Raw genomic sequence first — 61,322 nt, forward strand, 5'->3', positions numbered from 1 at the left:
TACGTTTTTCAAAAGCTTAAAATTACTTACTAACCTTCTCAGATAAAATTCGTTTTCAAACTCCTATTTATTACTATGAAAATCAGTTTTTAGAGTTTTATTTCCACCACTTTAAAATTTTTGTAAAAGATTTACTCGTGTAAAATAATTTTTTAAAGATTAATTTTGAAACCTCTACATGTCTAACTTTAACTTTTTTTGCGTTTAGTATTGAAACAATTATTTAAAGCTGTGCATGTCACAAAAAGCTAGCACTTTACTCAACCACCAATGAAACTGCAGGAGGGATCTGGCCTTCGACAAGAACGTCGGCAGCTGCGATCCGAAGCCTTCGTGGCTGCCGTACTACATCAGCATAATCATCGACGCAAACGGCGATTTTCACGTTTCGTCCTGCTTAGACGAGTCTTCGAACACAAGTTTGCTTGTTGCTGTTTTTTTTTTCAACTTTTTTATGAACTTCTTAAGTAAACAGACGTTTCACTTTTTAAAAGCTAATTTAAACTGTGTACGTTTAAAAAAAACTATATAAGTGTTTTTGTTATAAAAAAAATTAAAAGCAGTTTTAAATAGTCTTGGAACATTTTAAATTACGAAGTTTTCCATAAAATCCAACTTAGTGGTCTTTATTTTATACTCTGTATTAAGCATGAAGTTAGTTTTTATGGAGAAATGTTGTTATACTTAGTAAAATTGAAGATTATCTAAAAAAAATTCTGCAAAATGTATATTCAACAAGATGATTCTTTAGGACTTATAATATTAAACTAATTGAAAAAATAACAAATTTTAATATTAATATATACCTTAAATTGATTAAAGTTTAGAAAATTAAATCTATTTTATTTGTTGAAAATATGATTACAAAGTTAATACTTATAAATAACTCATAAAACTAACAATTATGTGTTACATTTTAAATTGAGCTGAGGTACATAGATTTTTTTTACTGTTTTAACTATTGAGGAAAACGTAAAGTTTGAAATAATAAGAATAAGCAAAAAAAAAATTGTAACTTTATTAATATTTATTTATAATCCTTTAAATTTTTTTAAACTTATTTACTTTTTTACTGAGTTACTAGTAGTAGTTTTAATAATTTATTCTTTGTAATCATTTTACTTAGTTAGTTTTAGTAAATTTAAAGTTATCTAGTATGAACAGAAACTTCTTATCGGTGATCAACTTATGTATGTTTGAGAAAAAAAAAGATCATTTTAAATAAAATATCTAATAATCTAAATATGTACTTCACTTTTATTTAGTTTTTGTATAAACCATTAAAGCCAATTATTTTTTCCAGGGTTTCCCAAATCGGGCAATATGGCTCTATTAGGATCGTTAATTTGTAAGGCGGCGAAAAAGTAAACGGGAAAATAACTAACAAAGGGCGAATGTTTTTTTAAATTTCTGTCGAAGGGGCGTTTATTAAAATGAGTTTGGGAAACCCTGGGATATCCTTAAAAACAAAAAATCTAGCGGTATTAGAAAATAAATTAGTAGTAAATTTAAACAGGGTTGTTAAAAAACCTAGAAACCTGGAATTTGAAAATTTAGGCAAAAAAATCTAGAGCTTGAGAAATTTTGGAAAAAAAAAAGAAAAACTTGGAATTTTGAACAAAATCACTAAAAAACCTTGAATTTTAAACAATTTTTACATGTTAAGAAGAAAAATTTTGATTTGACACAAAAAATCTATCATATCAATAAAATAATGTTTTGTCATCATCAATTTTTTTTTACGTATTTAAAGTAGTTTTTCAGTATCTTTTCATTGTTTTAAAACTATTTAACACATTTTTTTACCTTTAACTTAACTTTTAACTAAAAATAGACCCAAAATGTGTACTTATAAAAACCTGGAGAAAATTTTATAAAAACATTTGGCAACCGTGTTTAAAGTATTTTACATTCACTAAAGTTTAAAAACACATATATGCAATACTTTGCATTAACAATTATTTGATAAATTATTTTGACTATAATTTGTTACTAAATTTAAAGAATAACTATATTTGTTCGTTTTTAGAGTATTATGAGTTGAATTTTTATTTTTTAAATTTCATTATTAAACTCATAAACAAGTTTTATTGTTATGTTTAAATCATTTTTATTTTTAACAGACATTCCTTTAGATGAGAACAGTAAATTTGCGTGAGTTTTCTTACTCGATTTTGTTTCAATTTTAAAAACTATATACAATTACATTTTAAATTTGACTTTTCGAACTGTAACCGTAGTGAAAAAAAAAGTTTTGTCAAAAATTAAAAATTTTAACTACTATGATTCTTATAAAACTAAACGTGTAAAACAATTATCTATGCCTTATAATGTAAATACTGTAAAAGGTGTATTATAACAGTTAGCTTTTATTTCAATTCAATTTAGACAGATTATCTAATCGTAATGAAATTGGATGATCAACCAGTATAATTCAAACAAATATATATAAATTTGATTCTACAAGCTATTTAAACGCCCTTTAGACTAGTTTAGAAATTAGGTAAATAAAAAAAATAAAAATAAACTTTTTTAGTTGTATTGAAAATGACACAACTTTTTCACAGTAATTACGAATTACATGCAACGGTATCTCATATTACCGACCCTGCGACTGACAGTCAAGATGGACTTGTCGCTCACATCAATGTTGCTGAACCTTATCATAAAAGAAAAGAGGTTTTCATTTATAATAATAAGTAAAGATTTAATTTATTTAAATTATCAGTTAAAATATTTTAAGTTTGTAAAACTTTTTAAGCCTAACAAATTTTAAAATCTTATGTGCCTCTATACTATATGATGCAGTTTTTCTGATGTTCGAATTTGAAATAGTTTTATAAGTATATATATTTTTGAATTTCTTAAATATAAGTTACTTAACTTTTTTTTTAATTAACTTTCAAAATTTGAATCTGTCGCGTTTTCTAATTATTATTATTATTCGATTTTGTGCATTCAGAAAGTCACTCACAGCCAGTGGTACTTGTTCAACGAGTTCATGATCAAAACCATTGAAAAGGAGGAAGCTTGCCATTTCGACTTGAGCTGGAAAGTTCCCTGCATTTTCTACTACAAGCGAGAAGACGTTCTCAACAGGTTTCAACTTTAAGCAGCAGACTGTTTTGATCAGTCCGTCTTTAATTCATTTAAAATCATGTAATAAAGTTATCTAACTCTAAACACCTTTTTATACTTATAAGAATCATGTACAATTTCATTTAAAATTTACCGATTTTGTTCGACTTTTCAAACTGTAACTGCAATGAAAATAAGCAATTATGTCAAAGAATTAAAAATTGTAACTATTACGATATTTTGTAAAACTCAACGTTCAAAAAAATTACGCCATATGCTGTATGAAAGTTTAGCAACAATGTTAAAGGAACACCCAGGAAGTCAAGTTTCCGATTGGCAGCGAGATACTGGACGCGACGCCCTCCATATCAAAAGGGCACTCGCCCACCCCCGAGCACCTCAACAACTCCGTCGCGCTCGACCCCGACGACATAACGGCCGGCATGCTGCTGGCCTTCGACTCGGAGTTCGTCGAATACAAAGCTGTTTGTTGTTGTTGTTGTTAAATGGTGGTGTAAAAAGTTTAGTAACAGTAGTTGTTTTACTGGAAGTTTCACTAAGAATAAAAACATTACATTTTTAAGTTCAGTAAAAATTAATAAAATAAATTGAAATTTTAAAATTTACCAAGGTTTCATTTTCTTAATTTACAATGATTAAATTAACTAACCTTTTCTTAATTAACTTTCAAAACTAATTTAAACAATAATAATAAAAAATATTTATTTTATAATCAACCTTCTACTAAGATTATGTTTATTCTTATATTATGTTTTGTTGTAAAGTTTTTGAAATTTTTTTACCACAATATGTTAACCACATAAATGTTATCAAGCTTAAAATCAAATTAAAAAGCATTGCTTTGTTAAACATTTTTCAAATATAAACTGCATATATGCATAAGAATTAGTTCTACACAACAAATTTACTTTTAGTTTAAGTTTAGCATGCAATACTTTTCTAAACGTTTTACATTTTTAAGTTTTATATTTTTACCAAACTATTTAAAATATTAAACGTATCGTTTGTAATTTCGAAATGTCACAAAAACTTTCTTTACAAAAACTAAACCCGCCAGAAAGAAGTGGAGTTGCGGGCTGATGGGGTCAGGAAGATCAAGCCGACCCAGTACCTTCCCGGCAGGGTTTCGGTTGTCAGGGGCGAGGGGGACATGGAAGGGGTGCCCATAATCGACGATTACATTCCCACCCAGGACCAAGTGGAAAACTACCTCACTAAGTACTCTGGTTTGTTACTCGCCACTAACAAATTTTATCAAAAGCTAAAATTTTCAAAGTCATATTTTGTCAGTTTATGTGATATTTTATTTTGCATAAAAGAATTTACGCGTAATTAGGACTAATTAACTTCATCTGCTATGTTTTTTCCGGTGTTTTACGTATATTGTTTTATTTTGAAACTTATTTATCTTTAATGCATTAAAAAACATTTTTAAGAGTTAACACAGTTTACTTACTGAAAGTTTACACAACTTGTTAGGCTATATAAGTTCTTTTATATTTTGTGCTGTTTAAACTGTTTTTCCCAAATAATAATTTAAAAAATATATTAGTAAAATTATGAGTTAGTTTTAGACTTCAGTAAAATTTAAAGTTAACAAAGTAGAATGTAAGTTTTTTTTTGGGGGGATTTTCAAAAGTTTATCAGAAATCGAACCACATAATTTCTTTAACTTATAGCGAGGGTTGCCACACACTCAGGGAAACTCAGAGAATTTTCAAGTTGTAGAAAATATCAGGGAATTTAAATTCTTTTTTTTTTAACTCAGGAAAAATCTGAGTAGTTTTGGTTTTTTCTAAAAATTTCAGGGAATTTATAAGATTTTTTTTTTAAATCGCAGGAAAATTTTTTTCTAAATCTAGAATGAGATTTAGTAAATCCAGTTTCGATATTTTGTTCAAAGAAGTTAATTTTATTTATTTTTAAGTGCTTATATAGAAAATTTTTAGCCTTGCGGCTAGTTCTTCAATATTGTTAGAATTAGCATTTTAATTTTTTAATAAATAATAATTTTTTAAAGAATTTGAAAAAAACTCAGGGAAACCCAGGGAAGATTCTGGTCACTCAGGGAAGATTTTTTGACTCAAAGAGTGGCAACTCTGTTATAGTTTGCCATTTATTTGAATTGTTCATAGACGGAATATTTTAATTTTATCACAAAACAAACATACTTGACAAATTTAAAATTGTTTTTTGTTGTATCCACGGGTTTCCAAACTAAATTTATAGTTACACATGACAACGATATTACACTATTTTGAAACAACCTACTTATGTTTTTTATTAAGGTCATTTATGTAGGTACCATTTTAAATTTTATTCTTTAATGTTAGTTTATGTTTTTCTTACTAGTTGTTAACTGTTTTTTTTTTACAACAAAACATTTTTGGTTATAAAATGACTTATACTTAATTTTTTTTATTTGTTTTTATTAGCTCAGCTTTAATGTCATGTGATTTTTTAATTTAATTACGTATATGTTAATAAAAATCAATAAATTCCACAAATAATAAAGTAATTTGATTTGAGTTTAATGCGCTGTTTTTATTTTTCTTGCTAGTTTAAAACTAATTTATAAGTTTTTTTAGATTTTACTACATTTGAAAAAAAAAATATTTTTCAATTATCTCAAAACAAACAGTTATTTGAAAACAATTTGCTCTAGTATTATAATTAACATACTTTATTAGTAAGTTTAAGAAAAAAGTTCTGTTTTTTGTATAAAGTAAGATTTCAACAATGTTATTTAGGTTTATGTTTATACATCAGTTAACTCCGCTAGACAAATTAATTAAAACTATTTCTGAGTCGTAACAAATACTTGTGACAAAATAATTGAACTTGATAATTTTATAATAAGTACCGCTAGTAATAATTTTAACCTATATATATTTTTAACTTAGTTATTTGGAATTATAACCTTCACTATCTTTAATCTGTATATTTCTGATTTAGGTTAAAATTTACCTTGTAGGCTGTTTAAATAACAAGTTTTACAGGTATAAACAAAGAAGATTTAGATGTTAATCTTTCCACAAAGCACATGACTCCGTTTAAAACAATTTATTGCAAATTGAAGTACCTAATTCATAGGAAGTGTGTGTTTGTGGGTCACGGGTTACAAAAAGACTTTAAAGTTATAAACATTGTTGTAAGTTTATCTTTTTTCCCTTATAGTTATTTTTGTTTAGTTTGTGTTTTTAATCAAAGTTTAAACTATAAGTTATTGCTTTAATCAATTTATTTCGTTAGTTCTAATTATCACATTGTAAATAATAGAAATAGTCTATTTAAGGGCATAGGGGGGTCCACCTTGATTTTTACAAGTTGATCTTATTTTATAGAGTTTTATCTGAGCTATCAGACATTTTTAACCGCTTGAAAAAATTTAAAGTAATTTTTGAGATATAAGCGATCAAAGTCGGTGACCTCAATAGGTTCCTAATTGAAGGCGCAAACCAAAAACGCGAAAAAAGACTATTTAACAAAAATCTATCTTCTTTTTCATTTTTTAACCAATTTTTTTCAAATTTTTACAGAAAGTGTATTATTAAGTTTTAAAAAGATTGGATGCAGTTTTTTTTTTAATTTAAAAAAAATAAATTTTGATCATATAAAAAAACACTTTTTATTTTTAATTTTTATCTAAAATTTTTATTTTTCAATGTTTTTAAATCCCAATATTCAAAGTTTTTCAAACTATAAAAGGAACGTTTCGTGAAAGTTTGAGGTCTCTAGCTCAAAAAATGAAGGAGAAGATAGATTTTTAATGATTTTCAAAATTTCCGAGAAAATTGACCCCGAAAAATTTGCGGTTCATACATTTGTATTGGAAACTTTTTATAAAACTACAATATTTAAAAATAAAATAGGTTTTATTTTATAAAAACTGGCTTGTAGTGTGTACTTAAAGCTTTCATATATAATCCAATGAAATTTTTAATAAAAAATGAAAATGTCAAACCCCCCTATGCGCTTAATTTCAATTAAAACAGATAAATAATTAAGGTTTGAAAAATACCAAAAGATTCATTTGTTCACATCTGTTATTAATTTTTATTTATATTTTAAATTAAATAAATATTTTCATGCAAATTGGAATCCATAAAATTATTTACATTACTTTTACTATAAACATACATTTGGTTATATTTATTTAATTTATTCTGCTGTTGAGTTTTTGTCAATTAAAAAAGCTTTAATTAACTTTAACACATTGTTTTTATTCATATTCAGGTGCCACAAGATCAAATAAGAGATACGGTTCATTTATTCCAAATAGCTCGCAAAAGACTGATTTCATTAAAGTTTCTGTGCTGGTACTTTTTGAACGAGCACATTCAAACAGAGTCGCACGATTCAGTTGTGGATGCAGTAACTGCTTTGAGGCTTTATAAGTTTGTTTTAGTTTATACTATTCTGTATATTTATTGGCTTTTAATTTTTTTAGTTTAAGTCAGCAAAATAATTGGGGTTATCAGCCTTTTGTTAACAATTAAATGAGATGTATTTTGCTAAACTGTTAGTATTTTCTAACAGGAAATATTTAGAATTTACGAAGGAACTCGGTCATCAGAAGTTCAAGTCTCAAGTTCTTACAAGTATGTACGAATATGGAAGAAAGTTGAATTGGCTTGTGCCAAATAACTGCCAAATTAAATCGCCCCTGTTTAAATAGTGTTTATAAATCGAATAAAAAAAATCGAAAACCGAGTTAGCTGTTGTATGTATTATGCTTGAAATATTTAAACTAAAACAATATTTGTAATTAGAGAAACATGTGTAATAGCTGTTTTATATAAAATAGATTTCAAAAAAAAATAAAGATATGCCCAAATGTTTTGGAAAACTTCAAGTTTAATTATGTGCCTATTTTTTAATTATACCTAATGAACGGTATATAATTTTATTTGTCAGTTTTAATACCATATTTATTAGTATCTTTATCATTTAAGAAAATGAAAAACCGTTCCACATACTTTAAAAACTTCAAACAAAAGTGCTCGTATGAATTCATATATTAACCACAGCAGAAATGTAAACTAAGAAGAGTTTTACATTTTATTTTATCACAAAAATTTTTAAAATAATACGAAATAAATTAAAGTTAATTTTGTTAAATTAAATTTAGTTTGAAATAATTAAAAAGTTATTTTTAATAGTACTCATTAAAACTTATAAACAGTGTTAGAAAGGTTGAAATTTTATTACTAATAGGGTTTGGCTATTTTTGTTAGGAAATATTGGCAAAATGTAAATTCATTCACTTAAAATTATGAGTAAAATTTTGAATAATTCACAACTTTAATCAAAATGACTAGATTATTAAACAGAATTAAAGCCTTAATTTTGACAAAAAAAAATTGGCAAAGTCTGAGGGTTAATCAGTACAAATGCTAGAAAGTTTATGAATTTCTAGTAGAAGTTTGAGGACAAGCATGTTTTTGAACAAGATAATATACTTTCAATTGAGGCATTCAAGATTATTTGCAACAAGATGATTAAAATACATATATCAGCGAGATGGGAGTGTTGCAATTGTTAAGATTTATTTTTATTTATGTTGAGTGAACAAGTATTCTGAAAATAAAATTTTAAATATGTCTGCGGCATTTACATGACAACTAAAACTGTAATGATGTTTTACAGGGGCCATATCTGATAAAATGTTTTGAAACTTAAAAAAGTATCAAAAAAATCATTTTATTAGTAGGCTACACCTTTCATCAAAGAACATCTCACCGTTTAGTTATAAGCACAAAAAGACACCGACCAATAAAAGTTAAAAAAATGCTAGTCTAAAATTGCAAAATTTTTCATAGGAGGCGTGTATACAAATAGTAATAAATCGACTCATTATCAAGTTATTGGCAAAATCGAAAACCTTTGAAATTTATGATGCAATAAAAATATCGATCTAGCTGATCCGAAGTTTTTTTTAATCTAGATACAGAATCAATGCTAAACTAAGATTAACTATAGATTTGTGTTTGTTAAATACATGCAATAGGCGAGAATGACTTTCTAGTTTCCGGGCTTTATTTACCAGAAAAGTCTTTGGCAGGGAAGTATATCAAACAATAAGTCTTGACTTTTAACGTAGCCTTATTAAATCATACCATTTTTGAAATAAGAATATTGTTATAATAAAAGTTATCATTTGATTTCAGCGCTTGTCCAGTATTTTAAATAGTAAATTAAATATTTCAATGCAACGAAAAGGTGAAAATATGAAGGATGCTGCCGTAAAAAAGAGTAAAATGTAAATTTTAACTCATTTTTCGAACTTTTAAAGCAGGGGTCGGCAAACTGCGGCCCTTGAAGGGTAAATCTGCGGCCCGAGAAAAATATTCTCTGGCCCGCTTAGCAAGAATATATTTTAAGATAACTTTTTAGTAACTTAGTTGAATTTGATTAATTTCGTTCTATGTCTCTGTTTAAATTTTATAACATATAAAAGACCTTACTGATTTTAAAAAAACAAAAAAGGCAGATTAGTATTAAAAAATTTTTTTTTTTTTCATAATAACTGTGTTTTTACATCAGTAGGTGATTTTCTTAAAAGAGAATGATAAAAGTACTTGGATTCAGTTACTTATTTTAACAATACCTGTTTAGTGATTAGTATGAAATGATGGAAATATTTTTTTATTGTATAGAAAACTAATGCACAGTAATTAACTAAAATTTCATTTCTTTACAGCTTAGCTTTAACATATAATTTATACTTTAGTTTCTTTAATAGATGTTTTACCATCATAATTTTAATGTGCACAAAACATTTGAAATAACAAGAAATAAGGTTTATTTTATTTTGACACATTTTGATTTTTTAAATATTTTCTGTGCATTTTAATTTAATACCAACCAATGTACAAAGATGCCCATCTTTTAAACCACTTTTTTTTTAATAATTAAGTTAGAATAAGTGTAGTTTATGCACAATTTTCTATTAATATTGTTTATACATAGAACGTACAAGTGTGTACAGACAAATTTATTATAATATATATGATTTAAATTAAAATAGTGTTAGTTAGGTATACATTTTCATTTTTCAAACAATATTTTTTGGCAAATTAATTTTATTTCTTTGCTTTGCATACTGATACACAGAAATGCCATTTTTGGAACTTCCTATTTAACGCAAACTAGATTTGGGTTAAATGTATTAAGTCTGTATATTGTTAATAAAAATAGTTAAAATTCAAGCAAATAAACGACTTAACGTTGCCACATATTCAGACTAAGCCAGGATCGTTTGAAGACTTTTTAAATCTATGGCCAATATAGGATTTTTTTCAGTTTTTATCTTGAATCGCTTTTTTATTCTAAAACATCAGGCTAGTTTTTGGTCACTTACGCTAACTTTATTGATTTGAAGAGTGACCAAATTTAGTTTTTTTGTAGTACTACTAAGTTAGGTCTGTTAAGTTGCGATGTAAGACATACAAGAAGTGTTAAAAATAAAATCGATTTTTTCTTTTCATATACAGTAATATGTAAATGTTTACTTCCAAGAAAAGATTTGTTATAACATCAAACAAAAATTTGACCAACGAACAAGCCAAAATTAAACTAGGACAATATATTGAATTTCTGCTTCGTCGACTATTTTTTGAAACTGTTAAATTTATTTGACCAAACTGTCTTCACTACTTTAATTGTTAACCCTATATTTTTTTAAGCTTGTTATCTTCCGGCATAATGTTTCCTGGTTATTAGTGAAGTTAATTGATAAACAAGATAATTACACGATCTATTTAAAAAAAAATATATATTACCATCATGTATTTTGCATTAATTGCAGTAGCAACATTGTTTGCGACAAAAATATTAGATCAAAAGTGCACCAGTATATTTAAGATCAATATACTGGTGCGTTGCACATTTGCTTACACAATGTTTCAACCTATTCTTGTGCTTTGTATTTGTCTAAATCTAGAAGTTGTTCTAAATTGTATAAACATCTTTTATAAAACTTCTCAGAAGAGCAGTATTGTGGTATCAGTGCTCTCATCTTAACATATTGATTAAAGTTCTTACTTGATTCCTTCAGCTTTATAATTTTCAGACATTTCCGAAACTCGACTTCTTTTTTGCATTGAAGAAATAATCAAAAATATTTTACTACCACTAACGAAAATTGTTTTAAAAAGTTTTCAATTCTAAACGGTATTTCTTATTTAGTAACTACTATTGCTACTTTATAACTTGCCTTAACAATCGTTTTTTTTTTGTTCCCAGCAATAACTCCTAACGTTTTTTAATTCTTGTAGCTCGTCTTAAATTTTAAATTTATTCTATCTAAATACAATGTTGTTACTGCAGAAAAAAAATTGATATAATGCTCAATAAAAATAAGTTTTTCTACTACATTAATGGCTTAGTAAGTTTTTGTAATTTTGTTAAAAATATTTATTGAACTTAATTATTTCCCCAAGCTGACTTATAATATTTGTTTTGCTATATATTTGTTTAACTGTTTATAAACTTCGTTATTTCTTTATTTTGTGAACTTTATTTTAAACAAAGTTGTTAAACAATAAGAACAGTTTGAATATTTTAACAACTCAGACTATGTTAAACCTGTTTATGACAATTTCAAAAGTTCAGGCTTGTGAAACTTTTATTTCAAATATTTTGAATAAATTGTCGAAATATAAGAATAATTTTTATACCTAGTGTACTTTTTTTTTAATATACTTACATATTGTGTAATTTTTTATAATGATGATATTTTAGTTGTACATTTCAGCTTGACTAACAGCAAATTATAACTTTTTCAACTTCTAATTTTTGGATTTAAAGAGGCAACCTTTTATAAGACTAATTAGTAGTAATCTGCTGAGTCCGGATTCGGCCGAATCCTAATTTCAAAATGAGATGAAAATTCGGATTCTTTGTAATCGGATTTTGGACTCGGAAAAATATCGTTTAAACTTTTTTACTTAATAAGTAATATTATAATACGTAATTATTGTTTATAAACTCGTATTGTATTTACATTAAAAGCAGGTTAAGTCTTTAGGATTCCAATTATTTAAATATTCGGACTTGGATTCGGATCGGCTAGATCTAAATTTTTAAATTGAGATACGGATTCGGCCAGATCCTAATTTGAAAAGAAGACTCGAGTTCGTATCCGGCCAAACTAGATCACTACTAATTAGTTACTAATGAGGTATTTATTAAAGTATTGAAGCATTAATTATGTTAAATTTTTTTTTAGTTTTTTTAATACAAATAGGTATTAATACTACTAATTTAACTAATTACTAATTGTTTTTAAAGAATGCAAGCTATGTATAACGCAAAAGTTCATTAAAAATTGTGTACTTTAATTTTCTTTAGCGTGACTAAAACTAAATTCAAGATATTGTTTAAATGTCACTAAAACTAAAACTGCGGCCCGCGAAGATTTTAGTAACTTGAAATTTGGCCCGCGAGCATCAACTGCCTGCCGACCCCTGTTTTAAAGTCTTTGAAAATTTTTAAGGATTTATTTTGGAAGAAGAGAAACCTTGGCTGGCAAATAAATTAAAGCATTTGGTTTCTGAATACCGAATTCTTCTCTTCCAGAATATTTAACAGATGAACGTAAACAATGTAAATAAAATATGAATATCTTTATCGATAACAATTACAAACATTTTAAACTGGACAAGAGTAACAAAGACGCTTAGAATAGTTTAAGTTATGACCTAACAAAAGAAAGCATTTTACCTTGACAGTTAACCATAGTTCTTAGGTAATATACATTTTTAGAGCAGATCTCTTGCAACTAAACCAGTTAATTAAATAGTTATGATTCTAACTACCAGGGGCGACGCATGAGGAGAAACACTTGAACAGGGGTTTCTCCTAAAAAAGCATAGAACGTATCAGTTTTATCCTTTTTGATTTTCCTGCTAATATTGTTTCTTTTAACTATGTATGTTGATTATTTGAAAAATTGCTTATCCCAGAATGCAGAAAGCATCGCGTCCCTGCTTCAATGAATTTGGGTTTTTTTTCAGTGCATAACCTCTATAAGAATAGAATGAGCTCAGATAGGTTAGTGCTCTTTGGTGCCAAAAACTATTATAAATGATTTTTTACTAAAAAAAATACTAGTTTTTTTAATAAATCACCAAGCTAAGACTATATATGAAAATGGCTCAAGAATAAACAAGTTTTCATAAAAAGTAGTATAAATGATACAGTGCATACTGTTAATATAATGTTTACCTCACTGTACAAAAAGATTAATTTATATCTCAGTAAACTTAAAAGTTTTAGTATAAGCAATTTATTATTTACTTAAAATGTTAACAAATCAAAGTTTGTAATTGTACCAACAATTTATAATTAATCAAGTTTTGAAGCAAATTAGTCTTTATTTAAAAATATTCTATACGACTCTTATTTTCTAACAGTTGGTTTTTTTTGTTTAAGTAGTTATATATATATATAAAACTAAGATTAAATAAATTATTGGTTTCAAAAAGACCAACTTTTTGATAAATTTGAACTTAAGTTTTTTTTTTTTTAAGTTAGATAAATGTTTGATTATTAAAATCCACTGTTGTAAAAGACGAGTCTGTGAAATTGTATAAATAAACATATTTGAAAAAAAATAAGTTGAGTATTTTGATTTATAAGTTAATGAAGATGGTTGCTATAAACATATTAAAGACTATTTTTAATTACTTTAGAAAAATTTTTATTATCTTTTTCTAAACTACATCACCTAATTCAAGTTTTTAAGAAAAATAGTAATTAGATTTTGTTTCCATTCATAATAGAAGTAAGAATAAAAACATAAGGTAAAAACAGTCGTCTTTTTTTAAGCAATTAAGTGTAACAATAAGGTCAACTTTTTTTATTACTACCTTATAATTAAAACAATACACATTTCCAAACATCCGCCGTTTTAACTTTCAAGGACCTATGTTGTAATTTTTAAAACATTTACTAACAAAAAATTCAAGCTTTCATTGTTGCACTTATGCTTTATTATCTGATTTCACTCATCCTCCTCCCAATCTTCAATGTCCGTACTCTGCGACTCGTTCAAATTTCGGCACGCATCAAACATTTCCAACAATTCATTCCCTCCTCCCAGCTTGCGCTTGTAGGAATAAGTCAGCTGCCTCCTGAGAAGTTCGTTTTTTGGCGTCCTGAAAAAATTGGCTGCAAATATAGTCTTTCTGTTGTTCTGGAGGTTTCTAAGATGCGCTTGTCCTTGAAATGGCAAAAAAAAAAGTTTATAAGTAATACAAATTTTCGCTTTGGTATCAGACTCAGGCACTGTTATCAACATTAAGACCATTTTATAGAGTTTTAAGTATGATTTTCACCTTGGAAATTGTCTATATTGTCTTCTACCACAGCCTGGCTTCTATCCACCACTATTGCTTGTCGCCTGTTGTACTCTTCTAGCCACGAGTTGTTCGGGTCGGTCTCGTTTCTCTCGTCTATGCTCGGCATGAAGCACGAACTCGTGTTGCACATGCATCTCAATCCTCCGAAGTAGCTCTGTGGTAAGAGTTTAAGGTGTTTTGTACGAAATACGATTTGTTTTTATTGCAGTTGAGCTTTGTGAAACAGATTTTTATGTTTCTGTGAATTAAATTTAAAATATGCAATTTTTTGTTTGTATATAAGTTTACTATATTTGTTAAAGTTTCAATTTTTTAAGTTAAAGTCACACAGTTAAATAACAACAAGAAGATTACTCAAAGAACATAACATAGATTATAAAAAGAGAATGTTCAGTTTAAACAAAAAATGTTAAGTTTTGACTAAAAATTTTTATCTCTGTATTAAAAAGTTTCGTTCAACAAAAAACATAAAGACAGTCACTGAGAGCTTACAATAAAAAGACAAAGATATACAACGAAAAAAGGCAAATGTAATATTTTATCAAGACTAATACTTACATCTGTGTTGTTCAAACACAACTGAAACTTGAATACAAAATACTGTAACAAAAAACAATGCACAAATAAAATTTGATTAAAAATCTTACTCGTGTGTAGTTCAAATACAGCTGCTCTCCCCTCTCAATCGGCTCCGTAGCCACCATCAGCACTCTGGGCACTCCTCTGACCACAGTGTTCGCAGCTAAAATGTTCGGCTCGCAAGAATGGTTGATGAACCTTGAGAACAAAAAGTGATTATTATTGTATGCTTTTTTTTGTAAAATATTATCAAACATTCTTTTTTGCAGACTGTTTAGTTAGTTTAGTAGTTAAAGTAAAAATTATGTAGATGTTTAGCTTTAAAAAATATTAAAAAACACCAAAAGTAGTTGATGAACCTAGAAAACTTAGTTTTCCTTTATGCACTGTATGTATGTTTAGGTATTTCAAAAAAAACCTGCAAGTTTTTTTCTTAACTTACTATTTTTCATTATAGTACTTTGTATGTTTCTTATTCAGCTAACAGAAAATGTTAGCGTTGTTAAGTATTAACACACCATAAATATACACAGTTTGTTTAAAATTCCCTTTGCCCTTTTTGCCAAAAAAATCGTTTTGAGTCTAGATAAAGTTCCCAGCCACAAGGTAAACGCCGATTAAAAATAAAATCATAAAACTTACCTGGTGTGGTTACCCATTGCGCCGGCGTCAATCACCAAATTTTCAGCGCAAGTGTTATAAATGTAACTCGACAACTTCCTCCGGCCGTACATCTCATTTCTCAAGTCTTCTTCGTTGGATGATATCAGCTCACCGGTGTACTCTCCGACGCACTCGCCTGTTTGAATTGTTTTTCAAAATGGGGATGAGTTCTTTTGGTTCAATGCTATAGTTTACCTTCGTTATGACTAAGTTATGTGTTTCTTAAAAGGCTTAGCTTAGAAGCTTGTAAACAGCTTGCTTTCCCTTTTTTATTTTTTTTTATAATTTATAGTGATCTACCGGTACCATAAAACTAGGATCTGGCCGAAGTCGAGTCCGGATCTATTTTTAAAATTGAGATCCGGCTGGATCCAGGTATTAGTGAAAAATGGCCGGATAATGCCGGATCCGGATTTGTTTTTCAAATCAATAAAAGTTAATTAATTATAAGTTATGAATAAATAAATGAACATGACTAAATTTTTTGTTGTAATTAATTGTTCTATAAGCTTAATAGTTTTTTCTATATTGTTTTGTAAAATTATTTATTTTAAACAATACCTAATTCTTTAAAAGGTGTGTTTTCTAATAAAATTAAAGTGTAAAATTAAACTTAGTTTTCTTTTGAATCCTTTAAGTAGAGCTTTCTACGAATTTAACTTACTTAATAAGTAAAGCGTGCCGCAAAAGTCCATGTAGAATAAATCTCGCCTGTTTTATACAAAACGCTGCCATGTCGGGTCCACCGACTAGGAAAGTTGCCTACCCTTACTATAAAACATTGAAAAAATGTACTAAACCTGATTCATTCAGAAATAAAATAAAAATTTTCAAGTTTTAAAGACTAAAAAAATATATCGGTTTTTCAAGTAAGGATAGAAACATAAAGATATAAACAAATCAATCAATGTGCTTTTATTTATACAGTTAAGATTTAGTATGCCAAAAGAGAGCAATTAAAAAGTTTTACTCTTATTTTTTCATCAAACATTTTGTTTGATAGCAACGAGATCGTAAATCGACAATACACATCAATTACAATTTTCAAAAGTTTTTATACTGTAACTTTTTTTACACTCGATAGCTTACTTGTATCTTTTTAAAGAACTTTTTGCTATGAATTTTATGTGGTTATTTCTTTATATAAATATTTTCTTATGAACAAAAAAGTATTACGTGTTTTAAATAATTGGATCCCGATCTATTTTTGGGTAATATATGCCCAAATTAGTGATACACGGATCCGGATCCATTTTTAAATTAGGTTCCGGCCGGAACCGGATCAAGACCTATTTTAAAAATTAGCATCCAGCCAGATCCGGATAGTAGTAAAATAATGCAATATCTGATCTAATCTGGCAGATCGCTAATAATTGCCAATGCAAATATAAACTATTAAGGAAAAACAAATTTTATTTCATAAGTTTATTACTTACTATGGAATTATAGCAAATATTATATAGAAAATTACAGCTTAATCAATATTCTTCAGAGTGGTTGGATATATCAACTTTTTCTTCTAAGACTATTTACCAACTTTTTACTACTTTTCTAAACTCTTAAATCAACTACGATTTTCTAATTAAACGTTGGGACTGTTTTTTATGGTTAAAAAATAAATAAGTTAAAGTAATCTTATTTTAATTAAGTTTTATAAAAAATTAAATCATCTCTTCCAATGTGTTAAAATATACAAAAAGTTTTAAAACTTGTTTTTTTCAATATTTCTGATGGATTTTACTTATGAAAATTTAAAATACTCTAGTGATTTAAAAGAGAGTGATTGTTTCATTGTGTTTAGTTTGTTTCCTACTTCTTATCAAAGTATAAAGCTAGTTTTAGTACTTATAAAAACATATAATCGACTTCAACTTTTACTATGAACGTTTTAATGTTTTTTTTTCAGACTTTTTCAGCATTTTGACAAAAAGCTTTTAAAAAAGGTGCACAATTAAACTTTTATTTAATTTATCAGTTTTCATTGTTTAACATTCTTTATTGCTAGACTTATAAGACTAGCATTGAATTGTAAAGTTTGAGAAGTTTATAAGTTTTAAAATTTAAGTATATAAAAGTGTATCTATTGTAACTATTTTTTAAACAAAATCTTGCCCGTTCCTCATAAAACTCTGCCGATCTCTGATCTATGTGATCGAAATTTTATTACCTAAATATATTAAACCAAACTAGTCGTTCAGGCAGATTCACATTCAATGTCTTACAAATCAGTTTTGCCAGCTGACAAATATTTTATTAACAAACCTCGTGGAATGTCGTGTTTTGCGAACAGCCCCAACCCAATATTTTCAACTCTCTGCAAATAAAAACTGTTTTCCGGGTTTTCCAAATCGCAAACACTGGCTTTAAAATTATTCAACTTAAAAACGTCGTCTGTCCGTTGAAAATTCAAATCGATTTCGCCGTTTATAACGAGCTGGTTCGTCCACACAAAATGGCCGTTTTGGTTGAGCTTGTAATAATTGCTGAAAACCCTCTTCTTCACTTTCGTTATTTCGCCTCTAAAGTTTTCGTTGACTTTCTTGTAAATGGGAAGTCTGTTTGGTTCCGGCCATTTGTAAAGCTCGACCTCGAGAGAGATCGGCGCCAGGTGCTTTAAATCTAGCTGCACGTCATCATTTCGATCGTTTATAGGTTGAGCTGAAATTTCTGGAAAACTGTTTATTTTTCTTTCACCTTGCTGGTTTTCGTTGTCTTGTAAAAATTTCATTCTCTTTGGAAAAGGCAGCATCTTACTTAATAGTTGTTTCAATATTAGCTTCAAACGAAACTCAAAGAGGCTTTTTACTCGGAGAGTTACAATTAGATAAAATTTAAATAGTGTTCACTGGTTTCGTCATAAATAAAGTATTAGTAGATAAATGAATTTATTTTAACAATTATTTTTATTAGTTAAACAACTTTTTTTTTTGAATTTTAAAACTCTCACACTTTATAGTCCTTATAGACAAAATGCCGCTCGCGAAAGGTAATTGTGCAGCCCGCGAGAATGTAAATCTGACCTGCTAAACCAAATGTTGTTGAAACTTAAATTATATATATAGAAAGTTGTAATAAAGGACAAAAAATATCACATTGTAATTATATTTTTACAAAAGATTTTTATTTTTGAAATTTTGCTCGCAACCATCAAATGCCTGCTGACCCCTGTTATAGTATATAAAAATTTAGATAAAACTAAATTTTATTATTTCAATTCTGCCTATTGAAAGCAAAGTCTGAATAAACTTTGTACTTTATTTTTGTTTGTATTTTAAAGAAAATTTGATTTTTTTCTTTTAGTTAAATATTTGTTTATATATTTTTTTGTAGTTTGTAAAAAAAAAATGTTATGCTAAGTGTGAATAATTTTACTTTTTCTTTATTTATCTGAAAAAAATTTGACTTGTTTTACGTAATTACTTTTCTATATTAGATATTAATAATCTTAAAATTACTTCCACTAGAATATTTCTTTAAAGTAAAAATTGTTTTTTTTTACTAGTTAGTGGAGTATTAGTTTTTAATTAGTAAGTTTATATTTATGGAAGTACAGAAAACTTTAACGGAAATTTAATTTATTTAAATATGCATAGTTGTTAAAAAAGGGTTATGTTTTTAAATAAACAAGTATTTGTTAAAACGGTAACTTCGAACTTTTTTACATAATGTCATTAATTTAATTGAAGTACTTAAAATAAACCGTTTAACTGCTTAAGATCAAAGTTTTAAGTTAGGGGATTTTTATACTAAAATCTGGTACCCCATAACAAAAATACCACGCGTCGCCGCTGATAGCTACCTATCTTCCCGAAAAGGGTTTTCGGCACTAGTTGAAATGAAACCAAAATGAGAAGTAGATTGAAAGTTTTTGATGTGTGGAGCTTTGGAAAAACAAACAGCAGTGCTGGTAACAGCTATTTGAAGCAAGACAAAGTGGAATAATACACTCATTGGAGAATCAATACACTACAAAAATTACACGCTAACATACTTGTTGAAGAATCCTACTCGTAATGTGAAAGACTTAAGAATTTCATTAAATTTGTATGTTTTTTAATTTTTCATCAAATACTTTTTATTCTAAGTACTAAAGCTGTAAAATAAATTAAGTTCAAAGTAAATACTATTAAGTAGTTTTTAGCTTTTTGTTCTTCGAAAAAGAACAATTCTAACACCTAACAGTCATGATACGCAATATTATATATGGAAACCATGAAATTTTGTGCAAGGACTACCTCAGTACTAGGAATACAGTTTTTTTAACAGTGTTAACCTTTTTTATGCTTTTTTAGTGTCGGTATTTTTGTAGCAGTTTTAACTTAATCTTTGTTAAATACAAATAATATACTGTTAGCTAACATCAAATAAAAAATCATTAAGTATAGTTGACTACACTGCTGTTATTTGATAATGCACATGAAAAGTACAGAGTTTTAGTAGAAATTGCTGGATTTTTTCTGATTAAAAATTATGTAAAACGTGTAATAAAAAAAGAAAACATTTTAGTAAAGCAATATCAACAAAATATAAAAGTTTATTGATAAGAAGATTAACTTTATCAAACTGTTTTAACTCCTAGTTTTAGTTTATAAAAGGGCTGCATATAAAATGGGATTACCATTAATCAACTTTAAGCCTAGAAATTGCCGTAGGGTCCAAACAAAAATAGTTTAAAGTTTTTGCGTGTTCCTACAACTATCGGCTCTCTAAGTTACGACTAACTTGAGGTGCAAATAATACTTTTTTAGTTTAAAGTACACTGATGAACACGATCCTAATAAGAGAATGTTTTGATAGTAAGCGACTAATCTGCTGTACACTGAGCTGATCATTTTCAAACGTAACCCAGTCGCCAAGAAGTACGCAAGTGTGACCTTAAAAGCTCAAGTTTTACGGTTAATGAGTGAAAAAAAACTAACTGATCACAGAACTAACAAAGACTTGTTGAAAAAACTTTAGCTTATTTTCAAGATAAATGTACTAAGTGGAATAGCTATCAAAAGCAAGCCGGTATTTTCAGAGTTAAAAAAATATTTTAAGTATTAATGCCATTTTAATGCAAAACTTTAAAAAAACAAATTAACATAAAATTAACAAAAAATTTATCATAAAAAACTAATAAAAGTAATTTGTTTTCGTTTTTTAGCAGATAAATAATAAATTCAAAAAAATATCATTGTGATAATTTCCTTTTGTGTATTTTTCTAAGTATATTGTTGTAATATAGTTAAACCATTTTAATAGTAACTATATACATCATATGTATTAAACTTACAAGTATATGTAAGTTTTGTGAAATAAATTAGTACATAAATAGACAGAGTTATTTAAAGTAGAATCGTCGGTTATGGGGACAGATATTCGATAAATCTTGCCGCTTATTCAGAAGTAGGTCTTTATCTTCTGCTGCAGTTACTGCTCTTTCTGTATTGCAAGTTGGGCAAATTCTACTTATTCCGTTGGATGCATGTTTTATCTTTGAAACAATACTCCACTCCATGTTTGGCCTTTTACCGTACCTGTGAAAAAAGCTCCAGACATAATCCGATAAACGCGTGCTTTGTTTTTTATTTATATTTTTAAAAGTATGTTTATGATTAGCATATCTATCCTTGAAACTACCTGCTGTACTTCCGATATAAATTTTATCTGGGCCCTTACTTTCAACTTTAACTTTATAAAATACATTTTTAATTAAACAATTACCTTTTAATGGTATTTTTTAAGCTGTATTATTTAAGCTGTTTTTAAGCTGTATAAATTATTGAACAATTTGTTAAAATTATTATGACGTAACATTTCTGCACAACTCAATTTAATTTTCATTTTTAAAACCTGTCTATTCTTAGAGCTTTTTGAGGTTAGTGCCTACTTTTATTAAATTTGATTTTTTTTTTTTGTAGACAATTTTATAATTTTATGCTTTTATCCCAAACTTTGTTTTTAAACCATAAAGTCCATTTATAGTTACTACCTAGATAAACACTATACATAATTATACATGCTTTTTTCTGCTTTTTTTCTAATGTGTGTTAACATTTTATAGACTCCGTAGATCTGTTCTTAAATTTATTTGAGAGCAGTGAAACGCCGTTAGTTGAAATAAAGTTTTAGCACAAGAACATCTGTGATATACATTCCGATAAGCTTAGCTTATCAGGATCTCCAGGATTTAACGCCTTATAACGTTACATCTTACATCATATGTATATATTTGTTAGGTATACTACTACTTTATTTATATACTAGAAAAATATCTTCATCAGCTGCTGTTGTTAGTAACTGAAGAGAAAAAAGTTATTTTCAAGTATTTTTGGAACATGAAACTGACGCCTTCTGCTGTTTATTTTTTTAGCTAAATCAATTTATAAAATTTATACAATTGTGTTCAACTGGTTTGGTGCATAAAATAATACACCATGTCCTTCTTAGTAAATCAGTACAACTTAAAAACAATATCCAGTATAAATATTCATCACAAAATCAATACTATAGTGAGTATAACAGTTCTTTCTTATAATGTTTTCTTTACTCGATTCAACAATAGGGTTGCAACTCTTTTGGCTAAAGTGTTTCTTAACATTTGTAACTGTTTTTTGTCAATAGATTACTTTTGAATGATTAAAAAGCTATTTTTAAAATTTAAAGTACATAAATGTTATATTCAGTTTTTTGATAAACAAACAGCAACAAAACCTATATTCAAACTTTATTGCAGCCCAACAGATGTGGCTTTTAGTCAAAAATTTTTTTTTAATCAACAGATAAGTACAGCGGGCTTGGCAAGCAGTAATTGACTTATATACTAATTAGAAATTTAAATTAAGTGATATACACTGTTGAGTACAACTGGGTTTCTTGTCTTCAAAACTGATTTTGTTTTATTTCAAGTATTTAAAAAGTTACGTTTCAATTCAGCAAATTTTTGTTAACTTTCTGTTTTAAAAATACCAGAATTAGTTTTTAGTTTACGCCAAAATTAAAGCTTAAATCTGCAAAAAATAGTTAAGGTCTTGTCCTGGACAAGACCTTAAAAAGTATCCAAGTAGTGTACGACTCGATAACCAAAAAGTTTTTTCGTGCACCAGGTCTTAGTACCAAATATTTTAGCGCTCTTTTTTCTTGTTTAATAAACAATATATTATTTGAAATTTTCTAATACGGCTTTTTTTTATTTGATATAGTATGATTCCCATTGAAAATTAATCATCAGTGGTTAAATGAACCAAATTTTTCTTATCGAAATATAATTTATTATATTTAAAAAGTAAATTTTTAGTTTAATTCAAGCACTGGTGAGATCCTTTAGCGGAAATTTGTTTGTCAATTAAACTTTAGAAAAAATGAACGCTTTTTAGTTTATGGTTAAATTACTACCCTTTTTATGATTTGTATTCCACAGCTCTAACATATGCATAATACTTATAGTTTTATACTGCTTCCCGCGAAGGATTTCTTTTTCTTTTAATAACTGCCGAAATCTAATTTAGACTATTAATGTTGTTTTTTTGAGTTTTTGAATAATTTCAAAATATATCTTTAACAAACAAACTAGTTTTTTAACTAACAACAATCCTAACAGCAAAATAAGGTACTATAAAACAACTTTGTAATATTAACAAAACGAAGCAAGTAGAGTTCAATAAAACTAAAAACAGAAAGATGAAACCAGTAATGGTTTAATTTTATATTACAAGCTTTAAAGCAATGACACCACCATAAGATATAATTTTAGTATTTTATATGTAATTCAACTATTTTTGTAAAAATATATGTAACAAATGTTAAAATAAATTGATGTAACTAGAGTGTTAATTGAGGAGTATTTGTCTAAAAAAATTCAACAAGTCCTGAAAATTCAAATTTTACTAAACTCAATTTTACTAAACTCAATATCATTTAAATTCTAAGAAAAATCTATCTTTTTTTAAATATTTTAACAATTTAATTTAGTCAGAAGTTTATAAAAAGTGTCAAACAAACCGCAGCGTGCGGCATCCCTATTAAAGTAAAATTTTTATTAATATAAAAACGAACACTGCTAAGTATGATATTTTATTAATAATAATAATAATAAACTAGTTAAGTAGTGCTTTTTATATTGACATAATCCTGCGTAAAAAATAGTCAAGTATATATTTTTTTATTAATTTGTAAGAAGCTTTCTAATCATAGTGTCTCCTATTTATTTTTACAAAATTAGTAATAAAAGTCGCATTAATTTCTTTAATGTCAGCTTTATATTTTTCACTTAAATAAAATTAAATGTGTAACTTCTGACGATTGCAGTGTAACAACGTGAAAAAGTTTCACCCTAACTATGGTAAATACTTAGTTTCTTTTGAACCTACAAAAGACAATATTTGGGCATTTGTAAAACTAATTTACTTTCGGTGATTCTTAAGGATTGAAAAGAGTTTTTCAACTATATTAATTGTATTAGTTTTCGCGAAATTAATACTTAAAACAAGGATGAGATTTAAAACTGTAAATGATGTATACAGTCACCTATCACGAATGTACGCACCCGTTTTCTTACGCACTCTCTTTAAGTTACGCATTTAGAGTTCCCAAAAACACAACAAAAATTAATAGTGCAAATTAAGTTTATTGTATGTTATTTAATTAACAACATACTTGATATTTTTACATGAAATTCTAATGGCTTACTCACCTCTATATATATTTGACTTTGTAAGATTAAGTTCCTTGACCGATAAACACTTGGTTGTGCCTCAGTGTACTATAAATTTTAATAATCAACAAAAGTTTTTATTAAAAAAACACTTTAGTCTAACTAACAATGAAGTGCTCACAAAAAAGATGTTATCAAATGCTCTTGCACTATGTATAAATTATCATCTAAAAAATTAACTCAAAAGAACTTTTATTAGTGTGTAACTAGGTGTCTTAACCCCCTTATATAACTTTAAATCAAACAAGTTACTAATGTTCAATTTTCCACAATATTTTTAGTTTTAAGTTTCATTTCAACTTAAGAATAGTTTAATTTTAGCTAACTTATTCCTGCCCACTTAAGATTAAATTTGTCTTGCATGGTATTAGAGAAAGATCTATTTTAGTATATACATAAATTACACCTTAACAAATTTTGTTAAACAAACTTTTTCACATATAGAAAAACTTGTAAACAAAAATTGCACTGAACTTTATTAAATGAATTTTAAGAAAAACAAAAGAAGGTTATTTGCTACCCCTTGTTTAGTTACGCATTTTTGATGTGGACACACTGTGGGTAGATTCGAGAGAGGTGACTGTAATTGATTTTCTCAGTTGAAAATCAGTTTAATTATTAGAGTATATTTTGACACTTAGAAGAGCTTGAATATGAAAGCTTTGTTGGTGAAGATATAATAGTAAGAAGACGATGTTAGTAACATAAAGTTTGAAAAATATTAAAAAGAAGTTTTCACAGAAAAAAACTGTGCATTTAAATCATAAAAGTAAGCGAATCTGAAAACAATATAGCACAAACGATTTGCATTGACAAATTAAATAAATGCAGTTATAATAAATAATAGCAGAAAACGCGAAACTGTTGTCAGATGAGGGAGGCGATTTTGTCGCACAGCTGGTAGGCGGAGTAGCGGTTGTCGAACTGCATATCGTACCAGTAGTTGACGGCCACCGTCATGTCAGACTGCCGCACGTGGTGGAACCACATCGAGGGCAGGTACAGCACCTCGCCCGCTCTCACCGTCACCTCCAGCGGTCTGGCGTGCCGGTACAACGGGTATTTCCCCAAATCGGGTTTCAAGGGGTCGAGGGCGATCCAGGGAACGCGGTTCTCAGTCTTCACAACTTCCCAGCCGCCGTTCGTGTACTTTTGCTCGGCGACGCGGAAGCTTTCGTACTTCAAATAAAACCGGTCGGTCGGTGGCAGCAGAGTGAAGGTTTTGCTGCCGCGGACGACCGCGTACGCGTTCTCGTAGTGGTCCTTGTGCAGCGAGGTGACGGAGCTCTCGCTGCCCATCCAAAAGTTTATGGCGTCCGGTTTGGACCCGAGCGCGTCTGTGAACAGCCCGATGTGCGGGTCCACGTCCTCGAGCAGCGGCGAGAACTCCTCGACAAGGCAGGAGTTCTGCTTCTGAAGGTAATAAACAGAGTCCTTCTGGTCGACTTGGAGCTTTTCCACGAAATCCTTCATGGTCATCTTCCTCTCCTCGGGCAACATGAACAGTCCGTCCACCACCGAATCGGCCAGTCCGTTCGAAGTGACAGCGACGGAAATTTCTCGATCGCCCATCTTATCCACCAAATAGTCGTTGTTCCACTTCTCGAGCGCCTTCCAGTGGCCGATCAGGTCGGTGAAAATGCACGGGATATTTTTGGAAACGAAATCTCTGTAGAACTGCAGGGGGGTCGGGGTGTGGTCGAGCCGCTGCACGGTCGAGGGCAGGTAGAGATCGCGAGCCGTTTCCGTGAAGCTTTTCACGGCAGACAGAAGTTCTGAACTTTCCATTTGCGTTTCAAAAAGTTTTAAACCTACCTTTTAATAAGTATCTGGAGTTTTTTTTATAGATTTATGAAGTTCGATATTTTTTTAGCAGTATTCATAAAAAAAAATTTTGTAATTGTAAATGGCTGATAATTTTAACCAATATCCAGTAAACCTAAGACTTGTAATTTACCCATAAAAAAACTCGAGGCATTACTATTGACATCGTTAATCTACTTAAAAACTTTTTTCTTTCACATTTAGTTAGTAGTCATTATTTTACATCTTTCAAAAGCTTTGAGAATACTAACAAGACTACTGTAAAAGAACTGAAAAGTTTAACCCCTCTACTACAAACACAACAATTTATTTGTAGCAAATTTTTTTTTAAGGAAGGTTTTATATCATAGGTTCTTTAATTCAATACATTCAGGGTTGCCACTCGTTTTTTCAAAATTTTTTCCAGGTTTTCTAATTTCTTCCAGGTTTTTAACAGAACACATTTTTCGGTCTATTTTTAGTTTTAAGTTAAGTTTAAGGTAAGAAACTGTGTTAAATAACAAAAAAAAATTGAAAACATACTGGTAAGCTACTTAAAATACGTTTTTTACTAAAAATAAATTTTAATAATGAAAAATTTTTTTTATTTATATTATAGATTTTTTGAGTCAAATTAATATTTACTACTGAAGGAGTGGAAATTGTTAAAATTCCAGCTTTTTTTCAAAATTTGTCAAATTCCAGGTTTTTCCAGGTATTTTTTGCCTAAATTGTCAAATTTCAGGTTTTTCCAGGTTTCCAGGTAAAGTGGCAACCCTGATACATTGTAAATTAAATATGCAGCCACAATTAATTATTCTTAAAATTCGCACAAAATAAAACTGGTGATCAAATTTCAAACCAAATATTTTCACCAAACAATTTTTATTTGAAATTAATTTTCATCATGGTAGTTTTATTATCTCTAACTTTTTTTCTTTCTTTATAATTTTTACATTTTATAAATTATTTTGAGAGCATGTACATGAAAAAAGTGTTTATTTGACACTAAAAGTTTTATGGAATCTAAACATAGAAAGCATAATAAACTTACAACTTGAAAATTAAAATAAATACAATTTAGTTTAAAATTGAACTAGTTTATACAAAAAATCAAACACAGTTTTATTTCTAATTAACACGATTGTATCATTTATTATAACATAACTGTTATTTTCAATTATCTTCAAAGTATTGAAAACATATAGTTCATTAGTAAACAATAATTATTTTAATATACATTAAATAAAATCAAAAACATTTCAAATCCCTACATGTTAATTATATAAATACTCAACAACATATACATACTGTGTCAACAAATACTTCACAATTCAACTTAGTACAAAAGTTAAAGTAAAAAATCAGTCAATGTTATAGTTTTTGTGAGGCAATCAATTTTTCTCATCTTTCTGTGTGGCCAAATTAACCCTCCGTGATTTTTCTGGTTCAGTGCAGGCTGCTGGATGTGGTCTTTTGACTGAGATTTGGTTTACTTCTGTGGAATTACTGTGGTTTTCAATTTCTGGAACATTGAACTTATCTCCCATTTTCTGCATACAAGAAGCTTTTATTTCTTCCAAAATTTTTTCATTCATTGGATCCTTAGTTGTTTCGAGATCTTCTAATTTTACTTTTACATCAGCAATAATATCACCAAGAACAAGTGCATCTTCTTTCTTACCTTGGCTCTCGAGCTCCTTTATTTTGGCTGCAAGAACTTTGACAGCTTTTTCAAAGGATTTCTTTGACTCATCATAAAGTTTGAGTTCAGCCTGCCCCACAGCAATGCAATAGTAGGCACTGGCAATGCGACGATCGTTCTTGTCCTCCAAAACCTCATTGTAAATATCAAGACTGGCCTGGCTCTTTTCAATGGCAACTTGATAATTTTCATTTTCCAATCCCCAATCTCCAAGGGCACAGCAGCACTTTGCAACCATGATCTGGTTTTCGTTTGACTTTTCACGCTTGCGGTAAGCCAGCTCTGCCAGAGAAAGTATATCGTAAGCAGCTTCATTGTAGTCTTCTTCCTCTTCAGCTTCCTCTTCTTCATCATCATCTTCTGGTTCAACAGACTCTTCTCCTTTTGCTAACTTCAAATTGGCATCAACAGCAGAGGCACTGTTTCCCAGCTTGCCTGAGCCAAAAACACTGGAGTTTAGCCTGGCAAGAGCAAGATAAGAAGATCCGTAGTGGAACAAAACTTCAGCTTGGTCCTGCTTGTTGTCAAGGCAGCAAATTTCTTCTTTCAGGGCTGCAGCTTCACTGTATTTGTCAGTGGCTGTGTTGTAGTCTTCTTTGTAATATGAAGTGTGCCCATCCTTCATTAGCAATGTGTACTTTTCCATCAATGATTTTACATCAGCGCTGTCTTCCTTTTCAACTTCCTTTTTTGTTTCAGCAGCAGCTGTTTCAACTTTCACTGGTAATTTACAATCCACTTCAGACATTTTTGAAAGCAAGTTAAATTTAAGTACTGTTTGCAAAAATTTTATGGTATTTTAACAAACTTAAATGGTTTCTAACATTTTACCTTATTGTAAATTTTGACACAAGAAAACTACTAACTTAATTTAATTTAACTAGTTATATAAATAATTTTTATTACATATAATTAATCAAAAAAACATAAAAGAAAAAACCAAACCTTGTTTTTATAGCACAACAATTCAAGGCAGGGCTAGGTTAGCTAAAACCAGAGGGCCTAATACAGCCCATATTTTTCAAGTAAAAATAATTTTTAAGAGCAATTAAAATTTATCCTTTTTATAATTAAAACTTACAAATGTTTTCTTACTTTAATTGTAGGTAAAAATTTCAGCTATTACATGACAATTTAGTTTTTAAATGATTTTTTCAAGTTTAAGCTCTCAAAACTACAGTTGGTCATGAAGACTTTAATTACATTTAAAAATGTTTATATTTTAATATACAAAAAAACTTATTACAACACTAACTTATTTATTAAATAACTATAAAAGCTGTAAAAATACAGTAAATATTTATTAGCTTTAACATTTTTAAGTTACTTGAAGGCAAATATACTTTTTTTTCTAGTTACATGTTTTTATTTTAAAGTTATTCTATAACCATTGGTTTATTTCTTATACAAACAAAAAACTGAAAGTTCAAAGTACAAAGTTTTTGTTTTGTGTACATATTTTAGCTACTAGAAAAATTATATTGAAAATAATTTTGACAAAAATTATCCTTAACTTTGCAATGAAAAATCTTTAAAATTTAAGCAAAACTTTTTTAATTATCAAAAAGAAAAATGCTAGTTCTTTCTTCAAAAACTAAAATAGGAATAGATCTTAAGCCATTTAGTTAAAAGATACCTTTTTAAATAACTTTGATGTACTTGAGTAACTTACAACCTTGTATGTTCTTTAAAGTTTCTATAATTTTCAGTGTACATAATTTTAGTTATGCAACTTTTTTTGTTTGTAACAGGGTTGCCATTCTTTGAGTCAAAAAAAACTATCCTGAACGACCAAAAATTGATATGAGTGACCTTTAAGCTATCAGGAGTCAACCTTAATTTCTTAAAGTTCTTAAAAAAAAGGTTTTTCCTATGGTACAAAAACTATCTTATTTCTTACACTAGTTAAAGCTAGCCGCATGGACAAAAAATCTAAATAAGCATTTCAAATTCAATCAAAATTAAGTTTTTAAACGAAATTAGTTGTATAAAATAACAAAATATTGAAATTGTCACAAACAGGTCTATCCTAAATTTTTTTTTAAATCAAAAAACTATCTTGATTTTTATGAAAAAACCAAACTATCCTAAGTCAGCCTGAGTTTTAACAATTATAATATCATGAGATTATTAAGAACTTCAAAATATCAGGGCTGCCATTCTTTGAGTCAAAAATTCTTCCCTGGGTAACCTTATACTTCCTTGAGTTTCCTTGAGTTTTTTTCAAATCCTTGAAAAAAAATTATTAAAAAATTACCATGTTTTTAATAACTTGTCGCAAGACTAAAAAATTTTAAAATAAGCACTTAAAAATGAAGAAAATTAACTTTTTTGAACAAAATATTGAAACTGGATTAACTAACTCTCAATCTATATCTAGAAAAAAATTTCCCTGAGTTTTTTTCAAAAATCTTAAAGTTTCCCTGAAATTTTTTGAAAAAACCAAAACTGATTTTTCCCTGAGTTAAAAAAACAGAATCAAAATTCCCTGAGTGTGTGGCAACCCTGAAATATCCAGAGATATCTGGAGTGTTTGGCAATGTTAGTTAATATATTTCAAAGTTAGTGACAAAACTAACCAATTTTCAGATTATAAAATTTAATTAGGTCCTTGATTAAGTGTAATATTAATGGTATATTTAAGCCGTAAGAGAGGATGGTAAAAGACTGTTTTTAATCTTATTTTTTCAGGGTTGCAAATTGTTTTAGGCAAATTTTCTCCAGGTTTTCAAATGTACACATTTTTGGGTCTATGTTTAGATTAAGTTAAGTTTAGGAAAGAAACTGTGTCAAATAGTATAAAAACATTTAAAAGATACTGTAAACCTACTTAATCTGTGTTTTTTTAATAAATGAAATTTTGATGATGACAAAAAATTTTAATGTATAGCATAGATTTTTTGTGTCAAAAAGAAATTTTACTACTTAAAATGTTAAAATTGTTAAAAATTCTAGTTTTTGTAGTAATTGTTATTCAAAATTCCAGGTTATTGTAGGTTTTGTTTTTAAAAATTACTTAAATTCCAGGGTTTTTTAGCCTAAACTGTCAAATTCTAGGTTAGTTCAGGTTTTTTGGAAACTCTGTTTTTTTTCATAAATACTTTATCTTTGTTTCTTTTTTCACTTTTGAGATAAAAGTAATTAAAATTTGTGAGTTTCTTATTCTTCTCAGAAATATAAAGGCAAAAAAACACTATTTCATTAAAAATATAACACTTACAATTTTGGAGCAATATTTTAATAACTTAAACTAACATATAGAGAAAGTTATTTTTTTAATACTTAACAAAAAAATAGACATATTTTTGTTCAGGCATATTTTTTTAATATTAAAAGGAACACTAAAACTGCTAGTCAAAAATTTTAAAAAGAAAATAGAATTTTGGTTCAATTTTAAAGTTTCAAAAAATTACAATGAAAATATTGCAGTTTAAGTACATGATTCTTTTAAATTATGACTGAAAAAGTAATTTACAGTTTTATACCTTTTTATTAATATTATATTAAAACAATTGGTTTGTACTTCATACAGAGTTGCCACTCTTTGAGTCAAAAAACCTGTTCTGAGTGACCTTAAACTGTCCTGAGTTTTTACAAGTCTTAAAAAAAAATTAGTTTTGAAATTTAATAAAATTAAGTTTTTCAACAAAATTAATCACATTAATACAAAACTTTGCAGTACATCAATTAAATCTCTATCAATTTTTTTTTAATATCCTGAGATTTCAAAAATACTATAACTATCCTGAGTATGTGGCAACCCTGTCCATATCTTAAACCATATATGCCCACATATGTTCTTATTATATCTGCCCATATAAACAAATGTTAACTTTAGTAAAGAAAAATAGTCGTCTATGGCCCTATGAGTATTTACTATCCTGTAGAGCTAGTTTGTCTTTAATTTCAGAAATAACATTGAATTTAAATACTTAAGTTTAGATATTTTTTTATAGAGGTGTTTTTACGTTTGATTTTTGTGAAGGCCATATTTTTCTGAAGTCTATATTTTTTTAATAAATGGACTCAAGTAGTAATTCTATATGTATGTTTATGAACTTATTTTTTTTTTTTTTTTTTTATGGTAAAAAAACATCAGTCTCAAACTCTACCCCTTGCAACGATAAACGTTTTCTGGGGAATTCATCATTTTATCAATATATTTCTGTTATACATCTCTTTAGTTCTACTTTTTTGTTACAGGTAGTGATGAAAGCCAGTTAATTTTTTTTACTTTGCATTTTTTCTTCTATGTATTATTAGGAAGTATATCTTTAACAGTTTTAAATTTTTGAACAATTTGATTTTTTGAAAAAAATTTTAAGAAAAAAAATCTTAGTGACATAACCTCCAAAAAGGTAGTATTATAGAAAAAAATTTTTTTCTTAAAACTACAAGATTTTAAATACAATTTAAATGTAATAAGAAAATATTGAACTGTAAAAACTTAAAGACTAGTTGACAATGATTAGAGAAGATGTTTTATGATAGGACACCATTATTAGACAAAAAAATCAAAATCTAACATTTTCCATGATTTTGATGCTATATTATTATTGACTATATCAGAATTATAAGAATTTCTGTATATTTTACAATCAATTTATGGAAAAATTATATTTTATAAAGTGTTTTGGCGCTGTACTTTTATGGCTTTATACAACATAAAGTAGGTCTGTCTCGGATGCCGTTGTTGTTGGTCGTCAAGTGAAGTTCATTCAATCATTGTTTATTGTTGATTGCGCGAACATTTCAATTTTTTGATGATGGCCGAAATAAATATTGATTATAACCTAAAGATTATACTAGTTTTAGCTATCATGTTCGGCTACTATACTTAAAGGTCAGTCTGAGCTCAAAAATTGCCGAGTCAGCAGAAAAAAAAGCCTTTTTTCACATTTTTTTAATTTTTATTAACAAAAATAAATTTTTGAGTAAGGGGGGTTAGGGTAAGGTTATAAATAAAATAAGAATTAAGTAAAAGCTTTAAAAAAAAAGCTGACTCGGCTTTTTTTTATCACAGACTGACTTTCAAACATACATTACATTCTACCATATCCAGAGTTTCAGAAAAACCTTTGCATCCGTGCCACTTATAAGCATTAATAAACGTATAACAACAATAAAAAGTACCCTTAAAATAATTAAAATTATCTGTTAGTTATTTTGTTTACCTTCAGCAATATATTAGTTGAGATGTTTAATCGCAATATTTCAATACTGTTTGTCTTATGCTGCTGGTTGAAGTAGTACTGAACAAATTTGACTGACTTAAACTTGATTTTTGCTTATTTTAAGTTTAAAATTGCAACAAATTAATAAAAAGTAATATTTGTATGTTATTTAGGTAATGTGAGAAGTTTTAAAATAACTTTATAGATTTAAAGCGTTAAATAAAAATGGTTAGAGATATAAGGGAATTTAAATATTAGTTAATAGCTATTACTGTTTTTCACGTGAACGATAAAAATATTGCTTAAAAAGTTTGGTCAAAGAATCTGGTGTACGAAAAAACCTTTCGGTTATCGATTCATACAACATGGGTGCTGTTTAACGTCTTTTCTAAAACAAATACTTGCATAAATAGAATGGATGAGAAAAAAACATAACAGTTTTTCTAAAACCGAAATCTGCCTGATAAGCACTTATAAAGACTGAACAAGGTCGCAGAATCTCACGTGGATTTTGTTGATAATCGTGCGGTGCAGTCTAGATCTTCTTTGTTAAGGAAATAAGAAACAACAAAATTGTATTTTTAACATTAATTTAACTTAAAGCTATTTTGTGACTAAATAAAAAGTTTAATCTTTAGATAATTTTAATATATATAAAAACACTTTTAAATAACCATTTTAAAATTTTTGATTATATGAAAAATGATAAACATTTATGGACCTCGCTCTTTTATGTTTTTTTTTGACGTTTTTAATTATTATTTTTTAAGTAATACAATGTTTTTTCAGGTTTACAATGTAAATACTATACTTTTATTTTCTTAAAATTTTTTATTTTGTTTAAACTACCAATCAGGTTGGTAATTTAAAATAAATTAGAAAACTAAAAAAAAAATTTTTAATTTTTAAAGTTTAACCAGTATTAGACACAGTTGAGTTCAAGAAAAACTATTTTTATTTTTTGATAATTAGGAATAAAACCAAACTATTTTACACTCATAATTTAGCATTTTTCAAATTACGATTCCTTGCATACTACTGATATTATTTAATTTAAAAAGACTAATTCGTTCAGATCAAGGGTAGGTGATAAACAGCCCTAAAAGTAAAATATAAATAGAGAGTAATAAGAGTGAAATAGTATTCAGCGCAAAAAACTCAAACTCAGTATAATACAAGCGAAAACCTTGGGTAACCGAAAGGTTTTTTCATGCACCAGGTCCTAAGAACAAATATTTTATGCGCTTTTTTTCGTCTAAAGAACAATAATAATTTAACAAAAAAAAAAATTTAAAATCATTTTTTTGTCTACATAATTCTGGTTCACTTAAAAAATTTAAAATATCCATGTGTTAACTAAATTCCGAATAGAAAAAACTAACAGTTAAACAAAAACTGTTACAATTACTGAGAAAAGATCTTATACAGTGGATAGTTTGATTATAGCGTTGATTAGACTAATAATTATAAGTTAGTTAGATTTCAATATTAGCCATTGTATTAACCTAGATTACATATTTAGGCTTAAGCTGTTTAACTTATTTTTATAAATCGGAATTATGTAAACATTAAAAAAATTGTTTGCAAAATTCTATTATTTACTTACATTTTAAACTTAAAAAAATGTGTTTTAAAGATGTCTTCTATTGCTATTTACTTGGTTTACTGCTATTAATCACTTTTTAGTTTAAAAAGTTTTGTTGTTTTATATTTAAAAGAACTTTTTTATAACTAGTTTTCTACTGTGCGTTTGGTAAGAAAGGTAGATAAAACACTTTAAAATCTTTTAAAACATTGTAATATTTATTTTGTACTAATAAATTTACAAAGACTTATGTATATATTGCTGAACATATATTTAACCCCAAAAAAACTATTAAAGTTTAAAAAAATGCTAATAACTGAATTGTGAAAACGTCATGACAAGGTTTCATGTTTCTTTGTAACTTCATATTTAAATAGTTCTGGTCTGAGTATTTATTTTAAGTTTAAAATGAACCGTTTTCTGCGAAAAACAATTAGACTCGGCCTCATATAAGGTTGGTAAGAGATCAAAAGTAACAAAGGACATTTTGTTACAAATTTAGCTTGCATAATTAATTCAAAGATTTGTACACCTATAGCTTAACTTACAACAAAATTAGATTTTGATTAAGCTGCTTGAAGATTCATAGCATATGTGTGTGCACAAAATAACGTCCTTCGCTTGAAATATTTTACTTCTTTTAAGGTTACCGTATCAAATTATTTTTTCTACTTATTATTTACACTGTTTACAAATATTTTTATTGAAATTATAAAAAAACTGTCAATCTAATAGTTTTACTATAATGTTACTATTAATATGACATCTATTTACTTGTAAGTAAAATACTCGACTTCGTAATTTCTTTAAAGATTTTTTGCGTAGCCAAAAACCCCTTTATGAAAAATCAAGAATGTACTACTTTTGTTTTATTAACACTTTATGTAATCCTATTTTTTTTCTTAGGTAACCATTTGTTTCGTAAAGTACATTTGGTCATTGTAAGTTTATATAAACCATTAAAATCACAATCGTAAGTACAAAAGAATAATCTACATTACAGTCGTAGTCTTTAATCATAAAAAGAGAAGACATTATACTTAACAAACATATGAAGGTCATATATAAGTGAACGAAAATAAATTTATAACATGATTTCTAAATCTTTTTTTCATTATCATATCGCCGCTCTAAAAGAAGTTAAAATAAACAATTGCCCCCTTTGACTAGCTGATTAACTATCTAAACTTTTTGCTGCCATACTAGTTGTTGCCACCTAACAGCTTAAAGGGGCGACAAAACAGTCATTATTTTGTTTAGTTTGGATATACCATTTATAAGGTCCAAAAACTGTTATCATTCTTTTAGTTCACTTCTTTTCTATTTAAAAGTAATTCATACAAAGTTTGTTTAATTTCTCATAATTATAATACTTACTTTATAAATGAAGCTCTGTTTTTTTCACATTTTTTAAGTTCTATACGGATAACGCTGACTCTCAAAAATTATGTGATATACCTCTTAACCTCCAACTTCTAAAATAAAGCGAACAATCAAACACTGACCCTAACTAATCTAACAAGACGAGTGCAAAAGAGTCATTAGAGAAATTTTGACACGTTTTTGTCGATAGGTAAAAATCTAACTTTTTTTTACATTGATAAGTTCATGTTTTAAGTTTTTTAAAATTTTTGTTAGATTTTATTAATTCTTTCAAACAGTAAAAATAAGACTCAATATTTAGAACAAAATATATTTCATGCTTCTTTCATCAGTTGTATACTAAGCAATAAAAATAAAGTTTTAAATCTAACTTATATAGTGGAAATGCAATCAACGTGTCCTCAACGATTATTGAGGACACAACCAAATTTACATTTCTCGGTCCAGCAAATAAGTTTGATAATATTAACAAAGTTAAGAATGAAATTGTTAAAATTCTTAAAAATCTACTTTTTACCAAAGAAATTAATGAAGACATCTATAATTCGATCAAACCTGTTGGTTCCATTACTCCAAGATTGTATGGCTTACCAAAGATACATAAGAAAGATGCTCCTTTAAGACCAATCCTATCCATGGTGAACTCTGCTCAACATAAGTTAGCAAGATTTCTTAATGACCAGCTTTATCCGGTATTGGAACATTTCTCTTCTTATATGCTAAAAGACTCATTTTCTTTTGCTGATCAAATAAAAAAAAGATTAATTCAAATAACACTTTCATGGCATCCTTTGATGTCAAAAGCTTATTCACAAATGTACCGCTAGATGAAGTATTGGATATTTGTGTTGACACTTTGTATAGACTTGAGACACCCAGAATAAAAAAAACAATTTTCGTGAACTTTTAAAGTTATCCACTAGTGGTGTACAATTTACATTTAATTCACAAATGTATTCCCAACATGATGGAATAGCCATGGGCTCCCCGTTAGGGCCAACTTTGTCAAATATATTTATTGGCTTTATAGAAAGAAAGGTGGTCTCTAAATACAAAGTAACTTATTATAGATATGTCGACGATTGTTTTGTACTAGGAAAAGATGAGAAAGAGATAGATGAACTTTTTAATGTGTTGAACAAAACAAATTCTTCAATAAGATTTACTTCAGAAAAGGAAAACAATGATGAATTAGCTTTTCTTGATGTTTTGGTGAAACGACACAAGAATCAATTTTTGACAACCGTTTTTAGAAAGAAAACTTTCACTGGTAACTACTTAAACTTCCATTCTTTCTGTAGCATGAAGAGAAAAACAAATTTAATAAGAACGCTTTGCCATCGAGCACATAAGATCTGTTCAAGAGAATTAATTGATGATGAAATAAAACAGATAAAATTGATATTAAATAAAAATGGTTATCCACAAGAACTTATTAATAAAACTATAAATTTACATCTTAATAGTTTGAACAAAATAAAGCCAGTAGGGCCGGAGAAATGCTTGATTCCTTTAGTATTGCCTTATGTCAATAAGAACTCAGGAGTGTTAGAAAGAGAGATTTGTAAATTAGTAAGTAGGACGTATCATTCGGCCAAGCCGATTGTTATTTTTATATCGAAACCAATGTTCAGACCTGGAGGAAAAGATCCGATAGCAGAATTTAAACAAAGTATGGTAGTTTACCAGTTTAACTGCTTCTGTGAAGCTAGTTATGTCGGGATGACCCCAAGACAATTTGGCACAAGAATAAAAGAACATATTCCAAAAAGTATTGATGAATTTTGTAAGAGTAATGAGAAAATTAAATCTATTAGAGTAATAAATGCTTCAAAAAGATCTGCTATTTCTGAACACTTAGTAAATAACCTTGATTGTGCTAGTAATTATAATTTAATAAGATTTAAAATTGTTAAAAATTGTTTTCACATTTCGGGTTTAATTAAACTTGAGGCTATTTGTATTTTATTAAGAAAACCTAAGTTGTGTAAACATAAAGATTTTGATTATACTGTTTCGTTGTTTTCTTAAACTGTTTTATAAGTTGTTGCTCTGTTTTATTATTTTTTAGTTGCATTGTAATTAGAAGTACTTATGTATTGTTAATTACTCTTTGCTTTATTATTATTAATTACGTTGATTGCATTTCCACTATATAAGTTAGATTTAAAACTTTATTTTTATTGCTTAGTATACAACTGATGAAAGAAGCATGAAATATATTTTGTTCTAAATATTGAGTCTTACTTATACTGTTTGAAAGAGTTTATTTTAATGTCAAATAATGTTTAATTATCTAAAGAAGATTTTATTAAATTTAAGTTTAACTAGCACATATGGTTTTTTTTAATTGCTCATTATGTTAATATCGGATTAACATAAATTTATGTATATACTTTACTAACATCGTTTCGCTTTTTATTAAATAGGAAAGGCTCTAAAAAGAAGAAATCCCAATACCAACTTAACTTGATATTGAGGCAATTAAAGCTGGTTATCTTTATGGGCAGCTAAATGTTGTTAGTGAATATAGCATTCGCAAAGAAAAAACTTTAGTTTTGATTTTTCGACAGGATTTAATTTTCTGAAGCTTTAAGGTTTAAAGAATTATTCAGTCTATTTGAAATGTATTTATATATACATAAAATCACTTGATAGCTATAGACTTTCACAACATCAAAAAAATTTAATCGGTGTACAAAATTAAATAAGTACTCACAAGCAATTATTGAATAAATATATTATGAAGAAAAAATTGCACTTACAGCTTTATAAAAAAAAACAAGTAACAATACGTTTTAGGTAACAAGTTATAAGTTTTTAAAATAAAAATGCTTCATTTATCGTAAGTTTTTATTTATCTTTTAGTCATAAGTGTGATTAAAATAAAAACATTTGAACAAGTTTTTATTTCTAGAACATATATTATACAAACATACAGCAATACAAGTTCAATTTCAAAACTTACATAAAAAATAACCAGGATTGCAGAAAAGGTAGACTATAAAAATAGTTTGTCTAAAAACTTTTCAACAAAAACATCGGCGAGAGTCTGCAGAGCAGAAGCCTAGACTCTCGTTTGCCGTGAGACAAGCTCAAGTTTACAAAAGGGTTGATCATACCAATTCGATCATTAGACCACAAGCTTTGGTAGACTGAGACCGGTTTCGTCCTCATTTTGTATTTAATACGAGCGTACCAGATGTCTTGCCTTGTTATATAAATCTTGTTTAATGTATTGAACGTTGCAGGGCAAAAGACAATGCTGACGTCACAGATCAATACCACTAAACAGTTGCTTCACGCGAAAGCAAGATAAACCGTTTGTAGATTGAAGACTGCAAGTTTTTCGGTTGTGACTGACTAATGAGTCCTAATGAGGACGAAACCGGTCTCAGTCTACCAAAGCTTGTGGTCTGATGATCGAATTGGTATGATTAACTCTTTTCTATAAAGTTTTATGGTAAAAAAATATAACAATGATATACAAATAAGTAAGAAAAAATTGACTTAGAGTAACAATGTAATAAGTTTAGCTACTTGGTTTACGTAAAGTTTTTTTTTGTAGTTTTATTTGAAAAAAAACCCAAATCTAAATATAGCCTAAATTTAACCAAAAAAATGTTTTACACCGATTATAGCTAAAATCAATATTATTACAGCCATAATTTTTTGAAGTATTAACCTTGGTGTTTTCTTGAATACAATCTTAGTAATTTTCATTTTTAAATCTGAAATAGGAGGGTTTCTGATGTCAATAACAGCTTCCGGGAGCCATTATCGTACACAGATCTGAAATAAATTTTTTTTAAACATACACATAATTTGATTTATACAATTACACTATATTTTACTTTTGCTATGTCAAGTATGACTTAAGTATACGTTATTATAACAAATGGTACTCTTTTTTTTTTGCCCGACTACATTTTTTTTTACTTATATGTCCTACAATAAATTTTTTTTAAATTTTTAAATGTTATATCTTATACTTAGAAAATATTAAAGAAAAACTTTAGTTATGAAAGTTTTAACCTTTTATGTTTTTTAACCTTTTAAATTAAGTTGTTTAAGTTTTCAAAGTGGTTTTATAAAAAGCTATCAACATTTAAGAAAAATAAAAAATCCCTATCCTTAACCCATTTCACTAATAGAATTAAATCTAAAGCTTTATTCCTATCTCTCCTTACCCAAACATAAAAAAAATAAATTTATTAATAGCTAATATGATAAAAAAAAGCAAAGCATTAGCCAAATAGAAGCGCCTAGATTTGAAGCTTACAGTTGTTAATGTACTTTTGTATTGTTACCTTATCTCATTTGCCTAATATTAGAAATAAGAAAAACTCTAAAACCTTACAACTGCAGACCTTACAACTTACCCAGATGAGTATTATCTACTCTGGGGAAAAACTTACTATTAGTAGTTTGCTGTATGGGAGTTTTCTCTATTCTGAAATTTTGATTATAACATTGCATAACTACTGAACCCATTAAATATAAAAATACATAGTTCTTATTTTAGAGTTTTGATTAAGAAAGAAAGAAAAATGTGAATGCTCACAACTAAGGTCGATGGATTGGTGTGGAGAAAGACCTTTCGGTCATCGAGCATTACAAGTGCAGTACATGGAAACTTAATTAACAAATTGATTATAGCTACAAGACACTTTTTTGTTTGAGTAATGACTATAATTTTTTGATCCAGTATTTAAAACTTTGTGTCTTACAATCTTGCAAAATATAATTATTCATTATCTGATTTAAGATTTTTTGTCTATAAGTTTTATAAGCTAAAAAATGTATACATTAAAAAATTTAAAAATCATTTCTCAAACAAAAAAGTGTCTTGTAGTTAGAATAAAATATCTGTTTATATAAAAACTGTGAGTAAAAAAAAATACAGTTTTAAGTTGTTTAGCTTTTTGGACAATATCCACTAAAAATCTATCATCTCATATTGTAAGCTATTGACGTCAAATCTTCAGGATATGTTCGTTGCATTATAAAAAAAAGTATTCTGTTGTATTTAACAAAAAATATAACTAAAAAAAAAAAAACAATATTCTTTAAATTTTTTAGAAAAAATAAATTTTACTCAGATATTTAAAATTCACTACAATAAGATAGTTTATTAAGTTAAGATTAGACTAAAAAGTATAAGAAAGATTTAAAATGTTGAAGAAGATATATTTTTAATGAAATAATTTTTATTTGCCATTTAACTTCACCCTTCCATAAGGATTTTATGGTACTCTCCCACTTTGTCTTCTCATATCTTAAAAACTAATTTTTATTTAAGAAAAGGTAAAAGCAACTGTTATTCAAGTTGAAGACCTTTAAATAAGATCTGCATGTAAAAAAGTGCCTTACTTTCCTATGCCCTTAATTAAGTATTGTGTTTTGGTTTAACATTATGATAGACAGTATTAAAGCATTATATTAAAAACATGACTAAGCATAAAAGAAGTTTCTAATAGTCAAAATTAACCCCTGGCACATTTAAAAAGAAAAAAAAATACAAGGTTTTAATTTAAGTATAAATTACCAAAAAAAAAACAATAGATTTTTTAGAATTTATATCAAACATCTAAATTCAATCAAAGTTCAACTTAATGTATAATGTAGTAAAAACATAAGTTGAAAAATTATAATTTTCAGAATCATTAATAAATTCCAATATTTAATTTAAGTTGAAGGGTTCAACCTTTTTATAACTAATTTTCTAAATTGAAACTTCATTAAAGATTTTAATTGCATTGATGATAAGAAGAATTTTGTCAATCAATTCAGTACAAAACAAGTATTTTTGGTTGTTTATTATGTGCATTTGATTTTTTATTATTATTTAAATGATATTTTTATAACTTTAAAAAAGGCACTGCTATATGATATCTTTTTTATCTTTCAAGAAAATACACATACTATTGTATTTGTAATAACACTTTTTACTAAACCAAACTAGTTTTATTAAAAAAGGTCATTTGTTCTCCTGCAGCAATAGTTTTACTGTAGTGAAACATTATATTACGTAACATATAATTTAACCTGTCTCTTTGATAGCTAGCACTTAATTATTAAATAAACAACTGTCCTTTAAAATTAAAAAACTCTTAATAACATAACATTTGTAAAAGGCAGTTTATTTCATTGATAAGAATTTAGTTTTTGACTAAAAGTAATTTAAGTTGATATTAATTATTTAAATACTCAATAAATATAACTTCATAATTTAAAAGTTATTAAATTTTAGTTCAAGGTGTATAAATTATTCTTTACAATTAAAACTGTAATTATGATATTTGAAAGCAGTAGTACCCTACAGTATAGAAATTAAAAAAATATTGTACCTAAAAAATTGTTTAGTACATAGTTTTGTAATTTTAAAAACAATTTTCTTATGGATTAAATGTCCATGAAAATAACATACACTTTTGTTTTCTATAACAATATAGTTAAAAATAAACATATTTAAAAGTAGATTTTTGCTATAAAACTTAAAAATGCAACATATAAAAATAAAACACACTCAATGGTTTTTTTAACTTTTAAATTTTATATTTATGGTCAAAAAATTTTTTCAGGTGAATTGCTCATAAAAGTTTCAATAGATTTGTTTAATACAACAAAGTTTATCTAAAAATATCATATAATAATGAATTAAACGAAATAAAGTTTTTGTCTTAGCTTTGATAAAATATCTTACATAATTTTCAGATATCTACAACTTTGTTACAGAAAATACACATCAAAAGTGAGAAGTAAGTTTGATGTTGTTATAGCAAAATAATAAAACTTAAAAAAAAAAATTATATGGACAAGTTATGTTTAGATACATTATTTTTATTAGTCTTATAATTTTTTCTACAGTTAGATAAAGAATACTTGGTAAATAATTAAAAAAATCATTTTATAATTGTACTTTATAGGTTGTACCAATGTTTTCAAATTTCATTTATTAAATTCACCCTTGGCAGAAAACTAAAAAAAATCCCCTTCCCCTTTGTTCAGGGATCGGTAGGCATTTGGTGGTCAAAGACCAAAATTCAAAAACAAAAATTTTATGGGTCACAGTTGTAATTTTTGTAATGTTATGATGTTCTACTGTTCATTAGAAATCCTAGAACATCTAGAGTAAGTTAGTTAATTACCCATCTGCTTTTTTTTGCTGCCTTACTGGTCATTCCCCGGAAGCAATATTGCCTACTTTAGAATTACTTGTCATAATATGTTTTTTAATTGAGTAGATAGACTTTTTGTTTAAATCTTACCTCAGGGTCAAATACTAAATAGCAAACTAAAACTAGTAACATGGTAAACTCAAATTTTTCTTTTTATTATTTAAAAATTTACAATTGCCATGGTCTACTAAAATTCAAAAGAGGTGTTATTGATCCTGTAGTGGAAACCCTGTTTTACACAGTTTCTATATTATGCTTATAATTTTAATGTAATTTTCAGGGTTGCCACACACTCAGTATACTCTGGATAACTCAGAATATTTTGAATTCTCAGGATGTTTCAGAACAACTTAAAATAGTTTAGGATATTATGGTTTTTAAAAAACTCAGACTGACTCAGAATGGTTTTTTATTAATTTTCCTTTTATATAAATAAAAAGAAAAGCTGTATAAATATGCTTCTACATTTGATGGTTAAACAAATAAAATTACAAAAAATTAGAAAAATATTGAAACTTAATCAATTAAATATCATTCAAGATCTAAAAAAAATCTGTGCTGAGATAAAAAACTCAAGATACTTATAAGACTTTTTAAAAATCTCAGCACAGATTTTTTTAGATCCAGAATGATATTTAGTTGATTAAGTTTCAATATTTTTTTTGATTTTTTGTAATTTTATTTGTTTAACCATCAAATGTAGAAGCATATTTATACAGCTTTTATTTTTACTAATATATAAGGAAATTAACAAATAAGGTATAAGTGGTTTGCACCAGAGGCAAAAAAGTTTTTTAAGTAATAAAAAAACTACTTAAGATGACTCAGGTTAGTTTAAGTTAACACAGGATAGTCGTTTTGACTACAAGAATGGCAACAATGTACTTTTAATCTAACTTATCATGTGTTTAATTAATTTCTTTTTAAAAAGACTCAGTTAAAAATAGATGAACTGTAAGAACTTTTGATAATGTGATACTTATTTAAAATACTTAAAATTTTTTTTGCAAACTTATCTTTAAGACTAAATAAATTTTTACTACCTAAAGATAAATAATAGCTTTAAACAACTCCTTGTTTGATATTTGAAAAACTTTGTAGTGGCCATGGAAAACGTAGAGATAAATATGCACTGGGGTAAAGTGGCAGGTGTCACCATTGGAAGTAGCAAAGATGAACCTGTTCTAATGCTTCATGGATGGCTGGACAATTTAAACTCTTTCAAAAAGTTACAGCCTTTGCTGAAGCAAGGTTATTACTTAGCTTCGTATTTAGGATAAACAAATTTTATACTTTTGTTTGATCACTAGTTTGTGTAAAGTTTTATAATAGATTTACATATATCCTATCAAGGTTTTAAATGGTCACGTTTATTAGTAGTTAAGATAAAAAAAAAACAAGAAAAAGAGTTAAATTATTGTCATTGTACTTGTAAACTACTTTTAACTTGTATTGTTTATTGATAAGATCTAAACATAAAATTTTTAACAGATAGTTTTAGTACAAAAAAAGCTTAGCCCTTATATTATTCTTAACCAAGTGCATTTACAAAAAAAATGAAATGTTTTATCTATTTAAAATTAAAAATTTGTCACAATGAAATCAAAACTACATAAGAGTAAATGTTGTATGAATTACTTTATCATCAAAGTTTTTCAAATTATCCTTTAAAAGTCTTATTCTTGATAAAAAATAATTTTATCCTTCATAAACTTACAACATTTCAGACAAGTTTTACGTGATGGTAGATCTACCTGGTCACGGAAAGTCGTCCCATCTACCATTTGGAAGTTATTATTCAATGTTCTTTTACGTTGATTTCGTTGAAAGAATTAGAAATCGTTAGTTGAGCCTAAATGATCTATCATATATAGTCTATACATAGAGAGTTCTAATATTTTTTTTTCTTTTAAGATTTTGATTGGAACACATTTAGCTTTCTTTCACACAGTTTAGGTATGTCTTTGAAATATATTGTACTATGTTATACTTTTTAAAATATTTATGTTTTTCAGAAGTAAAAATTAGTTTATTCTGAATGTCAAGTTATTCTGATTGTTATTCGGACTGAATAAAGTTTTATAATTATATTTATTTATTGTACAGTACATGTTTTGCAATTTATGTAATATATACTGTTTACAATGCAATATAGTACTGTATTTAGAATTAAATCTTAAGAAAGCAATTTATGTTTGTAACATTGTCTTTATACAAAAGCTTTTGAGTTGTAAATGATTGAGTTATTTAAAAAAAAATTTATTTGTTCTTTTAAACTATAATAATTAATATGTTTTCTTATGTTTTAGTCTAAATTTTTACACACTAAAATAATTTTATATTTGATTTTTAGGTGGCAATATTTCAGCTATGGTAAGTTATGTTTAGCTTTCATTAATTTTTAAAGTTACAAACTTAATTTTTCAAAAGTTATAAGTTAAGCTTTTATAAAAATTATTACAATGTTTCTTCTTATTAATCGTCAGTTATAATGTTTATTGATAAGAAGAAACATTGTACTGTAATTAGCTCTAAAAAAGTTAAATTTATATTTTCAATTAAATCGAAACTCGAGTTGAGAACTCAATTTATTTCAACTAAAACTAAAAGTTTATAAGTTTAAAAGTTATTAACATAACTTAAACCTTTTTTAATACTTTAAATTTGATTTAAATGGATAACTTATAAAAACAAACAAAATCAAGAAGCCAATTTCAATCTATATAATGGATTTTGGTTTAAGTTTAGTGAATAATTTACGTCGTTATTAAATTAAGTTTTATAAAGTTAATAAATAACAGTACAGTGCAACGTTTGAAAATAGAGTGGATAAGTTGATATTGATCGATGTTTTAGGTTTACACCCATACAAAATAGTTAGTCGGGCTTAAATTATTTATTATAGCTAAAAAAATAAGTTAAGTAATTTTTTATATTTTAATGATTAGATTTTTAGTTAATCAGATATTTCAAAAATACATTTAAAAGTAAGCTTTTTAAATGTTTTATTTAATAAATTAATTTAAACGTTATTACTGTAAAAGTTAATTATTACCCATATAAAATGCATTGTAACTATGACGTTAACGAACTAACAAAAATTGAGCTTCGTAATTAACCTAATCGGCTTTTAAATTTCAGAAAATTATAACAAGAAATGTTTCAAACTGAAAACAAAAACACTTAAGCAAATGTGTGACATATTTATTGTACGCAATATATTAAGAAATTATTGAGAATTATTGTCATTCATATAATTTAGAAATCAATGCCTGAAAAATTACATGACGCCATAACGAAATATCACCAATTTGAAACATCTAGTAAAACAGAAAAACTCTATTCTTATAAAGAAGCTAAACAAAGGTATGACTTTGCAGCTTTATAATATTTGATTGTTTATTTAAGGTAATTTTTTTTTTGAAATATAAACTAGTGAAAGGTTTTCGTTTAGAATAGTATTTAAGAATAAAATCAAGAATTCATATAAAAATATTGTTCAGAAAAAAAAAAGTTGTTTGTTTTAAAGTTTGTACTTATTTAAAACTACTAGCATTATGCTTCTAAATAACTTTAGTCAAGTTTACTCTTTTTTCTATTAGGTTTTAAACAAAAATATTTAATTATTTATAACTAGACTGCAAGAAGGTAACAAAGACCTACTTGAAAGCTCCGTAGATGTACTTTTAGAAAGAGGACTTGTAAAGAAAGGCGAGGGTGAGATTGAAAAATTAACCTGTGTGTGCTAATGAAATACTTATTGCTAATTTCGTGTTTTTCAACAGATTCATTTGCGTTTTCTAGAGACTTTCGTCACAAACTACCAAACATAACTTACATAAGCGATGCTCATGCCCCCCATTTTGTCACTAGAATTACCGCTGAAACTTTACATATACTGTTAGTCTTGCCCTTATTTTTTGAATTTTTAAACATGTTTTGCTTTGATAATATTAGTTAAACTGTTTCGTAATTAAGTTTTTTAGGAATAACTCTATGTTAAAGTGTATTTTGCTCTACTTAACACTAAATTATATATTTTGAAGTATAGAATATTGATAAGCATAACAAAAGTTTTTGTTTTAAATGTATTTATTATACTTTTTTGAAAATGTTTGATAGATATTTTACTGTAATCAAACATAAATTATTTAGCGCTGAAGACGGACTTGTAAAAAAGTTTATAACTCCAGAAACAAAACAAATGGTCGATCATTTTTTCTCCCTTTTTAAAAACTGCCAAGTTAGTTTTTTGATTTGTTGAGTCTCACATAATTTTTTTCTACATTTAAATTTTTTTTACCCTAAAAAGAAATTACATAGCACAAAAAGACTGCTTGATAGTTATACTGTAAGTAAACTAAGCACATTATGCTAAAACTACCAAGAAGTTATTATTTAAATCATTATATTATTATTTTTTCATCAGCACAAAGAAGATTATTCATGTATAGGAAATCACCACGTACATTTAAATCAACCAGAAGTTGTTTGTGATGTAATAAACAAGTTCCTTAGTAGACCTAAGCGTAGTCAAATTTGTTCGTAAAAATACAAAAATATTTAAAGTTGTTGTGTTTATTATTTAATCATTTTTAAGAACACAAATAAATATTTTATTAGCTTTTATTTAATTTATGTTCAAAACCAATAGATAATTGTTTCATAGCTAAATAATCATTATTAAACTTTATTTAAAATATTGATAGAGTTTAACAAAATAGTTTTTTACTTTACTTAAACAATACTCTTTGCCTGTATAACTTAATTTTTTTAGTTTAATTACCTTAACAATTGAATTTAGAGTTGTTGTAAAATTATAAAAAAATCATTATTTATTTGATGTAATTTGTATGTGAAATAAAAATATAGAAAAAAAATTTCTGTGAAATTTTTCTGTTTTTGTTTCTATTAATACTCCAATTTTAATTACAGATTTAAAAAATGAATATGTACTTCAAATTCCAAAAGGAAAACTATAGGACTTTTTTGATATGTTTTTTGTTTTTATATTCAAGTACAAACATTTCTTTGAGGTTTAGTTTATTATGTTTATATCAAACTATCCTAGAAAGTTAACAGTATTTTTAAATTATTTTTTTTATGAAATTAGTTCTTTAAAAATACCCTGTTTTAAAAAGTTTTCAACTGTTGTAATGCTTAAACTTAGTTTATTAATTTAGTTATTAATCAGTTCTTCAATAATTAGCTGCGATAAAGGTTAAAATTAAATATTTAAAATATTTTTATTGCATATGTTTAAGATTAAGTATTGTTTACTTCACTTTAAGAATTAGTTGAACTATGCAATTGTATCTACTTTTAATATTTATAAATAATAGTTTTTGATAAGTAATTTAACTTAGTTTGTACAGATTCCGTATTACTTTGTACACAATTTTTTTTTTCTATTTGAAAAATGACATCATACTTTCTCATTAGTTTATATGCAGTAACATTTTGAATTTGTATATTCGGAAATAAACAAAAACGTCACTTTGATAGATCATATGTTTTAGTATCAATCGTTCTTTAAAGTTTTTATATTAACTTTTTAGATACGTATTCAAAAGATGTTTTTATGATACAACATATGATACTAGAAAAAAAAGTTGAAATCGATATATAAACAAAAAAAATATTTAAAGAATTAAATTAAAAAGAAAATTGAAAAACAAAAGAGAGTTCTTAGAATTTTATGAGTAAAACATTTAATGTAAATCTTAAAACTGTCAATAGAAAGTTGCCATAACAAATTAACATTACTTCCAAAATTTACAATTTTTACTTTTCCAGTAATGTAACCGCTTTTACAAAACACTATTAAATATTATTTTAGATTCTTTGCTTTATAAATTTTAGTTTAACTTGAAATACACCGAATTATTAATCTGGGACTGCTGTACAAAATTAAGTTTTAGCATACTTCTTATTTAACTTTAAGGTGACGTAAAATAGTTACAGTTTTTTAGTTTAGACATGTTGTGATCTCTATGTTAGTTTTCTTAGTTTATATAAGTTAAAAAATAATCAATAGTTTTTACAGCAATAAAACATATGTAGGGAATGCATTAAAGACAAGTAGCAGTAAAGTATGATTTGACTTTGATACCTGGTTTAATTTTGAGTACAATTTTATAAAAAACTTTTTTAACCTTAAGTTTTTACCAAATGCTCATACATTGTTTTATATATTTTTAATTATTAAAAGCAACATAATACTTTAAATTTAAATTGTAGCTGAAAAATATAGCAGTTGTAAAACAAGTTATTAAAAAGAAATTTCTCGAAACAGTTGAAATCGAAGAAAAATATACGTTTTTTTGTCCTAAGAAAAGCTAAGTACTTTGGTTAAAATTTATAATAATGTTTGTGATTTAAAAATGCACATGTTTTTATGGAATAAGTTAACCATATACATATCGGCTTGTATTATTTTGGTTTTATAAGATCTCTAAGTTCTTTACTTCACATTATCAAAAGCTATTGCATGTATGGGATTGTTTTGGATCAGTAAGTTACTATTAATATTAATTAGTAACTGGGTGAAACATTGTTTTATGAAAAGAAAAATACCAAACAACAAATTTTTAGTGATTTTAAACAGTTGTCGATTCGCTTTACTCATATATAACATTAGATTATGTTGATAAGTTTACTGATTTTAAATTAGTACCAAAAAGGGTCTTTAAGAATAAGCTTGAGTTAGAGCTGTCGATGTTCAATAAAAATTGTTTTCGGTACACTTCATCCCAATAAAGTTTAATTGAAATGTCTTCACTATTATAAGTATTAAAAGATCTTTTTTATATACTTTTTAAGTTAATTTAACCAGGTAATGTTCCCTTTTTTTTTCACTCCAAAATTGTAATGGTTTAAAGTACAAAATTATATCAATAAACTTAAATTTCCTTAAAAAATGGAAAAAAGCAGAGATTAAAATAATCCATAAATTTAATCACATTTAGCGCAAATTAAATTTAAAAACTAATACATGTTAGAATAAAAATACTAAAATTAATACTAAATCATCACTGATATTTACTGCATTTTTTGCATAAAAGTTTTTGAAACCAATGCACAAAACAAAAAAAAAAAGACAACAACTGTAAATATAAACATACACTGTTAAGAGTAGGAAAAAATCTATTTGATTAACAGTAACATGACAATTATGATTTAAAGAAGATCTCCTAACTCTTCAAAAATAAATATCAAAGTTAATCAACTCATGTAAACATCAAATAGGTTTCTTACTTAAAAATGTAAAAAGAAATAGCTATAGAGAATGTTAAAACTAATCCATACTTTTTAACTGTTTAAGGAAAACGATAGTAACTTTTGTTTTTGTATCTAAGGTGCTAAGTATTAATAAATTTTTGTCATTTTTTTATGAAAGTTTAAGAATATTTTGCTTTAATATGTACTTTATAAAAAAAATTGTTTAAGTACTTAACTTACAATACACTTAAGTCGATTTCCGTTGCTATTTAGATAGACAGTTTTTACTAATTACAAAAATAAAAGAAGTAGTACATTTATAAAGAATTTTAGTGTAAATTGAAGAGACTATAAGTATAAAAATATAAGAAACAAAAAAATCGACGCATAAAATATGATTAATGTATCTGATGTATGAAAAGACCTTTCGGTTATCAAACTACACACAACTTCTTTTCGTTTTTCTACTATGAGCTGTTAGAAATATTTTTGAAAATAAAGAATAAAGCTTAAAAAAACATTCAATCAAAAAATCCAAAAATGAGCTCAATTCAGACTAGATTATAATATAAGATTAAATCGTATTTAAGTGGTGGAAAACGTTTGGCTTTAAGTAATTAACTTGGGCGTATTAACTGGTTAAAGGCTATAAAATGTAAAATAAAAAAGTTTTAAAGTTAAAAATATAGCCTTCCGGAAAAAGAAAACTATTTTTAGCCTATTACAGCTCAATTTGTTTTGCAGCTGTAAACATAAAAATGAAAATACTAATTTAACTAGAACAAGATAAACAAACACAAAAAAAAAACGCTTAACCTGTATACTATATCAGTTTCTTATAATATAAAAACAAGTACAAAATTTGCTAGGATACTATCAACTTTATACTTAAATAATAGTTTCAGCTGATAATGCAACTGTTTAACTTTTCTATAAACATTTATTTTAAAGACTTGATAAAGTTGTTTATGCAAAACAATAGAGATTATTAAAGTCAATAGTTTAATTATACACTTTAATATAACAAAAAAAAAGCTACAATCTGTACCAAGATTTTCTAAACTTATTTTTATAAGCACCTCTTCGGCAGAAACTTAAATAAGAATCGCCTAATTTATTAAATATCGCCCTTTACTAGTTTATTCTCCTTTTACATTTTTGCTGCTTTACTAACTAACGCCCTCTGATAACTAACTTCGCTCCTAAAGAGGAGATTTCGATCACTTTAAAAACCCTGATACAGACTTAAACGTTTTATTAGAACCCAAGTATACTATAACTGTAAGTTTTATAACTATCCTTAGATTTAAATTGATTATTAGCATACTATTAAAGCATATAAAATGATTATCCCATGCAACAAGTTTTTATTTATTTGTTTAATTGGTCTTATAATATAATATCATTCAGATTAATCTTTAACGATTATCTTAATCTTTTAATTCCTTAAGTAAATTTATTTAAAAATTTACTAACTTGGTAATGCTAATAATAATTGTTTATGAAAAATTGTTAAACTTTAGTTAAAATCGACTCTTTTTTGGAGTTTTTTAAACTGTATTGTACTTTGTTTTATTTTTGAATAACACTTAAAACTAATTGGTAAATAAAGTTTTTAAATTATTCATAAACACATCATGTTATATTATGATATATGTAGTTTTTTCCATTTATAAGTTGGAGCATACGAAAAGTTTATAGTTAAAATAAAAAAGTTTAAAAATTGCTTTTACCCTTATAATTTACAACAAAGTTTTCTAAAAATTAGTTAATTACAAACTAAACTTAATAAAGGATTTAACAGTTTATAAATTTATGTTTAGTTTTGCATATACATAAACAATATGAAAACCTTTTTTATTTTATTCTTAAGTTAATATGTAAATAAGTTCACACATGTTTAAAAATGCGACAAAAATTCAATCATTCAATTCTAGAATTTCAAAGTGCTAGACCTGAAAAGACAAGATCTGATACTTAGAAAGTCAAATGTACCAGTTGGTTCAATCTATAAAGATTATAACTGTATTAAAATTAAAAAAATATCTCTCAGTTACAAAAAAACAAAAAAATTGAAAATTTGTGCACCTAATTTGTTTAAAAAAACTTACTTTTACTGATAATGTGAGATAAAATTAAGTCTTTCTAATTTAGTCAAATTTAGTTTGTTTTTAGTTTTTTAATAAAAAAATTTTAGAATTTGATAATTGTCGAAACTATTTCAAAACTTACAACCTTGTATTTTAACTTAATTTTATTTTATTATCGTTATGTAAAACGTTACTTCAAGTAAATGTTTAGAAAAAAAGAGTTTTAAAGTTGCATTTACGTTTGAGTTTTATTTTCGAATGTGTTTATATACCTTTAACTAAATAAAAAAAACGAGTAAAAAATCTGAGTTATTTATAAATAATTAAAGTACATATTTTTTATTTTACAGATTATTAAAACAAATTTATAAAGAAACTATAAATTAAATTAGCTTTTAGCACATAATAACAAAAGATTTTTTTTTTAATTTTCAATCAATTCTTAAACTGTTTACGTTAAAACCAAAAGTTTTTCAATTTGTTGAAATTTTTAGTTTTTAACACAAAGCTAATTTTGTGAAAAATGTTTAATTAAAGTTTATTCTAAGTTTCGTACAACGGTAAATCTAGTTTAACGTTAAACGTAATACAAGTTTAAATTTTGATTTATTTAAATGAAGGTAATTTGGTCACATGTATTTTAACTTTAAAAAACTGTTTAAGTAATATACAGAATATTTATACTATAAAGCTTTTTGGGCTTAGAAAGTGTATAATACGGTTTATTTAAAAAGATTCTAACAGACACCCTGTTTCACCTTAAAATATCAAACAAAAAGTTTCATCCGCATGGGTTCTCAAAAAAATTTTCCAAGTTCATTTCAAATTAAAAGCAAGTTTGCAAAGTAGTTTAGCTTAGTTAATAGGTTGTGCATCATATTTGTGTTGAGAAAGTGTAAGTTTGATTGGTTTTCAAAAGATGAAAAGCATTGAGTTTAAAAACACATGAACAGATTTTTTTATTAACAATATTTCTTAAAGCTCTCAAAAAAGACACCTTTTTGTTTTGAAAATTATTATGGTTTACTGAAAGTAAAAGAAAAATAATTAAAACAATTTTAAAGTATTTTTTGTTGACCTTGCTTCTAAAAAACAAAAGTTATAAAAAATCTTAGTCTTTTATGTTTTTGTTTAGCTCGTTTAAAATAAATTAAGCTTACAATGTTTTGAAGGTATATTAAAATAAATATTAAAGTTAGATAAAAGATTAAAATAAAGATGTTGATTTGTTTGATGAAAATGTATAAAACTAATTTTGTAGTATTTTATATAAAAAAACACTAGACTCATGCCTTTGTGTACAGAAATAGTTAATGAATGTATTTTTTTAAGTTTATTTATATATCTAATATAAACAGAAGCAGTTGTAATTTTTATCGCTTAGAATGTTTCACTCTGTCTATGCTGATTATAGCAATAAACAAAACTCTTTTTTTTATTTTACTGTTATTTCTAGATTATTAACTAATTTTGTCTCGACAAATCAAAGATTTCATAAAATTTTTGTACTCATTATATTAAACAAATGGATTCAGAAAACAATAAACAAGATACATCTGTAAACTGGAAAAAAGCAGCTTATATCTTATGCTTTTATGGATTTTTTATACATTTCTTGCCTTCAGAGCCTTATTTTTTCCAGTTTTTGCTAGTTAGAAGTAGTGAATTTTCTAATAAATGTAATAGACTGTTGACTTTTTTTAGTTTGATTAATCATAACTTTTTAAGTATAACATTTTGTTCATTTTTTAAGCCTTCAAAGTTTTAAATTTATAATTGATTTTAATAGTTCTGTAGTTTACTCATAGTGAAAATTTTTGTAAAAATATAAAACTGACATTTTTAAAACAATTTTTTTTAGGCTCAGTTTGCATAATAAACTGTAATTGTTAGGTACAAAAATAAGCGTTGATCAAGCAAAATCATATTTTATACTTTATATATTAATTTTTTACATTTCAATGCCACTTAACATGTTTAAAACTATAAAAATAAGTCGAAAATTGTTTAAAAAAGTTAACTGCGGGCTTTTTATTTTTAGAACAATAATTGACTATGCTAAGTCTAGTAGAAAATATAGTTGAGGGTGTATTTAAAAAAAAAAGCGAATAACTCAAGATAGACTTTAATATCCATCATTATAACGAACAAAACGTTTAGATTTTTCAGTTTTCTCTTTTTTTTTACTCTAAGTGGTCAGTTACAAGATTAAAAATCTTAAAAAGGAACTTAAAACTTAGTATTATTTTATATGTTAACTTTTCACCTTTAGATTCTAGAAAATGTTAGCTTTTTAAAAATTAAATACATTTTTGTGTTGTTTAATACGATTTTCGTGTTAAAATACCCTTGTAGTCGGTTTTTAAACTTTGTAAAGCCAAAATAAAAAATTCTTTTAGTTTGTTTTATCTTCCAAAACTTTTTTAAGTTTTAATATTAGTAATACACCAAAATAAAAATAAAAACTATATGAACAAAAAGATTACAGTTTAGAGAACTACTTACTCTGCATGAGATATTCTTTAATTGTAATTATTAATACTGTTAAGTATGTACATAAATACAATGTAGGCCTTTTTAGTATTTAAATCTTTAAAATAAAACTTTTAAATGCTTAGTTGACTACATTACAAAAAAATTTTAGAGCGACTACCACAATCTATCCGATACGGAAGTTATAAACGAAGTACTACCTGTTTGGGGCTACTCCTACCTCGCGTTTTTGTTACCTATTTTTCTCTTCACTGATATACTTCGTTACAAACCGGTCATTGTTTTTCAATCTCTAGGGTAAGTCTTACGTATCTAATGTTATTACTTGAAAAAACAATCTTCACCACAAAATATAAAAAATTCAAAAGCATCTGATTTGAATCCTTTTTGTAGTTTTAAAAAGACAATTTAATTTTATATATTAAGTATAGTAGTACTATATTTACAACTTGTTACTGCCTACTTTTGATAAAACAAATATAAATTGAATAATGTTAAAAGTTACTTTTATAACTTTATATCATATATCAACAATATAGTATTTAAAGCTGGGTTTCAACATATCTACTGCTTATTTTTGGAAATGGCGTTTCTCAAATGCAGCTAATGGAAGTTCTTTATTCCACAGGAACTGCAGCTGAAATAGCTTACAACTCCTACATATACAGGTTTTTCAAAATCTACATACGATGTTTAATTAGGTTTTTTTAATGCTTGAATCGAACAAGATAAATAAATTTTTTCAAACAACTTAAAAATAATCTTGACTTGTGATTAAGGTTATCATACTAAATTTCAAACATAAAAATTAAAAACTTTAAACTAAAATTAATTTATAAACTATAGGAGCATTTAATTTGATTATTATTCGTCCATGCAACTCATTGTAAATAAACAAACTCTACTATCTGTGAATTACTACATTCTTTTAAACGTAACACCTAACTTATGTTGCAGCGTGATTCCCCAAACTCACTACCAACGGTACACATCTTACATCCGGGGTGTTTTGCTGATTTCGGCATCAGCGTCTTCCATTCTAGCTCAACTTCTCGTTTCGTTGTGTTCTATTGATTACGTCATACTAAACATATTGAGTGCGTCATCGTGCGCTGTTGCACTTTTGCTATCAATTTTTCTACCAACGCCACCGACCTCAGTGTTTTTCAAAGTCAGTCTTTTTATTTATTTTTGTTAATAAACTTGTATTTATGACAAATAATTTTATCCTTACTCTTAGCTACAAAGTAAAATAAGTTTACTGGCTACAAAATAGCTTTTTTTTAGTTTCAATTAATCACTAAACTACAAACTTTAAAAGTAAAACTTTCAAAGAAAAAAGTTGAAGCTAGTAAATCTGAAGAGAAAGTCATTGAAAGTTTATCAGTAAACAACAAAGACTTAGTTTTAATGAATGATGGAACAAGCTTTTTTTCTAATAAAACAAGTCATTGCGTTAAAGTTCCGGTAAGTTATAAAAACTTTTACTATGAATATTACTTTTGTTTATGTTTTTATTGTACATATTTTAAACTTCAATGTCTACTTTTTACTAAGTTAACCAATTTTGTGTTTTAGAAAATGATATCTTTTTTATTGTCTAAAAAGTTTTACGTTTTAAACCAATCTAATGTTGTGTTTAAGTGTTAAACAATATAATAATAAAAAATCATTTTTGTAATTTTCTACATCAATTGTTATGTCTTTAGAGAGAGCTCTACTAATAGGAGCCATAAGATTATGAAGTACTTTGTTTATAAAAAATGCGTTTTCAAATTTACTATTTAAAAGTTGTTTATGAATTCTCTGGATAAAACAAACCTAAGACGTAAAAAAACTATAAAGCTTTTACTAAGCATCAAATATAATAGTTATGGAATAAAATAAGCAATCAAATATAACTTTATCTCGAACAGTTTCAACTTTACAACTGAATGCAAAAATTTGTAAACTCGTATTTACAGGATAGTATAAACTGGAAAGATGGATTCAAAAAAATGTGGTTGGAGGTTAAAATAGCTTATAGTGACAGTGAAATGTTGATATGGTCTGCATGGTTCGCTCTTTCAAACTGTGGATTTATTTCAGTAGTGAACTACATTCAAAGTTTATGGGAAGCAATTGATCCAGGAAATGAATTGAATGGAATTATAGTAACTATATCTACGGTTTTAGGTAAGTTAAAAGTTATTTTTTAGAAATATTGTAGATTAATACATAAATATTACAATTTTATTTTGTACAATTTAAATTTCAAGAATTAATTCTATCTTTTATGAAAAAAAAGTCTTAAAATGTTTAATGAAAAACAATTGTTTTTTATTTTTCTTGTTTATTTTTTGCTTGTCTTTTTTAAGTAATTTAATAGATTTTAGTATGTTTACAGTTACAACTATAAACTTTATTACAAAGAAAATTATTTGAGAAATCAGCACGAAATATTTTGTTTGTAATGATAAATATAGATCATAAAATTTAGTGACTTACTAGCATCTGCATTGCTACCATGACAGGTACCGTTGGTGCGTTCGCAGTTAACTTTGTAAACTTGAAGAATCAGAAGAGAAACTCGATATGGATCGGTATTTCGTCTTTGTTGATGTCTGCTTCTCTTCTTCTCATTCATTTCACAAGTAGCATATGGTGTTCTTATATCAGTTACATTGTCTTCACTTTTTTGTACTACTTCATCATTACAATTATTCAGTAAGTCCATTAATAGTCTGTTAGCTGAAAGCTTTTTAATAAAACTAGTATGCTTTATTTTAATTTGTTAATAAATAAATTTCTGTATTTTTAAACTTTGATTAGAAAAAAACATAAATTTTAAATTAATGCTTATGAGAAAATATTTATTTAAAACTTATGAATTTACAAAAAATCCTTTTTTTTGATGGGAAACTGTTCTGGTGTATTAGATTATAACTATTTTAAGCTAGTTTGTAGCGAATAAAAAACAATTTAATATCATTTATTATATTTTGTTTAACAAAAAAAAAATTATTGTCTAAAATTTTCAAGGCTTATATATTTTGTTTAACAGTATTATTCAAAATGTTTAACTCTGATAAAGATTTATTCTTAACTTATTGCTGAGATTGTACATAAATATGTTTAAACAATCTGACCTGTCTGCTAATTTTATTATAAAACACAGCTTAGTTTGTTTACTCAGTTTTTGTTTTTACGAAAAAGTGAACTTACAGTAAGTAATAAAATCTATCCGCAAACAAGTTTATGTATGAGTTCAAATATTTACGAGGAAATGATTGATAGGATATTTATTGTAACAGGTATCAATTTTCGATAAAACTTCACTCTGACGTTTTTGCATTGATATTTGGAATAAACACATTTGTTTCTCTTCTATTGAACACAATTTTGACGATAATTCTGATAGAAGTGTGTCAATTGCCAGTTGAAATTCAGTTTGTTGTATACGGGTCAGTTTATTTTTTATACTTTATTTATTTACTTTACAAACCACATTTCGTAGACTTTATCGCTATAAAACATTTTGAATTACTCAAACTTAAAAATTAAATTATCTCTAATATACTAATTATGAAAGTTTTCAATAGTAATTTTAAAATATAGATACAATTAGTTTTGTTTAATGCTAAAGCCATTACTACTCTAAAATATTTCTAAAACTATACAAACAAATTAATATCTAATAATTCTAACTTTAAGCTTTCTTTAACAAATTCTTTCTAAGATTAAAATCAAAAAATCTGCGAATATTTTATTTTAATCTACAAATACCGTTGTACTTTAAATTATTAAGCATTTAAAATAAACTATTGAGGACGACAATCTTATTGAAAACTTTTTTCTTTTATTACAGTAACCTGCCAGCTAGGTACGCATTTCCTAGGTACGCTGCCGGTATGATACGCACTTTTTATCCGAAAAAGGCTGTGTCCAAAATGAAATTTTTTAAAGTAGTAATAAAATAAAATTATACTGCACTAAATTGAAATAAATTAAAACTAAAGAAACGAAAAAACAAGTTATGAACTTTGTTTATTGTATATCAAGTCCAATATTTAAAACAAACATATTACAACTTTTTTATTTAACGAAAATAACAAACAGTTCAGTTTTAATTTTATACCCTATGACTACAACATAGGAATATAAAATACTTCAAAAGTCATACAAAGTTTATATTTAAGAAAACTATGAAATATGCAATTAACATTTACATACCTATTTGTTGAAATATAAATGTAAAAAACTCATAAAAAGGTAACATTAGTGTAAATAAAGAACATTGCAATTGAGACTTTTTTAGAGTTAAATGCTTTTTAAAATATGTCTGTTAGTTTAGGTTGTCGTTTGGGTTTAGCAGACACTTTTTGTTGCTCGCTAGTTCTTTACTAAACAATTTGAAAGTTGATTGTAGCTGATTGCATTAAGCTTAATCTATGTAGTTAAATACTAACATTTTCTAGGTACGCACTGCGACTTGGGTACGCAATTTTGTGCTGTGTTCAAAGTGCGTACCTATTTGGTAGGTTACTGTATAACGGGATTGATATTTATTTGTAAAATTGATTTTTTTAAGAAAATGCAAACTTAATAAAACTTTGTATATTTATAATTTAGAAAACATAACATTAAGTATTAAGCTAAATAGTTTTATTATTCTATTTTACTTCACTTTGTTTATCATAACTGGGTTTTGAAAAAAATTAAAACATTAAAGTATAGTTTACAGCTAACAAGTCAAGGTGCAAAACAAGGGTGCTAAAAAGTAAAAAAAAAAATTAATGTTATAATATTTCTAAAGTTAAACTCAACTTTTTTAAACGTTTGTGAATATCTATTTAATGTTATAAGCTTAAGTTTTAAAAATTTTCATCAAAAATGAAATATTTTTTTTTATAGTAACGTAATTTATCAAACTTAAACAAATGTTATTATATAAAAAGTAAAATATTTTCTTCAAACAAAAATTTCTTTTTCATAACTTTTTTTAATAAGTATACGGTTAACTACTTTTACAATCAATAATATAACTATTTTTAATGTTATAGCTTTTTAACATCTACAACAACACAACTAAGAAAATTTTTACACTATTGGTAAAGTCACAATAGATAAAATTGTAAAGCTTTAAAGCTTTATAAGTACTTACTGTATTGTAAAAAGCTAATGAATATAGTTAACGTTATAATTATACACGAATCTAGCCTTTAAAAATCTTTACAACGAAAAATATATATGCAGTTAATGAAAAACATTTCTTTAAAGGTCATACTTTGGAGTAATTGCCTTTGTCTACGTTGCTTACGGTATTATAAAACAGGGAAACTACACTGAAGATGAAAAAACATTTTTATAACTTAAGTTAAACTAGGAAAATTTCTGTTTTTACGTACATACTTATATTGCTCAATTAATTTAAAGCGCTAGTACATCAACTGCCTGTTTATAACTAATTTACATCAACTAACTTTGTTTTAAGTTTATTATTATAGTAAACTTAGTACTAACTTAAAATTCTCAAAAATTGCTGTTTTAAAGCTTTATGTAGATTTTATTTTCAATCATTTTGATGTACTATAGAGTATATGATTTGTTTTTTTATATAGAGAAAAACTTTTCCTTTAATTTTTATGTTATTTACTCTAGAAATATAAAATTAAAGCACATCTTATTTAAAAATATAGTTAGTTTTAACTTATAAAAATAATGCTAGTGCACATAAAGTAATATTTAGAAACAATTTTTTACAACTTAGTATTAGATGTAACTTTTATTTTAAATAGTACTTTCAAAACAATAGTTTTTATATATTAATCAAATTTAAAAACTCTTTTAAAGTTAATCTTTTTAGTACTCTTTTATTTTTTAAAATGTGTTTACTATCCTTTTTAAAAGAAATTTTGATAACACTTTTAGTTTCATTCAGTTTACTTAAAAAAAACTAAAAAACGACTAACTTATTTAGTTTTTAGTTTGTTTTCGAACCGATGCATTTACTTAAACTTTGTTTGACTTTAAATAGACTTTTGGAAAATCTATACGATTTATACCTGAAAGTGTTTAACTATTTTAATAAGCAATTACTCATCTTATTCTAGAGAACTTTTTTTCACAATATCTATCTCATCAGAATATGATATAATTAAAATCGAATTTAGCTAACTAGTATGTACTTGCACGTACATAACAAACTGTTGATTCAAATACCAAATGTAATTACCAAAATTTTCTAGGATATGTTGAGGTTTATTTGGTCGTTCATAAAAGAACTTTATGTAGTACATAGTAGTT

The 61,322-nt window shown here is 26.4% G+C and overlaps 5 protein-coding genes across 6 annotated transcripts in view; 3 read left to right on the top strand and 2 right to left on the bottom strand.

Annotated features, from left to right (window-relative positions):
• Positions 1–7,812, top strand: part of LOC145833908 (PAN2-PAN3 deadenylation complex catalytic subunit PAN2-like) — a 23,922-nt gene extending 16,110 nt beyond the window's left edge. Inside the window, exons 20-28 of the mRNA XM_082941165.1 lie at positions 283–419; positions 2,124–2,154; positions 2,568–2,679; positions 2,963–3,099; positions 3,386–3,563; positions 4,157–4,325; positions 6,099–6,250; positions 7,336–7,496; positions 7,639–7,812. Of these exons, the coding sequence (XP_082797291.1) occupies positions 283–419; positions 2,124–2,154; positions 2,568–2,679; positions 2,963–3,099; positions 3,386–3,563; positions 4,157–4,325; positions 6,099–6,250; positions 7,336–7,496; positions 7,639–7,777 (1,216 nt within the window). The 3' untranslated portion in view covers positions 7,778–7,812. The remainder of the gene's footprint in view (positions 1–282; positions 420–2,123; positions 2,155–2,567; positions 2,680–2,962; positions 3,100–3,385; positions 3,564–4,156; positions 4,326–6,098; positions 6,251–7,335; positions 7,497–7,638) is intronic.
• Positions 7,813–25,092: 17,280 nt separating this feature from the next.
• LOC145834634 (bifunctional peptidase and (3S)-lysyl hydroxylase JMJD7-like) lies at positions 25,093–26,190 on the bottom strand. The gene has a single exon (XM_082942114.1). It carries the CDS (start codon positions 26,188–26,190, stop codon positions 25,270–25,272), a length of 921 nt encoding a protein of 306 aa, XP_082798240.1. The 3' UTR covers positions 25,093–25,269.
• Positions 26,191–27,120: 930 nt separating this feature from the next.
• Positions 27,121–28,658, bottom strand: LOC145834632 (uncharacterized). The gene has a single exon (XM_082942111.1). It carries the CDS (start codon positions 28,656–28,658, stop codon positions 27,600–27,602), a length of 1,059 nt encoding a protein of 352 aa, XP_082798237.1. The 3' UTR covers positions 27,121–27,599.
• A 12,295-nt stretch (positions 28,659–40,953) lies between these two features.
• LOC145834563 (serine hydrolase-like protein) lies at positions 40,954–48,301 on the top strand. Of its 2 annotated transcripts, none has more exons than XM_082942017.1 (13): positions 40,954–41,045; positions 42,770–42,813; positions 44,335–44,484; positions 44,961–45,074; positions 45,148–45,189; positions 45,587–45,606; positions 46,035–46,109; positions 46,496–46,599; positions 46,871–46,950; positions 47,019–47,133; positions 47,389–47,476; positions 47,663–47,774; positions 48,169–48,301. In XM_082942017.1, coding segments are annotated over exons 2-13 (948 nt in total). In that variant the 5' UTR covers positions 40,954–41,045; positions 42,770–42,812; the 3' UTR covers positions 48,216–48,301. The 2 variants fall into 2 exon arrangements, with proteins under 2 accessions (XP_082798143.1, XP_082798141.1); XM_082942015.1 differs by lacking the exon at positions 40,954–41,045 and adding an exon at positions 41,719–41,855.
• Positions 48,302–54,027: 5,726 nt separating this feature from the next.
• Positions 54,028–60,475, top strand: LOC145834059 (thiamine transporter 2-like). The gene is made up of 9 exons (XM_082941392.1): positions 54,028–54,195; positions 55,189–55,334; positions 55,586–55,705; positions 55,995–56,208; positions 56,373–56,504; positions 57,002–57,212; positions 57,551–57,743; positions 58,331–58,480; positions 60,297–60,475. The coding sequence occupies exons 1-9, from the start codon at positions 54,070–54,072 to the stop codon at positions 60,385–60,387; spliced, it is 1,383 nt and encodes a 460-aa protein (XP_082797518.1). The 5' UTR covers positions 54,028–54,069; the 3' UTR covers positions 60,388–60,475.
• Positions 60,476–61,322: the final 847 nt, after the last annotated feature.

The sequence above is a fragment of the Thalia democratica genome, chromosome 4, assembly GCF_965202585.1.
Source record: "Thalia democratica chromosome 4, ktThaDemo2.hap1.1, whole genome shotgun sequence".
NCBI classification, from domain to species: Eukaryota; Metazoa; Chordata; class Thaliacea; order Salpida; family Salpidae; genus Thalia; species Thalia democratica.

Bases quoted from the DNA above. Each gene is read 5' to 3' on its own strand.
- LOC145834563 (XM_082942015.1), top strand. From the start codon at position 41,815: ATGATAAGAAGAATTTTGTCAATCAATTCAGTACAAAACAA. The intron at 44,485-44,960 runs GTTATTACTTAG...ACAACATTTCAG, and splicing joins ACAGCCTTTGCTGAAGCAAG to ACAAGTTTTACGTGATGGTA. The intron at 46,110-46,495 runs GTTAGTCGGGCT...CATATAATTTAG, and splicing joins GTTTACACCCATACAAAATA to AAATCAATGCCTGAAAAATT.
- LOC145834634 (XM_082942114.1), bottom strand. From the start codon at position 26,190: ATGGAAAGTTCAGAACTTCTGTCTGCCGTGAAAAGCTTCACGGAAACG.
- LOC145834059 (XM_082941392.1), top strand. From the start codon at position 54,070: ATGGATTCAGAAAACAATAAACAAGATACATCTGTAAACTGGAAAAAA. The intron at 54,196-55,188 runs GTTAGAAGTAGT...AAAAAATTTTAG, and splicing joins ATTTTTTCCAGTTTTTGCTA to AGCGACTACCACAATCTATC. The intron at 57,744-58,330 runs GTAAGTCCATTA...TTATTGTAACAG, and splicing joins TTCATCATTACAATTATTCA to GTATCAATTTTCGATAAAAC.
- LOC145834632 (XM_082942111.1), bottom strand. From the start codon at position 28,658: ATGTCTGAAGTGGATTGTAAATTACCAGTGAAAGTTGAAACAGCTGCT.